The 71,458-nt window shown below is 56.5% G+C and overlaps 2 protein-coding genes across 2 annotated transcripts; one reads left to right on the forward strand and one right to left on the reverse strand.

Moving 5' to 3' along the window:
• Window positions 1-30,752: 30,752 nt before the first annotated feature.
• Window positions 30,753-31,904, forward strand: LOC119105577 (putative GTP-binding protein 6; the record flags this gene model as incomplete). Its single annotated transcript, XM_037229038.1, has 2 exons — window positions 30,753-31,700; window positions 31,794-31,904. Coding segments are annotated over 2 exons (1,059 nt in total), but the record flags the coding sequence as incomplete, so codon positions are not given.
• A 994-nt stretch (window positions 31,905-32,898) lies between these two features.
• Window positions 32,899-55,092, reverse strand: LOC119105578 (uncharacterized). Its single transcript, XM_037229039.1, has 21 exons — window positions 54,212-55,092; window positions 53,750-53,853; window positions 52,687-53,038; window positions 52,302-52,451; window positions 51,666-51,756; window positions 50,859-51,028; window positions 50,084-50,221; window positions 49,159-49,311; window positions 48,823-48,930; window positions 46,057-46,110; window positions 43,801-44,124; window positions 42,777-42,923; window positions 40,087-40,145; window positions 40,012-40,038; window positions 39,247-39,567; window positions 38,605-38,762; window positions 37,827-37,961; window positions 36,606-36,808; window positions 35,760-35,900; window positions 34,144-34,933; window positions 32,899-33,841 (listed from the first exon to the last, which is right to left on the reverse strand). Exons 2-20 carry the CDS (start codon window positions 53,833-53,835, stop codon window positions 34,799-34,801), a joined length of 2,952 nt encoding a protein of 983 aa, XP_037084934.1. The 5' UTR covers window positions 53,836-53,853; window positions 54,212-55,092; the 3' UTR covers window positions 32,899-33,841; window positions 34,144-34,798.
• Between the last annotated feature and the right edge of the window lie 16,366 nt (window positions 55,093-71,458).

Here is a 71,458-nt window from a genome sequence, read left to right on the forward strand (position 1 = left end):
GCCAACACAGTCATCATTCATCACTCGATGAGCGTCATGTCCAAAACCGAAGTAAGCTCCCGATTATTTTGCAGCGGACGCAGATGCCATGATCTACAATGACGCAACCTATTAAGCCGATTTAAACTAAAGCATCCCACAGCGGGAAAAAGTCGCAGTCTCACCGCGTGACACGTGGAAGATACTAACACTCAGCTACTAACTACGCCATTGCTTTACAAAGCTCACCATTGATGTACAGGGGCCCAACAGCGTGCTGGATTCCACAAGCCCAATCAATGTCGTGCTGAGAAGCACCGAAGACGAGCAGTCATCACCTAGAAACTGGCCGGGCTGCACGCGCGACAGCATCCGGGAACATTTGTGTTACCTCGCCAACCAGCAGCGCGGCATCGGCCGTGCCGGCAGCCGCGTGTCGACCTCGTGGCGCGGTCGTCTTTGACGGCGGCTCTATGCATGCCGACTCGTCTCTGACGGCGGCTCTATGCTGCCGACTCGTCTCTGACGGCGGCTCTATGCATGCCGACTTGTCTCTGACGGCGGCTCTATGTATGCCGACGCGTCTCTGACGGCGGCTCTATGTGTGCCGACTCGTCTCTGACGGCGGCTGTATGTATCCCGGCTCGTCTCTGACGGCGGCTCTATGCATACCGTCTCGTCTCTGACGGCGGCTGCATGCATGCCGGCTCGTCTCTGACGGCGGCTCTATGTGTGCGGGCTCGTCTCTGACGGCGGCTCTATGTACGCCGGCTCGTCTCTGACGGCGGCTCTATGTGTGCCGGCTCGTCTCTGACGGCGGCTCTATGTGTGCCGGCTCATCCTGACGGCCGGCGGCTCTATGTATGCCGGCGAGCACCGAGCCGGGCCAGCCGTGTCATTCGCGCCGACGGAAACCAGCTAGTTTCCAGCCCGGTTCGTGTCGTGCTCCGGAATAATGTCCGCGTACTCCGTCCTTCCCTGCCGCTAGCGTGACTTGGCTTTTCACTGCAACGCTTTGCCATGAACCTTAGCTGACCGGGCCCAATGCCTTGCCGTCTCTGCCGCCACGGAGAATTGTACCGCTTGACGCGAATAGGTGAACTCAAAACTGGCTGGACGCCCCCGGCGGAGCAAAACGTTTAGAGTAGTGCGGCGGGTTATGCGACCACAGCACGGTCGGGGCCTCTCTTGCACGGACATGGCGGCTGCAAGGAGCGGGAAAACCACAGCCGCCACCACCAGGATCTGATCGAGACAACGTTGCATCGCGCCACCGAGGCTGACGTCGGTACTGCCTCGGCACGCAAGGAGCACGAAGGCTGCACAGCGAATAACGCTACTTGAAGCATACAATCCAACTGAGGCCTAGTCTACAGTCGAGATTAACCCAGGCCGACGACCATCACAACGCACCAACTTATTTCTCTAATTTGCGAGACAAAATGCGAGCAGTAGGACAGACAGAGGCGAAAAACGCCACACGGCTAACGTTGTCCGCGCCACACGAAGCCTTTAAGTCCGACGAGCGCTTCTATTTGCGGCCAGCAGAGATTCTCTACCGCGATTTTCCGACAACTGTCCGTAATTGCGCACAATAATTTGAGGGCTGCAATTGTGGCGCATGACGGCGTGGTGAGTGCACAACCAATAACGGGTTCTTCATTCGTCATCTAATGCGCTTCGTTAGTAGCGGTTGTCGCGGATGTTGTACCGCTGTTCACACACGTCCTGAAGAAACACCAACTGATCAAATGACGTCAAATTCGCAATGCATGAACTAAAAGCGCCGCACCTTTGAAGAGCAATCTGCTTATACCTATCGCTGCGCGGGACAACACGACCACTCGCCGCGCCGTGTTTGAACCCAGCCCGTAACTCGTCTCATCACCGCTAAACGACCGCTCTCCCAGCTAAACTACATCGTCTCCGGTCCCATTCGTCTCAGTCGCAGAACAACCGCTCTCCCAGCTAAACTACATCGTCTCCGGTCCCATTCGTCTCAGTCGCAGAACAACCGCCCTCCTAGCTAAACTACATCGTCCCCGGTCCCATTCGTCTCAGCCGCAGAACAACCGCCCTCCCAGCTAAACTACATCGTCTCCGGTCCCATTCGTCTCAGCCGCAGAACAACCGCTCTCCCAGCTAAACTACATCGTCTCCGGTCCCATTCGTCTCAGCCGCAGAACAACCGCTCTCCCAGCTAAACTACATCGTCTCCGGTACCATTCGTCCCAGCCGCAGATCAACCGCTCTCCTAGCTAAACTACATTGTCCCCGGTCCCATTCGTCTCAGCCACAAAACAACCGCTCTCCTAGCTAAACTAGACCGTCCCCGGTCCCATTCGTAGGACAATGTCATGCCACGCGCTGTCCGTAAACGCGCGTACCATCCGCATATACCAGTCTGGCAATTCAATCCCGCTATTTTTTTTCTTTTACAGCATCAAGGCCGCACGAAACAAGCAAAGCTGTCTCATTGTCAGCTGCCTTGTGACGTCACTGCTACGCAGAACGACATGAGTTTATGAAAGGAAAAAACGACAAGTACGCTCGGCACCTGAGTTCTTACCATGGGTAATCACATCATATTTACCTAGGATACGCCTGCCCTGCCCTGCCCTGCCTGCCTGCCGTATGTCTGTCCCGTTTTGCGAAACCCTGTCCACGAGCCGGACGGCGGGTCGCTGAATGGTGAAATTTGAACACGACGAGCAGGCGCACGAGGAGGTTTTTCACGGCTGAATCACCAGCCACTGCGGCCCGGGTTTCGGGCGGGGCACGTGGCGGGAGAGCCGTATTAGGCCCATTGGTTTTGCACGGGCGGCCCGAAAATGTGACCTGCGACAAAGTCGGCGGGCAGCCGTTCTAAGCCGTGGTCACATCTGGGTGAACAGGGGTCGGAGTGACCATAACGTTTACACGCTAACGTAAATAACTGAACGGGGAATCCCATGGTGCCAGACGTGTGGTCGTGCGTGTCCTGTGTCCACGTGCACAACAGCGGCCACGTGAATTTGCCCGACTTCTACACTTTTCACATTCCATACCACAGCTCGACAACCAGAAAGGGTAGAGGCGAGAATCCAATTTCAAAGCATCGACAAACTACCGTCTGCAATCATGTGGCGAAAAACGAGTTTAGTGTGATGCATGATTGTGCCGATAAATTGTCGCACAAAGCCGGAACGTCGGTAATTTTCGAAAAAACGGTGCCGGATAGTGACAGCTCTCCTCGAAACTGCGACCAGATCGTGGCGAAATTTTACGGTCGGGCGCGGTACACCGATTCATTATCTGCATTTACAACCCACTTATTTGTAATCATGATGCACTGTGCCGTCCATACATCATTTTTACCTAACCGGTCGTAGCCCAACATTTTGGCGTCGCCTAATGCCTCCGGTTGAGGACCCCATCGCCGGTGGCCGATATATTAACTGAAGTGAACGATCAAAGCCACAGCTCCGAACTCCTTGCAAATACCGAAGAAACCACAATACATCGAGTGCAGAATAATATGCCAATGGGTGCGCGAGGAGGGACAGCAGAAATGCAGCAATTTTTCAGCGAGGCTTACTTGCTACGGAAAAGCAGAGCAATTGGCTTCGCGGGGGGGGGGGGGGGGGTTGGAATCGTTAAAAAGCCTGAGCACGCAGAAACATTACATCAGTATTGACCAGAGGCGTTGGCGAAATTAGGGAAATCTCGCATTTGCAGTGGTAACAAGCGTGGCTTTTGCCGTCATGCATCCCGCTAACCAGAGGCCGATTGCCGGGCAGGTCGGCCAGGTAATCTCAGGAGGTGTGTTAATCCGTCCCGAAATAATGCGAACACAAATCGTCGCGAAATCGCTTATTGATATTGACCCGATCCCAAGACAGAATTCGATAGCCAACAGCGCCTCAATTAAAATACGAGCGTTGTCCTATCACAGAACGCGAATCTGAGCCAGCAAGCACAGCAGCGGCGCCGAAAAACGGCGCTGCTGACCTCTCTCTTCTTTCCGGTGAAATCCGCCGGTGCCCCGGCAGCGTCCCGCACGGGTTACCGGCGGTCGCGCCGCACTTTTCTGCAGCGGCTGGCCGGAAACTAAAAAAACAAGAAAAGCCGGTCTAACCGGCCTCTTTCGACCACATCGCTGCGGGGGTAGCGCCGGCGTCCCCTCACCCCCCCCTTCCACCCTCGCTCCTGTCACTGGCCAGTCAGGGGCCACCGTTGAGCTGTATTACTTCGTGACGTGTGGGATGATTTGCATAGACTACTGCGATTACGTGCGCACGATGAGCAACTGAACTCAGCGACCTTGACAAACGCACTGATATGTCAGCTGCCAGCCGGTCGGGAAGGGGCATCCCGGCGAAAGTCGACTATGCCGTGGCATCAAATGACACCCACAACGATCCTTCTCTTTCAGCAATGATGCCGTACTTACCGCTAAAAACGGCTAAAATCAGGCAGTGTCCACAGAATTGAAACCACTCCTCAGCTTCTGTGGTGGGCCTCGTGGTAAATTCTTCAAGTTTACTTGGCACGTATTCTGACCCACAGACAGAATCATGCATGCAAACCACTCTGTAAACATATGAACCAATCTTAGAAGCCTGCGGACGACAGCATTCACACCTCCCGTTCCTTACCACAGTCTAACCTATTGCTGGCCGTTAATCCTTCGTCTTGGAGAAATGCGCAAACAAGGGAACTTAGTGCTACCGTGGGACAGTATAGCAACAGCGCAGCAGGGTCCACGCATGCGTAAATTAGCATGATTACATTCTACTGTATTTGCCCTTTCACCGCCTGCAGTCGCGGCACTTTTGAATATTCATTTCCAAAGCAAATATTAACGTTGTCTGGCACATGTGCTCTTTGGGCAAGGAGGATGCGTTTTCGGGGTTATTTGTTTACGGCGTCGATATAGCCAAAACTCGATGGAGGATGATCTTATGGGGCCCTGCCCGAATTCATGTTGGCGGAGGCGTCACTATAGGACGCGATGAAAGAAACAATTAAACGATTTTTCGGCGTCATTGAACTGTGACGGTCAGCGGGTGGCAGCGAGGATTTATAACGGCGACTTATTAATTTTTCAGCCAAAGCTGACGAACGCTACAAAACAATTCGTCCGAAGTCGAGTCGTGAGAGCATACTGAAACTATCTTGCTTCCTTCCACGATCATGCGGCAGGCCACACTATTCAGAATTACATTTCGCCCGCGTATAGAAGCTGTTATGTCCACATCGAGACTTGCTCGAACCTAATATATTCTGTCTACATAGTCGAGTTGCCATCCATATGCTTCACATATGAGACCCTGCAATGTTGACCTCCGCGAACTTTCTCGCGGAAATATGTTCTATGTAACTAGGAGATTCAAACAAGCTTACTTGCTGCTTGCGCAACTTCAAGCATTTCTCAGAATTCGAGAGGGCGGCCGCCGTCACCTCGAATGGGGCCCAGTTTCAGAATTTATCTGGACAACATAGAGGGTAGATGCCATTAAAGGGAGACTTTCGATGACGGGGAGTCCATTTCTGCAGTTCTTTCTAGCGCACGGGCTCAACATCACGATCAAATAGAAAGTCAAAGGCGAAACTTGATTAAATATCACGACAATCCCCCAGTTAGTTGATATATGCCGTTTATTTTATTCCCGTACTCGTTGTACAGATACATTTCACGGCAGCTGGGTGTGTTATATATCACAATCTAAATGATGTTGTAAATGCACGACGCATGCTTAAAGGAAACTATAATACATACCTAGACGTGCGTTATTGGATGTACTACAGTGTCCGTTCCGAAACTCGTCGCTGCAAAGCGACACGCTATGAGTGGTGTACAACTCTGCCAGGACGTGACGCCTTCGCTCACAGATCATGGAACTGTAGCTATATATCGAGTAGAAACAATTCACCCAAAAGTTGCTAAAGTCCTATTATAGTGATTTCTGTTTAAAGCGAGACGGCCCGCTGTCCACGAAATAGTGTAAGCCGAAAGCCAGCCAGACCCACGCGTCTGGGTGCAGGTCAAACAGTGTAAAACCGCAAATAAGCATGGTACTATCAAGTTTAAGTAATAGTTGGCCAACTCCGAGGCCCTCTGCTCAGTGAGGCGATTGATCTGTATCCCGCTAATGCTCAATGTGATGCCACTTTTTACAATCGTCTTTGTCACGTCTCCGTGCACCGCTCCCCCACCAAGGAGCCTGCCCACATGCTCCCGGCCGAGTGCTCTTGGGTTGAATCCAGTTGGACGCTCAGCTCCTGGGATGACTTGTTGCCATTAAGTACAATACATGCAGCAGCACAGCGAAAATGACGCGACTTGTCCCCAGGGCGTTGGTCCACGCCTTCCCGCCTGTTCTGCTGGTGATGCCGCCGCCAAACGCTGCGCTCGTAGTCACGCCCGCGACAGACCGCCCCATCAGTGTCCCTACACAGCCCGGGACACTCGTGGGAGTGTGCATCGTGTCTGTATGAAGCATGCCCGTGCGTCATGCCGTGTGAGTGAAGAATGACGTTGGTGCGGCGCTGAGCGTCGTTGAATTAGACCAGACATGCAGTCTGATACAAATAGATGTCGGCTATGAGACGGATATGCCGCATTCAGGGAGCATTGAGAGTCCTTTGGAGACACACAGGCGCGGACATAAGGGTCGCTGGCTGTCAGGCGGCCAGTCGACCATCGGCCCAACACCACCAGTGGCTTGGCGTTCTGGGCAGAGCCCGCCACCAGTCAGTCCTGCTCAACATTGAAGCCCGTCCACCTGGCCGGCTTTTCCATCTCGTAAACTTCCGCCAGTCATGCCGCGCACGCTGCTGACTGAACCTGACGACGCTGGACCGAATCTGCGACTCTCCAGCGGACAGTTTTTGCCGGCAGTAAAGGCGCGTTCAGATAGGAAGGCCCCTGCAGCCTACGGCCGCATAACCTGGAGGGTGAGTCACAGAGAGGACAGCTCACTATCGCCGATCTGCTGCAGAGGTTGTACACGAAAGGACCAAGGCATGCCAGGAGCTGAGGGACTGCCTGGAGACAGCCAAAGAGCACCTGACCAGAAGTATGTGAGTGAAATGCCTCTTCAAGCCTACACTGTTGACGCTCATGCTCCCGCGCGGAGGGCGAAACGGCAACTTCCTCTTTTGGTAGCACTGTCTTAGCGGGCAATGTTGCCGTCTTTCTTCGCAGCAAATCACCACAGTTATGCTCGCTCACTGGGCTGACACGTGAGACGGATGAAGCACCTCCCCCAGCGTGCCAGGGAGGAGGTTCTGACGGGAGAGCACGCCTGGTAACACTCGGACAGCGAGACCGCAGTGCCAGCAAATCAGATGTTGGTTAGCCTCAGCCAGCTTCGTGTCTGGTCGGCCAAGGTCACTTTAAATGTCGTGGCACTACGTCAAAGATCTCCTCTTCGTTGGATATCTGACCTCCGAATTTCCGTTGAATTCGATCTCGTAACCCAAAAAGAAGTCAAGAAATGGACTCGACGCCCATAGCAACCTCGTCAGGCGATATAACAAGACCATATATGTCATCCAGATCAAAAGGAGAAAACTGGTGGACATTCAAGATGGCAACGGCCGCCATCTTGAATTTTGACATATGATCATGGCTCAACAGATAGCAACCAAGCCAGTTTGCCTTTCCTTATTGTAAAGAACGCATGTCCGTGAAAAAAATGCGGTAGTCAACATCGAGGTTCAACATTTTGGCCACTTGACCAACAGGCTTGACGGTTTTGGGGACAACATCCATCTCCGTTAGGGGGGACAACATCCATCTCAGTGAGCTACAGTCGTCCGGGTAAACACGGCTACACCGTTCAGATCACTGCAGTGACGTGAACGTTGGCCCACAGGAAAGCACGCCCCTGCGGTCCAAACATCACTGATCGTATCGCATCACGCTAAAGCCTGTTGTGGAGACGTCAGGAGTACCTGCCGACGAATCCGCTGGATATTCAAGGTCGCGATCACCTCCATCAGCTCACGCACGAGGACAAACAGCGCCGCGCGCGCCGCTACCGGCAAGGAGGCGAAGGATACACGCAAAGTAATAGACATTAGGTAAGGCCGAGCCGAGCGTACAGCACAGTCTATGGGATGGCGTTGGCCAGCTGGCCATTTTGAAATGAACATTTTTGAACAACTAGCCTTCAGACAATCATACTGATTTGAGAAACTCTGAAGCGGCAAATTTTGATGGTACAGAATTAAGTGTGATAATTTATATAAGAACTGAAAGGTAACATCTATGTCACGTGACCGGGACAGCTGACGTTTAGTTGACGTCCATATTTGACCATCTAATATTTCTCGGATAGCCATTTTGGAAACAGACAAGTAGCGTACAGAAAAAGTAAAACTACGAAAGTTATAATTCTCAGAATTGATAGATACAGCACGACCTTTGGTACAAATGAGTTTGACGTTGCAGCAGTGATGTCAGTTGATCGCGTCTGCTGAGGTTTTGTTTACATTTGGGTCATGGCTGCTTCTGGATATCTCCGGAATGGAGGGCCAAACATCAGCTGACCTGGAATTGCCTTGACCCAGGCTGTCGGCGCCACCGCACACACCGGACGTGAAGAATCACGTGACTCGCGCGAGGCACCGCCAGGCCGGCCGGAGCCCCGTTCTTCATGACCAAATGGAAGCCCATTCCTTACTTCGAGTAAGCCCAGTCGATGGATGACGTAGCTACCGCCTTGCCTATGACGTCACGGCCCAAGTCCATTCCTTACTTGGCCGAGAGGCAAAGTAAGTGCGGTAGCTCGTGGTCATTTACATAGCAACGCATAGCAACGACCACGACGCATTTGCGGATAGGGTAGGGTGGACGTGGAGGGTTTCCTCGAGACCCCTAGATCTGCCATTTTAAGTTACGCTATTGCCATAGCATAGTTTACTACTGTTGGTTGAAAAATGTATAAGTCAGACTTATTTGCTTTCCCTTAATGACATATCATCAGGGATTGCCGGTCACGGCATGTACCTGGCCGAAGCGCAGTAGTTACACTGACGTGTCAGCCATCATTGCCTGCTTAGTGATTTAATCGCAAATGCACACTTACATGCATTGTTACTTAACTCCTTTGCCAAGGTGCTACTGCACCATATCAGCGAAAGTATGTCTGTAATGCAAGCTGATTTGTTTCATAGGTATGGTTGATTATTTTGAATTACCAGACTGCACAGGCATCGGTTGGTATATGTTAACCAAGCAAACTTGCAGTTGTGACATGTAAGCATGATTGTTATGCTGCATGAAAATTACATTATTGATATGGTCGTACTTATTTTCTATGTCACTCCTTCACTGACCTGTGCTTTCACTACATGCCTGACAGATTATGAACCTTATGGGGATGGTGGAGTTTTGGAACCCCGATGTTGAACAGTGTGCCATGGTGACATTACCTAAAATTGATGTTACCAGATCAAGCATTGGTATGTATTTCAGCATACCTTATTAATAGGCCACACGGATGTGAAATTAATTTCACTGATCAATTGCTGGTGGTATCTTTGCAATTGCATGTGGAAGTACAAAACAGGAGTACAAAACTGTCATAGTTGAGCATTTTTATTGATGATGAGGGTCATATGCGTAATTTCGAGTAATTTGCTCGGTACACATCAAGTTATAGCCTATCCTTACCTTAATTGCTTTGAGTCTTCTTAATGTGGCCCGTATATATGCATACTTTACCAAAGAAACATTCACTACGGCCATGGCTTTGTCTGCTGTGTTGGACAAGGTGGGCAACCCAGTCCCAGTGACTGGGTGTACACAAAATGTTGTCTTTCTAGGTGTGGGGAGTCTCTAAGCTTTTCAGTCTATGTTCCTTCCAAAGACACCCCCTGCTGCTCCCTAACTGTCCGTTTCCCAGTGTGTTTGTGCGGTTTTGAATGAAATGCATTGACTGTGATTTCTGATCTGCTTTAATCTTCCTCAATTTTCAGATTACAACATTTAACTGGAGCAAGCTGCATGCATCATCATCTTTGCCATGAGGTGATCAGCCATGTGCGCTGCCGCTTTGTGATGCCCATGCACTGCACTTGCAAGTTCCGTATGCTAGAAAGCAACAGCGCACCTACGTCAGTCCGTTCCACGGGATCTGCCTCGTGGGGCTCTACAGGCACTATGTCATCCGCTGCCCCATGCTCATGATGCACGATGCAATGATTGATGCATGGTGCAATTATCAACGCAATGATAACCTCAGCCACCTTGCCCGTGTTTTTCACTTCTAAGTGTTTTAGCTGCTGCAGTTTGTTTTTCAGCATGCTGAAAGCATGTTCAATTTTTTGACACGTGTTTTTTGTATGGTCTGTTGAAGTGGCGCTGAGTGGGTCTGGGGTGATCGTTGTCTCGGGAAGGGGTGATGATTTCCGGGAAAGGGGAAGCTCCTGTCCTCGATGAGGGGTGCGTTAGGTGGGAGAAGCTGCCACCGATGCTCCCTGAGGTCGCAGCAGAGGGAGCCTTCTCCGAGAAAAACACGAGAATCGTGGTCAGATCCCGGAATCCTGCAAGTACATCAGTGAGTGCGCCGCGGTGATCACAAGCAGCCGGTAGATGTACTGTTTGGCGATGCTTGTTGGTATTATGAGCAGCTGCTATCCCTTTGCTGGGTGCATCCATGAAGAGAAAGGACCCATCGATGGCTGCAACCACACCCGGGGATCCGGCGCACGCTGCAAAGCCTGCAATGGTTTCATGTAGCCGCGCTCCTGTTGGCCACGCGATGGCGTCACCGCGCGCGGCAGCAACATATTTGCAAAATGTTGTCAGATGTTCGTATGACCCAGATTTTGAAGTTCCAAACTTGTCGTCAACGGAGTGTTGGGGTACTGGCTCGGCGAGATATTGCAGCGCAGGCATCACATCTTCCAACGGACGCTTCTGGTTGACTCTGCGCTGGCCATGATTGTCATAATAAGGAGCCGGCATCGCCTAGAGGTTTTGAGAGAAAAAAACATTGCGCGAGATACGAAACTGCGATTTAAAAAGTTTCGTCATTGTGTCCCGGGACCGCGTCATGCACACAATTTGCTGTTTCGTTTACCCGACGTTGGCGCTTTGGCAGGGCCACAACCGCTACGTCGGTGAGTGCACCACAGTGTTAGTCACTTTCTGGATCCTGTAACAAAAATTGTTTGTCTGGACAGTATGATTGTGGGAAAGTTTGTCTATCCCTTGAATGCTTTGGAATGTAAATACACTGCATAACCTGACGTCACATGTTTCCGTGGATATTGTTCGTCTGCGTGTAGAACTCTCCTTCATGCGACTTGTCACAACATGATATTTTTCCCTGCACACGTACTCCGAGCAAAGCTGTGTCCCTGCTTGAAACCACACGCGTCAAAACTCTCCATGCGCAACAAAATGACGACGACGACGTCAGTATACATGCACGATGATCTAAGCTGGCATAAGGCGTTAAGTTACTAGTGCTTGTTGAATTCGTGACGGTGGCATGATCGATTGTTTGTGGCTACGCTCGCGCAACTCTTGAAATAATGTAGCGTCTTTCTGAGCCGAGGGCGATGATCTGCCTTTCTCTGCCTGTAATATTCTCGTTAAGGTAAGTCGTTATGGTACAGGCAGCTGTTGTAAGAGATACACCTGAAGTATTTGCATTTGACTGTCCCGACTCGTCATTATGATCTCTGCTGCGTGTCAAACGTGTTTGTTGAGAAACAGCTGATTTTACTAGCCACAATGTTAGGAGTTACTTGAAGCGTTCTCCATCACGTTGATGACGTAGCTGTGGAACGTCATAGGTTGTTACCTGAAGGGGCGGAGAATCTGGCAGCATTTTCCCGTCAAGAACGGGGCCCGGGCGGTTGACCCCTGACCCCAGCCTGGGGGCGTAATCAGCACTGGGGTCGGCGGGGTCAGGACCCGGAGACTTTCGCCCAAACATGATTCCTTTAAGCGAGTCCTAGCACGACATCGGGACAGACTGGGCCTAGTTAACCGATCCCCTTGGTTTCGCGCCTGCTCCGGAGAACTGGTGCCCATGGCACTGCGCAGCACGGCAATGTCGACACCGCGCTACCCCGGGACAGGCAGTGATAACCACCACCAGCGTCTTGCGCACCCATTTCTCCTGAATTCGAGGTGAGTCACCGCAATGGCTCGTGGTCTCGCAGCCTGTGGGGTTCGGCTTATTAGTGTCCGCGTGCGCACCGCCTATGCCAGGTCACCCACACAGTGTCAACACTCGCAAAAGAGCACATTTTGCAGCCCACAGAACAGGAAGCCGGACGCGTGAAGCGCTGATCATTCTAATGCGAAAATCCTCTGCGCCACCAGCATGTTTCGAGGAATGGCAGTTGAGCAGCTGATTGTAATTCTGCCCCGTCATAATCATGTTTATTGCGGGCATCGGCATTTTTTTCGCCGCAGCCGAGATCGGAATTAACGTCGACACTCAAACATCGCAATAGCGCCAGATGCCTGCGCGATAGTCGCCAGGGAGGCGGGCGGCCAGGCGGCGGGCAAGAGTCGACGCCCGCGACAGCGCGGTTCCAGTCGCCCGCCCCGTGCCACACACTAACCCCGTCTGGAGACGCCGGTCGACCGGCCGGGCCACCGGCGGCGCCGCGGTCACCGCGCGCAACCGACTGGAAGACGTCGCCAGTGAAACTGCCGGCCGGCCGCCGCGCCGCGTGTGGTCCGGCCCTGACGCGGCGCAGTGCCCGGTAGGCCGGCCGCTTCCGCCGTGCGCGCTCAATCAGGCGCCCGGCCCGCCGCCCGCCCTCGGCGGGCTCGGGTCCTGCGCAGTTCGCGGCGCGGCACCAGTCCACCGTGACCGCGGCGGCCGCCGCCCAGGCTGATGGCCCTCCGGACGCCACGCGCCAGACAGCGCCCCAACCCGCTGGTCACGCTCCGTGTCCGTGTGCGTGCGTCGCTTCGGCACGGCACGGCGTGGCATTCACGATATTCACGGCACCAAGCGGTACGGCACGACATTCACGGCACGACACGGCACGGCATCCGCAGCACTGCACGGCACGACATTCACGGCACGGCACGGCACGGCATCCGCAGCACTGTAAGGCACGACATTCACGGCACGGCACGGCACGGCACGGCATCCGCAGCGCTGTACGGCACGACATTCACGACAGGGCACGACACGGTATTCATAGCGCTGTATGACATGACGAATCGGACGAGCGGAGGCTTTGGCTTTGGATCAACGATCCGCCGAGCTGCAGGGGCTGCAGAAGTCACGACATGTCTCAACTTCTCCCACTGTAGTTTCAAAACCTCTTAAGCTACTCTTCAGCTTAAATACTTTTCCCTTCTTCTCTTTTTAGGACAAACTCTGAATTCTCAAGGCCCAAGTGCTGTCCCTTGTGGCTTCGAAAGCGGTGAGGGAGGCATATCCTGGTAAACATTTTCATCAACACAAAGTAGCTATGAAGAAGATCGCATGCTTCAGGGCCGAAGGCCGAAAATCCAATTTGTTTGAGTAGTGTTCAGGTGTTGCTTGACATTACATTGACATGCTATCAGGACGACATAAGCGGACCCAGACACAAAAGGCGATGCAGCTGCGTCAATTTTTATCGCACGATATCGGTAAAGCGGTAGCTACAGGTGCTTGTTCCACACTTATTTCTGTTGACCGTCTTCAAAAACAAACCTAAATTATCACCTTTATCCTCATTTTGAAACCATTAAAAAACAAGAACAAAAATTACGTCCAGGACATGTTTAACGACGCAGTCATCAATTCCAGTCCACTGCATGACAAATTGCAGCGACTTCAACTGAGATGCGAGACTGAAAGGCGAGTCAGAGGTTACGATTCGTAATCTGAACAATACATGTGAAGCTGCGGTGGGATAAAGGAGTCTTGCGTTTCCGCTCTTACTTTTTGCTTTCTGACGCCTCCGCCGCAGAAATGCTGCTTTCTAAGCCGTGGACAGACAGTTCAGAGGCGGCCATCTGTTTAAAGACGACCTATGAGGTTATCCGATTCATCAACCACATTCTAACATCCCCAAGGGCCCCACAAGGCATTCGGCACACATTCGGCTCCCTAGCAGCCCAACAGGGCGCACTTGCCTAGTGACCCCCAGAGTACGTACCCCCCCCCCCCCCCCCCCCACCTTATCACATGAAGCCCATGGCGTGTGTGTATAAATGCTGATTTGTTAACCGAATGCTGATAAATTCCAGGTAAACACGCACCACTTAAAAATCGACAATGTGAGATAATGTACCATGCCAAGCAAGAGATCTGGCGTTAATTTACATTCCAGCAGATTTTTGGGAGTGAGTGGTGACCTGCGGCCCCCCACCCACCCCTTTTGCACAATGGAAACGGATTTAGCATATCAAATAATCGTGTTTGTTATATTCGAATGCGTCAACAACTGCCGCACACTCCAGATTCATTTGGGATATTTCCATTTCCTAGGAGCTTTCTCTTGAAGGGAGTGTTCCAGTGACTCCCCGATCCCCGAGTGTCTCCCCGAGCATGCGTGCCCATATTGACAACAGACATGCATTCACACATCCCCGCAAAGGCCTGCGTTTCCAAAGGCCGCCAGACTACCACTGATTGCCGATGCCGGCTCGGGGCCGCTGCAGGTGGCTGCTCGGTATTCGGCGGCGCGCCCCAGCGACGACCTGAGCTAACGGACCGCACCGAATGGCTCCGCGGCTATTCATTCATTCACCGCCCGAGTGTAGATCGGCTGAAATCGCGTCGCGGCCGCAGCGGGTCTGCTCGCGCACGGCGTATGCTGTCGTCGCGGGTCACGTGATCGCACATCGTACTGGTGAAACTGCATGCAGTTCTAATGATTATAATCCGTTTCAGGAGGCGCGCCATTGAGCAGGGCCTACAGGAACAATAGAGTAATGTCCTCGTCACCACAACCGCTGGAAATGCGACACGAGGTATTCAATTGCATATGCAGAAAGAACGTACGATACATTTGTTCGAGAAAACAGTCGGAGAGAAAGACAGATAGGCAGCCATCCCCTTAATCCGTTATCACTTGAATCGAAACACTACGAGCAAACGGTTGTGTCTTTATGGGGCGGTGATGCATCGTCCGGGATCCAGTTGTCAATGGCGGCTTGGTCAGCCCGTACCGCGATCACAGCCACCTAAAATAATGAACATATAACACCTTAGAAAGTCATCTACATACAGGTAAACGCACATACGGTGATTTACGGGGAAATTCGGTCAGATGTGATAAGCCTTGAGAACAGGTTCTAAAATATATGTACCGTAATTTAGGTGTATACATATATATATATATATATATATATATATATATATATATACAAAACGTAAATTAAGATCACCTGAGCCTAAACCGTACGAAGGCAGGACATGTGAATAGATAAACGACTTTAAGCCCAAACAGCACTGACCTGCCTCCAGCTGAAGACTTGTGGGCGGGTAAATTAATATTAAAAGAAGAGTCGGGGAACGAATTTTCGGCATTCACTATCACCCGGTGGAAAAAATGAGAAAACGAAAAAAAGGAAAAAGAGGCGACACGCCGGTCCTAATCCTGGCACCGCCGGCGTTGGACTGGACTGAGCTTTTTCCTCTTTTTCTTTCCCACTCCATCCGCGGATAATGGCGAACACCAATGGCAGCGCCACGGAATTTTAAGCTGGGGAGAGGGTTTTACAGGGAGCGACCTGAAAACAATGTGGCCTTCTCACATGGACGGTGTCGTATTCAAGGGGGCGGCGGGCACTTGACCCCTGATCAAATTGTTACATGCGTCAATACACATCTAAATAAATGTCACCATTAACAAATCAGGACTGGAGGGCATTTTTATCAACGCAGAACTCTTTCAATCCAGCGACGGGCCCCCGCTTTCCCAAAGCAGGGCCTGCTGATACATAAAGGGGCTTCGTTATCCAGAACAGGATCGTCATGATTCACAAAGGAGTACTCCAAATTCAACAAAGGGCCTCATTATCCCAAAACTGAGGCATCTGACCGCTCCAAGGGTCTCTTGTTCAAGAATAGGTGTCTCACGAACCAGCAAATGGGCGTCCTTTGCACAAAATGGGCCCCTGATCTAGAGCATGGCCTACCAAATTCATAATGGCGGTCTCATGATTCCGCAAACGGCCATCGTGATGTCGAGAAGGTTCTTCAAGTCCCATCTAGAACCATCCAGCTCTAGTCATAGGGGCCTGATCTGATCCTTGACGATCCCTGATCTGATCCTTGATCTGAATTTTGGTAACTGACGTGAACCTACAGCCTTTCGTTTCAGCAAAAGTGTCTCCCAAAATGTTTAGGGGAAGTCATGCTCTTTCACCCATACTCGCTTAAAGGGGAGTAACCATCTCTCTACCCCCCCCCCCCCCCCCCCCTCCCGCTGCGCCGTCAGTGGCAAACGCCAAAAAACGTTGTGCCCACCGCATCTCTAATCTTCTAATCTTCTAATCTTCTTCTAATCTTCGTTTACCAGCCTACGCGTGTCCAACAGCACACAGATCAGCACTGTTAGCACGCAACGTCATTTATCTACTTTCAAGCACAATGGCCTAAACCATTTGGCGTTCCGGGAGCTTCGTAAAATCCCCAGGGATGCCTGGACATATTTGTATTAAAGTAACTGGCGCCAGAGTAACAATCTTTCCAACTTGACACAAAAGCATACAGTGAATCGTTGGCCGGGGCAAAAACTACAAGCAGGGTTGTGGTAAAAAGTGGTATCGTGCAAATACCTCTCCTTGGATCTACTTTAAGACCAGTAATCCGTGTGCACGGCACACAAAGAACGTCTGCATACCTTCTCCTGTTAAGTCACCCACAAGCGCTGTGGATGGGCATGCATAGCCCGCTTCGCTCTGGGATCCAGACAAGTAATGGGCGTGCGAAGCTTTCGACTTGGGGCAGCGCCGGCGGCCACAGAAACAACGGCCTTGCCCTGGGAGCGCTCTAAACACCAGCCCATGCCGTCTAAGCACCGCCGACGTCCACGGCTGGTCCACGGCCGTGACGTCGCGTGCCCTCGCCCCGTCACGGTGATCTGAGACCGTCTGCCGGGCCCGTCTGAGAGTCACAGACCTGCGGGGTAGCTGACCTCGGGTGATTGTGTCCCAGTGCACCGCCCAGGGCAGGGTCATGGCGCGGCGGCCACCGAGGGCGCCGCGCGGGCGACTGACGTGGCGACTGGGGCTGACCTACGGAGAACGTCAGCCGCGCGGGCGACTGATGCGGCGACTGGGGCTGACCTACGGAGAACGTTAGCCGCCGACTTCGCGGTGGCAAACCCCCTCCCCCTCGAGGGCTGTACTAGTGCCGAATAGTGCGCACTGTCCCGGCTGGAATGTCCAGGGTCGGCGGCCGCTCTGCCCTGAAGTCTGGCGGTGTCGGGCGGGCCCCGAGGGCTGTACTAGTGCCGAATAGTGCGCACTGTCCCGGCTGGAATGTCCAGGGTCGGCGGCCGCCTCTGCCCTGAAGTCTGGCGGTGTCGGGCGGGCCCCGAGGGCTGTACTAGTGCCGAATAGTGCGCACTGTCCCGGCTGGAATGTCCAGGGTCGGCGGCCGCTCTGCCCTGAAGTCTGGCGGTGTCGGGCGGGCCCCGAGGGCTGTACTAGTGCCGAATAGTGCGCACTGTCCCGGCTGGAATGTCCAGGGTCGGCGGCCGCTCTGCCCTGAAGTCTGGCGGTGTCGGGCGGGCTCTGACGACTGCCACCATACGCGAAGCAGAGCTGGGCCGGCGACGCTGCGTGAAAAACGGCTTCAGTTGTCAGCATAAACGTAAACACGGGGTGGACTTTAGACTTATCGACAAACTTTGTCCGCGTTGTGCGAACGCTTGCTCGGTCTCGCAAGCAAATTACTTACTGCTTAAAGGGAGCGTTCCACATTTACATGGGTTTTGAACTAAAATAACCATCTTAAAGAGCTTTCTGTGCTGTCCACAACTCTGCCCTTTTTAAGACCTACGCCCCCTAGTTTGTTTTTGCGCCACGTGCGCGCGAAAATGGGGAAAGGTACATGGCGGGGGGGGGGGGGGGGGGGTGTATTTAAAAGTCTCATTAGCATTCGTGACGTCAGAATAACGTCATTCACATCCTGCTATTCCATAAGCCATGCGGCGATCAAGGCAATTCAAAATGTAATTGTCGAGGCTTTCATATATGGTGTTCACGAGCGCGATTTCTTGATGCAACGGCCTCAATTGGCCCTTAATCAATGTTGAGTAAAGCACGATGACGCATTCAAACCATGAAGCAATGAGGAGTGTATTTACTAAACAGAGGAAATACTAATGGTTATAGGTCAGCTTCTCCATCATATCCGATGCTTGCTTCAATATCTTCAAATGTGATACACTCCCTTTAATACCCCTCCCCCCCCCTTAAATCCCATCTCAGCTTGTCGTCATCATTGGGGCATTGGGGCTTTATGACACACTAGGTTGCTGAGGCGTTATGATGCCACCTACTTCCCACCCTGCCAGGAAGGGTGGGCACTACGGGGAATAGAGCCTCGCGCCTCTGGTTTTCCCGACGCGCAGTGCTTCACGCAGGCGCGTCAACTACTAGACTATCGGCACCCGCACGCCAGCTTGGAGAGAGAGCGTTTCCAGAAGACGGAAATATGTTATAAGAATGGCTTAACATCTAATGCCAGCGGTGCTAAATCATGGTGACAATGTGACTCTCCAGTGTTAAGAATTCAACCCACTGCTATCTGTCACTGATAATACGGACACTGCGGAATTTCAATTAATTTCTCGACCATTTAGCACCGGCTACGGCTCTTACATATCAAAGGACAACCACGTGGAAGAAAAACATCCTTGACCGATCTTAAGTTATCTGACCGGTCTGAAGTTATCCAACCCAATTTAAATCACCACATATTCCACTGTCATCTCTGCTTACGGTCAAGCGAGGCGCCTATCCTAGTAACGTTGAAAACGTTATGGTTTCGAGAAAGTAGAAATAAATTTGATATAATTTGGGTGTCATATGGCACACTTATATTTCATATCCCGTAGGCGAGCGTTTGAGGGAGGCGAATGGTCCTGAATGAAGAGGCCTCGGGCTAAATACCAGGAGTGTTACTAAGATTCCAGGGGCTTCACTAGATTTGGTGCCCAGGGGCGCCCAATGCTATGAAGCGGAGGCGCGCTTGAATCACGTAGGCCTTCCATCCGGGTAGCCAAACCGCTGAACTAACCTGCAAACTGTGCGAAAAAGAGAGAATGATTCAATATTGTGGCGTGTGGAATAACTGCCAAAAATGCTACCTCTAGTGCGGTTGCATCAAGTAGAGAGAAACTACTGACTTCAACGCCCGTAACATTCTTTTTACAAGAACAATTGAAGTAGGAACTTACTAGACACTTAAGCAAGCTTCCGTTGGGCTTCATAAGCGCAGCTGATCTTACCAGGGCAAACAATTTCACTTCGGAACCATCGTAAAATTCTAAAAATGTTCTGCATCGTCGCAAAACGAACAGTACCGGTCATAGAGGAGACGGCGCAAAGTCAAGAGCAGCAGAGGCGTAGGACGTTTGAGACTGGATCAACCAGCAGCGGAAAATAGCTGAGTCATTCCGGTACGTACTTTCGTAATATGTGTAACTCTGGTGGTTGTGGCTGTTCTACGCTTTCTGTCCGACAAAACATGCGCTTCAAATCACCTGACCTCACTGGCAACGTTAGCAGATGCTGAGTGTTTTGGTTATATGGCAGTACTGTCGCGCGGGCCAAGTTGATGCCAAATGGAAATATAAATTGCCTTCTATCTGCACATAAGTAGCATGACGACTGAAGCGGTGCAAAACACCAGCTGCATTTATCACAAGCGTAGCAGTTTGGTGTCCTTAAATCTGGCCCACACGGTTTAGGCTCGCATGGTCTTGTTCTTTGTCTTAAGATCACATGCTATAGATCACATGATCGCATGCAATACATCTCATGCACGCTATGATCGCCTACATACGTTCACTATAGAACATTCGCTTCTACAACATAAAACCTGGCTGGTTATTCCTAGCTTGATTATTTGTCGCATGGCAGACCAGTTTGGTATTACCCAAACTCGACCGAAGATGGATTTTTACCATTTTAGTGACATGGTTATGATTCATTAAAGGCGTCCAAAACTGCCGGGTCCAAGATGACGTTGTCACTGCCAGTGAAAACGTCAATGTCAATGAAATTCAACCTGAGCATTTTACGATTCACTTCGGAGGAGCGCTGCCGACTTCATAAAACCCGCGTAGAAGTACGGAGTTACACAGAAATTACTCCGGCCAGTCAGAAGCAGGCAGTCGCTCCTCTTTTTCACACCGGTCACTGATTGTTGGTGTTACAGGGGGAGGGGTATGCAAGGGGCATGGCACCATGGCACACAGTTCCTGCTGGCAAGATTACTCTTCGGTTCCAACCGCAGAAACCTTCTAACGGGCCCCGGTCCCCGCTGAGATGCAGCGAATTTAATGACCTGATAGTGACAAGCTTCCAGAACAAACTTGATTACAACGCCTACACCGTGACTAACAGCACAGCACAGCTGACCTCCAACAAAAGCGCCGCATGCAGCACCACTTGCCAGCCCAGCTCCGCCCGATCCCACAGCCCAGTCGGACGGCCGGCAGCGGCGCGGCCGGTCTGGCCGAGGAGGTGCCGTGTCCTGAGGGATGGCCCGGGAAACCGGCGGGACGGCGACGGAGCGCTCCGTCTCGCGGCGCCAGCCACAGCGCCCACGGCCGCACCTCTCACCGCCACATGGCCCCGCGCCTGCACAGCCTCACACACGGCTCACACATCGCCGGCCGCCCGGCCGAGCGCTGCCCTGCGCAGCAAGCACGCGCCGGCGTCGCTTCCGCCGCTCGCATGAGCATCGGGGCCGCCTCGCTTCTGAGAAGGCCGGGTCTCCGAAGCTCGGCTGGTTGAGCGCAGCCCGGCCGACCGTTCCGCGGCAGGTACGGAGGTCTGGGTCCGGAGGTCGCGTGATGCGACGCGTCGCAGACGTGCAGCGGGCAATCTCGCTAAGTAACTTGCGGACGGTGCTACATATCAACGCCGCCATGCCTTGACCAACACGTTTGTCCCGGCTCCGGGCCCAAGACTGCTCACATATTGCGGTGACGCCACTTCCCACGCACCGCCCCCCCCCCCCCCTCCCCCTCCCGTCAAGAAATCATAGACACTGTTACACATGCTGTCGAATCTGTGCATGTGTGCCATTGAGGCCTTATGACGGGAGTTTCGTGACCTGCACAGGCACGCGACAAGGTGGCGCCGTCACATTGACGATTAAAAAAACTCGGTGCAGAAAAATGCCCTGATTATGTCCTGCTTGTATGACCTTGTTGGCAACGGTCTTCGAAGCTACATGCTACCGGTTGTTATGGAAGGCTCCTGCGTGAGACCCTCAAGCGTACTTCACGAACTGCTTGAACCGTTAAGTGCATTTATTGGCGGTTTTCAGGCATGACATGTGTTATATATTTCTTATATATGTATATATACATACATACACACCGAGCCCATTAAGCCGTTTGTTGCACGTATTAGGTCGCTCCGTTTCAGATAAGCGGGTGCTAGGCTGTCGCTCCGTTTCAGGTAAGCGGGTGCTAGGCTGTCGCTCCGTTTCAGGTAAGCGGGTGCTAGGCTGTCGTGTCCCACGGTTCGACAGCATCCAAGGCGGGCGTCCAATGCCGGTGGGACCAGACGATGTCTCACACACATGACAACCGACTTATGAGCTTTGGTTCTCATTTCCGCCTCGCTAGGTGTTACAACCTGCCAGGCGTGAAACATGTGATCTCACATAGCGTGATGGACAATGCTGCAGATGGCATGATCCAGAGGTGCCGATTCATACCAGGGAAAGGGCCAGGGAGTGATCACGGCCCTGGCCTCGATTTGTCTCTTCCAGTGGTGATTTGAGCCAGGATATCGTTATTCTAGACCCTTGCAAACACACGGAGGCAAAACAAATATCCCACAAAACCTGTCTTTGTTAGGCGCAATTCAACGTTTGTGACTGCTGTGCTGGTTAAAGAAGTAGTTCACAGGATACGAAGAACTTCAACGACGCTTTTTTGCTTTTCTTAAAGTAACGTGGGTTAGATGCGTTGAGAAATATGCATTCCGAGAGGCTGGACTGTCGGGCCATGGGCGCTCCCTTCATCACCTTAGACCAATCATACACGCAAATGGACGCTTCTAGCATGATTTGCAATGGCACCGGAAGACTTCGTCGCACAGAGACATCTAGCGAGAGACATTTGCCTGATCATCCCGTTGGCAACTCGCCAAGAAGGTCAAGATGGCAGGAGACGCCCGTGTCATGGCACGTGGAAGTCTCGACATAAAACAGTCCGTTGAGTTAGAGCTGCCGCGCTGACGTGGTCAGATCAGGGCCTTGAGGTTCACTCGTACTTGGAACGAACTCTCCGATCCCATCGGCCGGAACCGCAATACACGCGACTGAACTATTGAAATCGAACACAAATGGCGCAATAACGGACTGCACGCTCCGCACGCAGACGAGGGAATCCTTTCCACGATGGCCATGCACCCGTGTTTCTATGAATCCGCGTTTTTTTTGCACTTTTCTCAAGCAACGACCGGGATATTGTCACTGCGCTTGACACGCCAGCAACATTCCCGAAACCCAGAAGTGAATTTTACAGATCAGACTCACGATACGCTCCAAGTAGGCCAAACATGGCTTCGTGCAAGAAGTACTCATTTGTTGGAATGCTGGAAAAGCATCAGTGACCACACAAACCTGAAAAGTCGCCGCCACTTCTTTCGGAGCTCAGAAGCCTGTTGAATGAAAAGCCGGCTTGCCGGGAATGTCCCAGCTGATTGGCGAAAGCCCATTTATGTACATTCGGGCGAAAACGGGTGCCGAAAACATGTTGGCAGTGACTTCATTGACATAATGCACAAACGGGACGTCGGGACATGCAGCCAATGAAATAATGGAGGCTAAAAATATGGCGTTCCCACATCACAGACACACTGATGAAACACAGAAGACATCCACAGACAAATTTGCATAAAATTTTGTGGTCTCAACACAATTATAAATTTCCGCCGAAATGTAACGATTCCCACCAATTGTTTGCTTTTTGGTTCACTGCACAACGTGCAAGGTACTTGGCAACGAAAATCGGTCTGCTTAAATATATCCCTCCATGTACAAGAATAACGCACTCAGCTGTCCTTAAATGCTCAACGTGCTATACGTGTGGAATTGCCGTGACGTTTACGGTTGGGATCAGCGTAGACTAAAAGCTTTTCACAACATGGCTGTTGTCTTAACAGGAAAACGTCGTCTTTTCTCACGACACTCCTGATCGTGAAATGCTATGGATACACCCTGCCCGCATACTCGTTTAAAGACAGCATCCCACCTTTTCTCACGACACTCCTGATCGTGAAATGCCATGGATACACCCTGTCCGCGTACTCGCTTAAAGACAGCATCCAACCTTTCTTGTACTTAAACAAAAAAGTATTGTACGCGTATTGTAATGCACGCATATTGAAAGTACTGTACCCGAACTGTACGCGTACGTTACATCATACGCGTACAATTTGGTCCGTAACATCATATTTTTCCAAATCCTTCTGAATGGTTAAGAATTTCGATTTTAAGTAGCCAAACCCGCGGGAGAAATCTTTGACTCCCAACACAGCACTACGAAAATAATGCATTTCATTTGCCTTCCATTTTTCAACGTGTGTACCCTGTCATTCTTGAGACACAGTACTATGTCAAAATTTTTTCGTTGTGAGTGCCAAGAAAATCGAAGCGCACTGTTTATACAAAAAAGATATGCAAGCACGATATTTTTATCTCGCGAATTCAACAAAACGTTATCTTATGGCACTGATTTCTCTCTTTTGGCGTTTACCAGAGCGGCTCTTTTCAAGACGCGCTTTGGCTTTGGGAATGGGAGTAGCACGTGACTCATGTGACGAACTGGTTAAAACTTTAACCAGTGCAGACCCCTGCCCTCGGTAGCAGGCCGCTGCCCGCTGGGCCAATCACATTCTACATTCTTTTATCCGTACCAGTAGGGGGGGGGGGGGGGGATGCGCACGGTCGTTGTTATGACGACGGCGCTTGCGATAACTGCAGGGAAGAAGCGTAGTGCTGATACCAAGCGTTGACAGCGGAATTTGGACTCGAAAATAATTAAAATTGGCATGCTTATTATGTCTCGACGGTGAGGCAGTAGCACTGCCCAGTGCTATTATTAGACTAACTAGTCGAGGTTTCACCAGAGTATGCCTTCGAGATATGCTCCAAAGGTGGGATACTCGCTTTGGCAGAATTTACGCAAGTCAAACTTGGGACTAATGGATGAGGGGCATCTCATGCAACCAGACTTGTGCTGAACTCGAGCTGAACCGTGAACAAGCTCGTGAGCCAGTGCGTTTGGGGTGAGCCACGAGCTGAGTCGGCTCTTTAGGAAAAATGCCGCCTTCCGTCATAAGCTGAAACACATTCTTCGTAAATTTTATGAGCTGAATCGTGAACCGATCATTTCTAACAAGGTCGTGTCAGCGAGCAATATGATTCAGCCTAAAATGGTAGCATGAAGAAACATAGCACACCACAGACAAATGAAGACCATTTTAGAGTGTCAAAAAGAACAGCATACCACATTAGTAATAAATATTTTTTGACTGATCTGGGGTTTACCAAATCTCAGCCAGGAACCGAAAGATATTACACAGCACATATATCCTATACACTTGTATCCTATGCTGCCAAAATCAGTGGAAGGTTGTCTGCTACCTATAAGATCCAAGGGCTGGTCATATTTTTCAGTGTCAGTTGTCACAACAATAAACTGATACCTGACCATAGCTGACCCCTCATTCCCTACTTCAGCTGCTGTAAGCATGCTAATGGTAATGCCGCATGAAATAAACGGCAAGTCAACATTACATGCTACATAACTAATAGCTCTCAGTCGTACGTGCCGGGCGGAAGCTAGCCTAGAGCGGAGGCTTGAGATAGCTGGCTGGCGACTGTTTACAGAAGACATTGTTTGCTGCGCTACAATTGCTAGGTTTAAAGTCAAACTTGCAGCTGAGCTATTTGTAGCTATTTCCCATACTATGATGCATGCGTATATATATATATATATATATATATATATATATATATATATATATATATATATATATATATATGGGAAAAGACACGTCCCTCAACTACTAGGAAAACACATTCATCAGTTCCACCAGTCCCTTGAAACAAAAATACCAAAACTCGTTGATATATTCAGGCGATAATCGTTATTAGCCTTAATGATCATCAGTGCTAATGGTGTAGACATCGCAACGATCTAGGAGGATCCGAGACACGCCCATTCATGGAGAGTCGTTGGCGGCCAATGTTGCCACACACGCGAGAGAGCGCGTCATCTTCGCGTTATTCCTATATGTCAGGCCTCAGCTGGGCAGACACCAGATTTACGGCACGAGCGAGGTGTCAGGATATGGGTTCTAGGATAGTACAAACAACAACCCTGCAATCTTTTCTGAGCTAGGTCCATGAAGAAACGCCCTCTCAAAGGTGTTATCCATGCCGTCGCAGGTAACTACATCACAACAATAGTCACCGCCAGAGACCGACACAAGACAGCGGTGTCGGAGGACCGCGGGCACCTCTGAGACGCCCCGCCCGGGACAAACCCCGGCCTACCCGGGGTGGAGGGTAAACGGACCCGGGCCAGCGCAGTCCGGCCTGCTCCGGCCCCGACCAACCCAGCCCAGTCCAGCTCGTTCCCGTTCGGCCCAGCCTGGCCCGGCCTGAGCACAGCACTCCGGTGGGATGCGAGCTAACGCGGCACCGGCCGACCTCGTGCCGCGAGGAAAAACGGGTCGCCGCACCACCGAGGCGAAAACTGGTCACCGGCGGGCCGCTGCTGACCCAGACCAACCGACCGTTCGCCGGTCACGGCCGACCGCCGGGGCGAGGTTTTGCTCGGCGCGACGGTCAAGGCTGTCGCCGCGGTCAAGGATGCCCGCGTCGGCACACATTGAGGCGGCGCAGATAACAGCCGGACGGTGAACGCTCGACACGGCGGCTACGGCGGCTCAGTCTGAGCGCTCGACACGGTGGCTGCGGCGGCTCAGTCTGAGCGCTCGACACGGTGGCTGCGGCGGCTCAGTCTGAGCGCTCGGCGCGGTGGCCGCAGCGGCTCAGTCTGAGCGCTCGACACGGCGGTTACGGTGGCTCACTCTGAGCGCTCGACACGGCGGTTACGGTGGCTCACTCTGAGCGCTCGGCTTCGAATCTCGGCGCGAGTAACCGGCAGGGAGAAGAGCGTAAACGTGGCCGCCAGTCACATATAGTAAGAAGGCGGCTCCACACACTGCGTGCGAACAACTATGCGTATCGTGCGGGAAGTACATCGAAGTCCGAGGAGGCCATGACGGTGGTGGTCACGAGTTCGCCACGCAGAACTGATCTGCAATAACAACTTACCAATACCTTGCACACGTTGAGCGGGGACAATGTCATTAAGCGCACCACGCGAACATGTTCCCAGTACGGAACAAGAAACCACGCGCGCGAAGAAAACAAAATTTTCCTCCGGCCAGTTTCATGATCGAATGCTGAGCTTGCGTTTTGCACGGCCCCACAATGCGTGCCAAAATGGCAGTAGAGGATTCGCGGGTATCTAAGCAAAGTCCATTCCACGAAATCCATTTTGGGGTGCCTGGACAGTGAAATATGGACTCATAATGTTTACATTATCACAGAATATGAAAACGTAATGCATACAAGGTATCGCCGAGCATTATCTACAATCTGCATGATCAGGAACGAAATGCCTGCCATTAAGGCAGAAAATCGGCTCGCATCGAATGAATTTGTTGAGAAGACCACAATGTCGTCACCTAACAATATAAATAATAAAGACGGCACTGAACTTAACGGTGACATCGGGAGGGCGATGGGCGAGGGCGGAGGGTATTTGGGAACAGCTGCTTCCTAACTTAGGCAAAAGTCTAACCCACTTAACGGTGATTCAGAACTGAGCTTATCCGGTCTCAGGTCGTCAAAAATGGTGTGTTCCACTCATCTCCACTCTCAATTTGATTCAATTTCGTGCCTTGACTGGATAAATCGGAACCTGAACTGAACCCAGCACTAATGGTTGGCGGGGGCAAATGCATCAATTTGCTTTCGGTTGCTTTATTTCAAACCTCTTCAGTCACGTCAACGGAACATATTTGAAATCGCATACACTGTATCCTATTGCTTAAAGGGCACACCCAAGAGCACCATGATCAAACTACGAAGCGTTTGAAAAAGTAAGAATCTAACTAGCGCAATCCAGACGTTAGCCGTGGTACTCCAAAGCGCCATCTATACCGATCACAAGCGCAGCCACAGCGCACTCTATCGGTGGCCATCGACAATGGGAACTCCAGCAGGAGGCCCGCACCCGGCACCTGTACACTACAGACGTCACTGTCTGAACCAACGGCACCGCGGGAGCCACGACAGGGTGCACGTGGCCTCCAGGACACACTACAGCAATATCGACCTGGACCGCCATAGTGACACCGCCAGCCACCGCTACTGGGCCATCCATCGGCGAAGGCCGGTGTTGCTTCGGGTTCCACCGACATGTGTGCGGTCAAGATGGAAATAATCGGCAGTGTCCCGGTGGGAAAAATCACGATGGCATCAACAATCACCACAGCTGTACCAGTTATTCACACATTTTATCAGTTACTCACTTTGATCTCCAGTGGCTGATGACGTTTTTGGGCTTGTTTTATCCTTGGTAGCACAACACACACCTGAAATACAGAAGAATATGTGTTCACTGTTAGAACTGCCACATGGTGGTTATTATAAACAAATGTTATCAAACATGCTTATTACTACATACTTTAATATAAATATAAATGATTTATGTGTCATGCAAGTTTGCTGGATATCCAGATGGCCACAACAAACCATAGTAAAGGACTGCATGCATGACTACATAATTTTCAAAAGGGATCAGGACTCTGGGCTCCATAGGGAATCAGGCAACAACATCTTTGGATCTGAACTTCAGTGGTGTAACTATTCCTGTATGGAGCTAACCATTGTCACAAACAATAGGTGCACTGGGAAACAATTGTGACAGCAATATTCAGTTCAAGGGGAATTTCAAATGTCCATACCCTGCAACAGACACTGGTAGTTTGCAACAGCCACCTTGTATTGTAACATATACATGAAGCTTCCTGATGAAATGTGCCAAAAGGCACCATATCCAGGAAGACAATAAGCTGAAAAGCTCTTAGCTGTGATCAAATCTTATCACCTGCACAGCCATCCTTCCATCTTCACTGTTTGGGATCATTTTAGCCCAACACACTGTGTAATTCATGCTTGTGTGCTTTTGAGAAAGCAAATAAAACTGTTCAGTGATTTTGCTAAGTAGGAACCCCCTCCTTGTGTGTAGGAGGGGCATAGTTCCACAAAATATGTTGAGGATGTTGAGCAATAGCAGCCTTCATACCTGCCCAAAAATGCACCAACAGGTTTCTTTCCAGGTTAGGAACACCTCCGTCTCAAAGCTGATGAGGCTGGACTCAAGGGAGGGGCTGATTCCCCCCCCCAACAGGACAGGAAACTACACATCTTCGGTATAAATAGGTGCATCGCCCTGCAGAAGTCCAAGGAATTTCATCAGAAAGTGAACCGACCACAGTTAGAGGACAGAGCTATCAGTGATGCTGCCCTCGACATTTGTTACACAGACATGCAGACAGATACCTAGCACTCTCACCAGTAACGACAAATGTGCCGATTCTACTTCGGGCCAGTGGGCAGAATACGAACACCCCGGGTATCTTCTAATGGAATGTAACTAGATAAAATCATTCGTGGTTCGAGATGAACCGGTGGCTGAAGTTCTCCGGTAGAAATTTTCGCCAGCTTACTCTTCACTCAACTTTTGTTTGAGTGATAAGTTTCAAAATGTAACTGCTACATTCAGCTAAATAATATTAATTTATCAAGACTAAGCGATTGATTGTGTCCAAAAAAAGTGTTTGAGGCTCTTGTATTCTCCATATTTTTATCTTGAACCTCCTCAAAATATTTTTGTTTGCATCTATCGACATCTGACATTTCCATCAGCTGACTTAAATCCGGGATTATTTGAGGTCAGCAATCGTTTTCGTAAGTCTGTACAAGACAAATATGACGCTCTTAATACAAAACAAGCGTATTACGAAGTGACGGTGGATTGAGCGGCACGTAGGGATTTTTGCCGAGAAATGCGTTGTCTGGACGGTTTCGCCTGGTATACATCGCATTGGATTGAATTCATATCGCCTTGAGTTGGGCGGGCATTGGGATTGTGCTTACATTGGCTGGTGTGGGGCGCTGACACGTAGGTTATGTAAACCGCGGATGATATTGAAGCAGGTTTGGCACACAGCTGATGCTGTTTGGTGTAACGCGCGTGCTTGTCCGTGGTGTAGTGAGAGGTCGCTGACTTGTTCTTTGTCATATTCCACGTAATGGAAGTCCTGTCAGTGCAAATGTTGCGGGGCCGTCATCCATAATTCACTTTGCATTTTGTGTTCAGAGGTCATTTTGTTATTACATAAGTTGTTGGGTGCATATGTGAGGAACGGGCATGTGGATGAGATGGTAGTAAAAAACTGTAGAAAAACCAGGAGAGTGGAGAGGTAGATGATTTGGTTTTTCTGCAACATGCCTTTATTGAAATGGTTATCAGTTCTTGTATTATGCTGGATTGATAGATGATGTAAATCTGTTTGCTTGTCATGTGAAAAGGCAAGACAACCATAGCTGCATGATGCAGTCTGCATAAAACAAACAAACATGCCAACATGATGTTACAGACAGAAGTAATCATGGCTGAAAAAGGATGGTAGACTATGCCATTTGGGGAAGATAGTTAGGTTAATTGTCCCTGACAAATATGATTTACCATCATATTTGGTCTTTTTCTGCAATCTCAACTATTTTTATATAAAAGAGATGCAACAAATGGTACCCTCAATAGAATAATTCAATATTAGGTGCTCCCAAATTTTGATGATTCGCTCTAAATTGGAAGTTGCACCTAGCTACTGCCCCTACAAGATCTTATCAAAGTCAGCCATGGTTCACAGTCAGCTGCTTGGCAGTGGATAAAAAATATTTGGCTGTTTTGAATTTGTCTAGTTTTGTGATCAAACCAGGTTATTTTGGCATGAATGAGGTTCCTATCTCAACCAAAAGGCTGTTTTTAGCATCAGCATTGCTGTTGTTTACCATACAATGTGTGTGGAGCTATTACCTTTGGTTGTTATGTTTATAATGATAAGCTGAAACTTTCTGACCTCCTGCAGCACTAGAAGTACTTTTCTTATCCAATCAAGTAAGTCAACAAGACCACATCTGTGATCAGTACCTGGCAGAAGTTGCAGTTCATCCCTGACTGAGCATACTGAATCGCCCATCATCAAGATGCATATCTGGTGGCTGCATAAGGTCTGCTCTGCCCAAACACTGCCACTCTGCTCCAAATGGCTGCTGGCCAGCTTTGCCGCCAGCTCGCGTCGCCTCTGCACGGCGCTGCCACCGGATGACGACTGGGACCCGCTGGAGGAGCTATGGCCGGAGCCGACGGGGCCCGGCGCCGGCGCTCACCGCCTCCTGCTGCTGCACCCGCAGACCAAGTGGGGCGCCGAGCGGCAACGGCTGGAGCGGGCCGACCTGCTGCTGACTGAGGCGACTGCGCTGGTGCGCTCGCTGCCCGGCTGGCGGGTGGTCGACACGCTCCGGCAGCCGGTGCTGAACGCACGCTCCAAGACGGTGCTGGGCAGCGGCCAGCTGCGCGCGCTGGTCGAGCGGCTGCGCCGGCGGCCGGACGTCACGGCCGTACTGCTGAACGTGGAGCAGCTGAGCGGGCTTCAGCAGGCGGAGCTGGAGGCGGCGCTCGGCCTGCCCGTGCTGGACCGCTACGGCGTCGTGCTGCGCATCTTCCGACAGCACGCGGCCAGCGGCGCGGCGCGCCTGCAGGTGGCGCTGGCGCAGCTGCCGTACCAGCGCTCGCGGCTGCGCGCCGCCGGCCAGCACACGGAGGCGCGCCGTCATCAACTCGACCTGCACGAGCAGCGGCTGCGCGGAGCGCTGCGCCGGCTGCACAGCCACCGCGAACTGCTGCGGGCCTCTCGCCGCGAGCGCCAGGTACCCGTCGTCGGCGTGGTTGGGTACACGAACGCTGGCAAGACATCGTTGATCGGTGCGCTGTCCGAGCGCGGTGACCTGCGCGGCCGTGACCGACTGTTCGCCACGCTAGACGTGACGGCGCACCGGGCGGCGCACGCGCGCCTACGTCACGTGTTCCTCGACACGGTCGGCTTCATGGCGCACCTGCCGGCGGCGCTGCTGGACGGCTTCCGTGCCACGCTGAGCGAGGTGGCCGCCGCCGACGTGGTGCTGCACGTGGTCGACCTAGCACACCCGGACCGCGTCGCGCAGGCGGCGCACGTGCTCGCCACGTTACGCCAGCTGGGCCTGCCACCGGCGCTGCTCGACAGCGCCGTCACAGTCGGGAACAAGGCTGACCTGGTGGCCGAGCGCCCGGACGGCATGCTGTGCGTGTCGGCGACGGCGGGGCTCGGGCTCGCCGAGCTGCGCCATAGCATCGAGAGGGCGCTGGAGGCGGCCACCGGCCGGCGCACGCAGGTGGTGCGCGCGCTCACCGGCGGCGCCACCTACGGCTGGGTGCTCAAGCACTGCGACCTGGTGCGGCAGGAGCCGGACCCGGCCGACCCGCAGCACACGCTGCTCACGGTGGTGTCGAGCCCCGCTCAGCTGGCGCGGCTGCGACGCGCCTTCCCCGGCGTGGCGGTGACGGAGCAGTGACCGCCGCCGGAGCCGACGCCCCCGCTCGCCCCGCTGGCGCGGCGTCGCTTCTCGCTGGCGCGGTGTTGCGTTGCATGGCCTGAGAACCACGCGATGGCCGGATACGAATGGACTGTTGTTCGTGTCCGGACCTCACGGTGCGCGTTTTGGTGGTGGGCCTCGGTCAGACTCGCCCGTCACACCACAGGAATGTGCGAGTGTGGTATGAGCCGTGAGGGTTCACAGGATGCTGCCGTCCAAAGGTAAAACCCGATATGTTCAGTTCTAGCCACGTTGCGTTTTTTTATGTCATCTGATTCGTCTTCTCGTGATGAAGTCGGATACCTAAACCAATAGTTGAGATGTTCAAGACCTTTTTGCTAAAAGGAAGGGCTAAAAGTTTGTGAAAATTTCACCTGATTGTTTAAATAACCGAATTCAGCATGAGTGGGCGGATCAAATGACAAAAAAGGTAAAGTGGCTGAAAATGAACACCAAAAGCAGCAAATGGTTGTTGAAAAAGCACAAGATGGCCACAAATGAACATATGGGATTTTACCTCTCGACGGCGGCTTTGTATGACGTGCACATGTGCAATAAGTGGCGATTGCGTTGCTGTTGTAGCACCTTACTGTAACGGGGCGGACAGAGCCTTTTCCGTCGCTGTTGTAGCACGTTACTGTAGTGGAACGAACAGAGCCTTTTCCGACATGCATTCGGGGTGTCGCCACCCCCACACGAGAGAATAGCTCGAGATGCGTCCGGGGACCGCTCCGCTAGCGTCGAGGTGACCGCTCGTGCTCGTTAAGAACGCACCCCTGCTGAGTGCTGTGACCTTCGGGTCAGAGGCGTCACCAGGTGACCTCCAGGCTGCGCTGGCGTCAGGACATCCATGGCGTGCCCCCCCCCCCCCCTCCTCTCCTGCACCTTCGGGTAGGGGGAGCCGCCAGACGACCTGCAGGCTGGGCTGGCGTCAGGACATCCATGGCGTGCCCCCCCCCCCCCTATCCCGCACCTTCGGGTCAGAGGGCGTCTCCAGATGACCTGCGGGCTGGGCTGGTGTCAGGACATCCGTGCCCCCTCCCCTCCCCCTTCGGCTGTTTCGGGGCCTGCCACGCCCGGTTAATTTGAAGCCTGTTGGAAAGAAATAATCGATTCCCAAACGTCTGCCTTCACTGAAGAATGCCTAGTAACTTGTTCTAGATTTCGGGGCTTGTGGTGGTCGTCGGAGTGATGCTAGGACACTGATTGCTTCCCCGTTTGCGGTAGGGCCTTTCCGCCATGGCTTTGTCTGCGACAGCGCAATGCAGGGTGGAGTGTGTTTTTGAATATCTTTGAAGCTTGCATGTCACGTGCGTTTTCCAAGGCCGGCTAGGCACATGCTTTCGCCTCTTCCACGTTTGCTTTCTCACACCTACATCATATTGTGCTTGTTTTTGAACCGACTGTAACAACATGATTGGAACCGCGCTTAATTCCATCCATCCCGTTTTTAGAACCCGTGTCACAATACCGATCCTGGGAGAGCGAGTCATAGCCTCACCTGGTCTTTATTAAGTTCAATATTTAACACATGTTGGGATAACGAGCCATCATGTACAGTCATGTCTCACCATATGTCTGCAAAAGCAACGCTGGTCGTACCAAGGGCGCACTAACTACTAAGCGTAGTGGTACAAAAGTAACGGAACGATACAAAACGTGTGGCAAACAAAACGCTTACATGAGGATTTGAGGAAAAGACGCGACACCCCAGGCTTACATGCAGTTCGTTGCGGACAATTGCGACACCAGCGGGTTGGAGGGTTGTGGTGGGTAGTGGTATGGAGCGCTAGACTGCTTATCATGGCCTTTCTCGAGACCATGGATAGCGAGCGTCGCTGGAAGAACAGTGCCCAGTCTGGGGCGATGGTCCTGGGCAGCCGAGGGAGCCGACCGACTTCCGGCCGGGCCGCGACCTGATCAGCCGAGGGAGCCGACCGACTCCGGCCGGACCGCGACCTGATCAGCCGAGGAAGCCGACCGACTCCGACCGGGCCGCGACCTGATCAGCCGAGGGAGCCGACCGACTCCGGCCGGACCGCGACCTGATTAGCCGAGGAAGCCGACCGACTCCGGCCGGACCGTGACCTGATCAGCCGAGGAAGCCGACCGACTCCGGCCGGACCGCGACCTGATCAGCCGAGGGAAGCCGACCGACTCCGGCCGGGCCGCGACCTGATTAGCCGAGGGAGCCGACCGACTCCGGCCGGACCGTGACCTGATCAGCCGAGGGAGCCGACCGACTCCGGCCGGGCCGCGACCTGATCAGCCGAGGGAGCCGACCGACTCCGGCCGGGCCGCGACCTGATCAGCCGAGGGAGCCGACCGACTCCGGCCGGACCGCGACCTGAGCAGTCGATAGCCGACCGACTCCGGCCGGGCCGCGACCTGAGCAGTCGATAGCGGACCGACTCCGGCCGGACCGCGACCTGAGCAGCCGAGGAGGGCCGACCGACTCTGGCCGGGCCGCGACCTGAGCAGTCGACAGCGGACTGACTCCGACCGGGCCACGACGCTGTAGACCACGGCATGTGCAGGTGGCTCCCACGCGGTCGGGTCACAACTGAAAGCTGCCTGATCCGACACGAATGGCCGACAGGGATCGCTACGGAGCACAGGGGCAACTGGCCGACCTTTGCCGGGTCACGCGACCCAGCACTGCCACGGTCCCGGCCGACCTCTCGTCAGGTGGTATACCCTAGCCAGCTACTCGTGATGAGTCCTCCGTACCTCATTACACGCGTACAGTATCTAGTCACAGGGAAATCTGCCCTCGAAATGTCTCCACAGATGATGACGTCACAGTGTTCCCTTACAAGCCATCACACCATCATATGTCATGTCCGTCATCATGTCCTCGGGCGGTGAAGTCATTATTTCCTTCTCACTGCCCTCTCGGCAAGCTTCTCGGCCTTCCTCAGCAGCCTTTCCCGCTCCTTCTTCTCCCGCTCCATTTGCTTTCTGTCTCGCTCCAGCTGAAGCTTCAGCTCCTTTATTTTCCGTTTCACCTGCGCAACAGGCAAATGGTGGGTTCACAAGGATCAAAGGTTACCTCGTACCTCGTGATATCCGCCGATTTGCTGCAGCGCGGTACAGTGAGGAATGCGAGAGAGAGAGAGAGAGAGAGAGAGAGAGAGAGAGAGAGAGAGAGAGAGAGAGAGAGAGAGAGAGAGAGAGAGAGAGAGAGAGAGAGAGAGAGAGAGAGAGAGAGAGAGAGAGAGAGAGAGAGAGAGAGAGAGAGAGGAGAGAGAGAGAGAGAGAGAGAGAGAGAGAGAGAGAGAGAGAGAGAGAGAGAGAGAGAGAGAGAGAGAGAGAGAGAGAGAGAGAGAGGAGAGAGAGAGAGAGAGAGTTACACAGCCAAGGCACTGTAAACCTGCAATCGCCTCCCCTAAAAATCATATACACGCTTTGCAAGGAACACGAAACCACAAAAAAACGAATATCTATAGGCCCAGCAATAGCGGCAAGGTCCACACCTGTGCTGCCGAAAACGCGAATCCCGCCAAACGAGTGTGTGGTCTTACACCACCAGTCAGCTCAAACGAGTGTGTGGTAATGCACCACCATTGAGCCCAAACGAGCGTGTGGTAATACACCCCCAGTCAGCCTAAACGAGTGTGTGATAATAGACCACCATTCAGCCCAAACGAGTGTGTGGTAATGCACCACCACTCAGCCCAAACGAATGTGTAATAATACACCACCATTCAGCCCAAAACGAGTGTGTGGTAGTACATCACCGATCAGCCCAACCGAGTGTGCGATAATACGCCACCATTCAGCCCGAACGCGCGCACTCTGTGACAGCGCCGGCGGCCGCACCGGCGGCCCCACCTTGATCTTGTCGTCGCCGTCGACGCCCAGGTGTCGAAGCTGCCTCGAGTCGAGCGTGGTCAGCAGGGCGCCCGTCACGTTCTGCTCCAAGAAGGCGGGCACGAGGTGCTCCAGCCCCAGCGACTGCAGCCACTGGCCCACCTGCCGCGGCGCACCACCGTCTCAGCGCCGCACCCCCTCGACCGACGCACGGGAACACGGCCGAACGCACGCGTCGGCCGAGGCCGTGGTCAGAAGCCAGATGGCTGCTGTCCTCCAGCGATATCAAAATAAAGGCCTTAAGCTGCAGGCTTTTTCAGCACGATTCAGGTCATCATGCTGACGATACTCACCCTCCACTACACCAGGAGACACTTCCAACGACGCTATCTAGGAAGCACTGGCTATATTGCTACTTCGTCAGTATAGCAAAATCTGAATGCAGGCGACATCGTGCTTCGTCAACATAGCCAATAATTCCTTGAGAATATCGTTAACCAATACCTCTTGATATAATGATGGTTGGAATTTTCATAAAGGAACTCTCAGCCCACGGCGCTCCAGTGTCCAGCTTGAGGCTCCAGCTACTGAGCATACATGTCGATTGTATAAAACAGCAAAAACACAAACATTTGAAATCATACATCTCCCGGGAAGCCAAAGGATTTGTCCTGAAGTTATGCAGGACAAATCAAAATCATATGAAACTCCGAAAGAACTACATCAAATGACGCAAAATAGTTCTGAATTGCAGATAATATCACCAGTCCCAGAATCCGGCGCTCTGAATGTGAGCTCAATGTGAGTGTGAACATGAGCTCAACTACACCGTCGGCTCGTCCACTCGTCACTAATCGCGGCACTGACCTGATCCTGGGACCAGCAGTACGGCGCGACGGCCTGCGAGGTCGGTGAAGGACGCCGGCCCTCCGAGCACGGACTGGGGAAGTCTGACTGCGCACCCCCTGCGGCGGGGAAGTCAGACTGCGCGCCAGTCTGGGCCGGGAAGTCCCAGTGTGCCGGTCCCCGTGCAAAGGGGTCAGACGGCATCGCCCGCAAGCCGGGGTCACCTGCCGGAGAGCGAAGAGTGCATGGGCTCCACAAATCACTATGAGGTCGAGGTTTTCCTATATCTTCGACACCTTACCATCGAGCATGGTAGTTCGGCCGTGTTGTAAGTCAGAAGTAAAACGAGTACTTTTAAACGTAATAGCTCAACTGGCCTTTATTGTTTCGAGGAGTTTGGCACACCAAAAACACCGCTTTCCGGCTTAGTAGGTTTAAAAGTGCCGCATGGCTTTTCTGATTAATCTGTCATATATTTTTGCCAGAAACTTTTCGGATGTTTTCGGAATGTCTGGTGGGTAATTTCTCCGAAACACTATCATATAATAATACAGATTATAAATTATCTTAAATGAGCCCTATCCCATCAACTGATCTCATAAACCGCACCACAAGGCAGTTGCTCCCTCTTAGACACATTCGTTTGAGAGCGGGGTGAAATATGGCTGCGGCGAGCTTTTGCACGCAAAACCTCAATGATGGCGTAGTGTTTGCAAACCAAACGCTTACTGAATACTATCAAACGCTTACTATCGCTGATCATACTGAAGAGACCATCAAGGTGAAGCGTTTGTTCTGTTTTTGGCCATTTTCATACCATGAACTGTTTGTTGTATAATCGTGATCTTAAGTCTCAGCCTTGCTGTTAATCATACTCGTCAGAATTGATAAGTTACCGCTTGAAAATTAAGTTTCTGCCGTAATCCATAAAATATCAATACAAATGTTTTGTCAAACTGCATTCCTTTCCAATCGTAATGACATTTAAGATGACTACCCACAGCCTGGCCCCGCTGCGACAGGATCACATCTGCGCCGAGGCGAGCACTTGTTGGCAGTGACATGTGACGGCAAACGGCGAGCATGAGGCAATCGAAAGGGATGAACTATCAAGAGCATCGCGTTTGAACAAAGAATGATCGACCGGAGCCTTTCGCGTCACACTTGAACGAAGCCCGGGAGACCGCAATAGGTTTGACACATTGACATTAGCGTGACCTCAAAACAAAGGTCATAACTAACCAGCAAGGCGGCGCGCGGCGCGTCCACCCTCCTGGCGCCTCTGGCCGGTGGTGACCTGGGTGGACGGGTCGCACGGTCCGGTGGGTCTCCCCTCGACCGACGCCAGATGGGGGTGCCGGGCCGCCGCTGCACCCGCTGCCGAAGCGGAGCACCGAGCGGCGTCAGTGGATGAACACGCATCGCCGCCCGATGCTCGACAGGAGGGAGAGGGCAGGGCTGAAATGGGGTGGGTCGGACAGGGCGACACCCGGGCTGGACTGGATCACTGTAGTAACGGCATCACCGGATCTAAAATAAACCCCTCAGATGGTCGTCGAATCGAAGCCTTCACCGGATCTGAGGTGGGTGCCATCCCCTCAAGCGCTCTCATAGATCGCGCCAAAAAGAGTGCGGTTCCCCGCGACCATCTCCGCTTGCCAGGATGGCGCGGAATGTGGCGGCGACCAGCTAATGAGCGCCGAGAGCTATATATGCGCACACAAATTCAATGCTGGCGTCTTGCGTGCTCAACTTGCAGGTTTGCGTACTTGCCCAAGTATAAAACAATGGTACAAAAAAACGGAACATGCTCTATCCTTTTTCCCATGATCACAAAGTCTCTATTCATTATCGTGTTGCCCACCAGTACACGGCATTCAATCAGTGCTTAAGAGAAAGACGGAGGGGCCCGAGCCAGCCTCTTCGGAAGCCACGCGTCCCGACATTGTCAACGGCGGGCGTCGCTTCCATCAGAAGGCCATGCTGCGGCTGCCACGGACCCCCCCCCCCCCCCTCTCACCTGCGGACGGGGCCCGGCCGGCGGCGCGGCTGGAGGTCTCGTGCCAGCCGTGCGGACAGCAGCCGGCGTGTAGCTGCTCGTCCTGAGAGCCGTCCGCGCTCGGCGGGTCCGCCTCCTGGTCACCGGTCGGCCAGGCGTCCGTCTCACGGTCTTCGTCGCTGCGGGCGTGCCGGAGTGTTAACGCGCGCAGAGGACTCACCTGGGTACCATCGGCACCCCTGCGGACACCGCACGGTAGCTGTATTGTGAGCCTGGAATCATCCTCAGTTCAGTAAAGCGTCGTATAGTTATCGCGCCCGCGAACGTCCGTCGTGTCCACCTCATCCATATAACACCCACTGGTGTTACCAGCGCTGCCTTCTGATCAGCGCAGCATCGCCACCGCTGAAAACCAGTCAGATGTGGACGTCAGAGTCAAGTGGTTTCAGCATAACAATTACTAATGGTTTGTGCTAGGCCTCCCACCACAATGATTGGACTCTGCCATGTTTGCGATAAAACGTCGAAACTCGGTCAGAACTCAAGGGAATAGTCACTATAAATTCCCGAAAAGGCGCACTTACAAGAAAGGATATCAAACACACTAGAAATAAAAAATATCACCAGACCAGCCGACAGAAACTGCCGGAAAAGTATACTCACGCGTCCACCAGAAGGCTTCGCAGCTGCTCCGTGAGCGGAGAATGGCGTGCGTATTGACCGGAGGACCTTGGGCTCGTCTGCACCTGACCCGTTAATTTCGTAGTGACCTGACGGTGGCTGGATGACCTCGGGACAGCCTGCGCCGGATTCTGCGTTCTTGGACTGCGTTGCGGGGGTGGCGGCTCCCGGTAAGGAATCTCTGGCCTGCTACCTGGTAGCGGCTCTGGCATATCGTAGTTCGCCAATCCTGCACGTGGTGGCGCTGCTGCAGATTCGTAAGTCTGTTGCCGGGACGCTCTTGGCTGCGAGGACGACAAAGATCTGAAAATGTGTCGCATAGATAGAGATCTATAAATAAAGATCTGAAAAAGCATGTCTGCACGGTCAGAACTGCATGCTGTGTTCACTGTGTTCCTCAAGTTGCTGTATCATGATCACGAACTACATTCTCGGCAACTCATACTGAACGCGACAAAAAGTGTGGTGTCTTACAATTCCTGCCTTGCCCACTGACCAGGCATGATACCCAATGTTGGGCCCTCCTACTCCTGCCTTTACATCAAAACTGGTAAGTTAGTGTCATGTCGTGATAGAGAGACTTCACATGAAGCCTGATTCCGCCCACAGCATGACTGTTTTCTGGCGTCGCGACTGCTTCCTGGTGCATCAGACACTTGCTATCACTGGACAACGCTCCGCCCGTCGCGCCGGCGGCACACATTGTGCGGCTCCTACGCCCTCTGGTGGAGACCGCGAGGTACTCACGTGGCGGCCGTGGGGAGACTGACGTCTCTGGGCGGCGGCGGCGGCGGCGGCTGCCGTCCGGCGGCGCGGGCCGGCCCGGCCGCCGGGCCGTCCGCGGCAGACTCCGAGTCGCCGGTCTCGTCGCAGCTGAGGTCCTGCGGCCCAGCGGAGCCGGTCCCGGTCACAGGTCTCGCGGACCCCCCTCCCCACGCAGCGGAGGTCAGCGACGGGCTGGCCTTTCCTTTCAGTCACCCGCCTTAGGCCAGGGGTCATGCGCATCAGGTCAGTGGTCAGTGACCTCCCTCCCCGGCGTTCACCTCAGATCGGAAGCCGGTCTTGAAGTCGATCTGGTCAGTTTATCTTTAGTACCATCAAATATCGAGCTTGCGTCGTCAATACCCCATTATCTTTCACCTGCTCATCGCGATGAAAGAATAACCCGATCCTTGTGGATGGGATAATCCATGCAATCCGCGAGAATGCAGGGCTGGGTGGGTGCCGCCCACGGAAAACTGGCGCGCAATCCAGAAAAATGGGGAAATTGACGTACTCTAAAATCTGAGGCCATAAACGGACACCTCCCGGACATCGTCATGGCGAGCAACAGAATGTCAGTCTGGGTACAAAGCCCGGCTTGCTGCGGCCGGCTACTTCGTTGTCGCGCATAGAATCGCATAGTTTATCGGTTTCTTGCACGTGTCCACACATTTCGCTTTGTTGGCACGTTTGCTCGTCGGAGTTAAATAGTTTCGTCTATTCTGTCGTCTTGACTAGGATTAATTTTGGCACCACGCCAACCCCATGCCCTTCATGTACTTTCGAAATATCTGGTAATTATAATTATCTGCAGCTACACATCTCAACGTACCAGCACGTCCCACAGTGCCACGGAGCCCCCAACTGCTTGAAGCATTTGTTGGTTAAATGGTACAACGACGGATTCAATCATAATTTTTCGTCTCACTCGACTTCCCAGCAGTGCTGCAGGAATCTGCCGGCTCGAGGGGTGCAGCAGCAGGCCGACAGCGGTGGAACGCATCCCACTGGCGGACGGAGCGCGACCAGAGGCGACTTGGCTTCACACCTCACGACCAGAGGCGACTTGGCTTCACACCTCACGCTCCGCATTGCTGGGCGCTCAATGCAGATCCCGAGCCAGAGGCGTAGCATGGTATTCAGTATGTGGGAACTCCGGCTGCCTTCCCCATTCTTGAGCTAAAAATGGGCTAAATCCGAGAAAAACTCTGTTTTTCTGTTTTGGGTATCTTTAGCTATTTTCCTCAACATCCCCCTCCGTCATTTTACTTTATGAAAGGGCTCCCCTGTTTTGGGAATGCACTGGAGCACTGCTTGCGGAAAATGGTCGTGCGAGGCAGGAGCAAACAGCAGTGCTGTAATTTTTCACGCGTTTGCACTACCGCGATGTTTCCCTGTCTCGTGTGCGGGCGTGTAAGCTGCTCTTTTTACCTTTTTATTAATTTCATTGCACTTTCAGCCTCGCGTTCAATCGTGGATCACCATGAGAAGGTCCCACACAATAGCGTACGCGGGGTACGAACAACGGGTCAACATTGGTCAACCGCTGACGAATGATGTAACGGAGCGGGAAAGCAAGACCTCCAGTCCGGAAAGCTGCAGCATGGCTTCGACCCAGAAACAATCATCCAGCGCGTGTTTGGCCCCCTCCTCCGCTCGACCACACGGGCGCCGACCGCGTCGGTGTTGGGTGCCAGTGTTCGAACTTCCCCCATCCACTCAACCACAAGGGTGCCGGCCGCGCCAGTGTCCGGTGCCAGTGTTCGACCTCCCCCATCCAATTGACCACAAGGGCGCCGGCCGCGCCAACGTTCGGTGCCAGTGTTCGATCTCCCCTTTTTACTCGACCACACACCACGCTGGCCGCACAACTGACATTTTGCCTGCGGCGGCAGACGGTCAGTAGACGGCGGCCTCCGTGTGGCCCTGACCTTAGCTGCAGTTTGACTGTAGTCTGCTCACCTCGGCGCCAGACAGACAGCGAGCGCTCGCGCTGCAGTCTGACTGTAGTCTGCTCACCTCGGCGCCAGACAGACAGCGAGGGCTCGCGCTGCAGTTTGACTGTAGTCTGCTCACCTCGGCGCCAGACAGACAGCGAGCGCTCGCACTGCAGTCTGACTGTAGTCTGCACACCTCGGCGCCAGTCAGACAGCGAGCGCCCGCACTGCAGTCTGACTGTAGTCTGCACACCTCGGCGCCAGTCAGACAGCGAGCGCCCGCACTGCAGTCTGACTGTAGTCTGCACACCTCGGCGCCAGACAGACAGACAGTGAGCGCTCGGCCGCCGGCTGGACATGCTGCCACCGGCAGCGGCGCCACTCAGCCATGCAGTTCTGCTCGCGCCTCGTCCCGTGCCAACACGCCACACGCGCCAGCTAGCTGTGTATTAGTCCATCTCAACAACCATGCATGAACAGAGATGAGTGTGCGCCGCGCGCGGCGGGCCGGCGGCCGCCAACGCAGGGGGCGGGGCAGGGCGTGCGCAGCGCGCCTCGTCACAGCGGATAGGCTGCCGAGAGTGCGTCTGAGGTAGCTGAAGACCAGGCAAGCTGCTTCACACTGCGCTACACTACCGCTACGAAAGACGACAAAATAAACCACGGTACAAAAACGCCGCCGGCGCCACTGCGCCGGTCGGACTGGCGGCCGCTGCGGGCCCGGGGCCGGCGCGGCGCGGTTATGGCGGGACTCCACACGGCGCGCGTGACGTCACTGGTAGAGGGCGGAAGCTACACGAACACCTGCCTCACCAGGCTGCCGGCGCCGGTGCCGCGGCGCAGGTTGGGCGGTTGCCGCTGCGAGAGGCCACCGCGGCTGGCCAGCTCGGCACGCGAGCGGTGCGCGGAGTTGTCGAGCAGCTCGTGTGGTGGCACGGCCCGGTCCAGCTCCTCCTTCACCTGGAGCACAGCCGGCGAGGGGTCAGGGAAGGGGCACGGACAGGGACACGAGCAGGGGCAGGGGTCAGGGGTCAGGAGTCAAGGAATGGGGTTAGAAGGCAGCGGGAAACCCGTAGGTCGGGGAGATGACACGACAGAGCGTCAGACAGCGGCAGACGGAGGGGAAGCGTGCCCATAGCGTCCCCACTGGGCAGAAGAGAAGCCAGCAGCGGATGAAGGGCAGAGACGAGACAGCAGCACGCGGAGAGCAGAGCATCAGACTGCGACAAACTAAGAGCAGAACAAGATATATCCATAGACACAGGGCAGAATGTCAGGCAAGCGGGGGGATGTGCGTCAGAGAACGGCTGCAGGTACAGGGCAGGGCATCAGAGGCACACAGCTGCAGAAGCTTGATCCGTAGGGGTACTGGGTAAGTGATACTTGGCAATCCTGGACGCTGTCAAATACATACAGCAGCTGCTCGCATTAAGCAAGCAAGGCACCAGTGAACGCGACTTGAGTCCACAGTTTAAGCCAGAGCAGAGTATTTCCACACGATCACGCGCTATGGGGCTACGACCGGTAAACACAGCGGCGGACCGCGGCAGTCAAGGCGTAGAACAACACACATCGAGACAGGCAGACGCCACGCGGGAGGGATAGAGCGCGCCTGGCCGCGAGCGGGCAGCACCGGCACCGGCGGCGCGGCGCCGTGACTGACCCGGTGCTGCGGCGGCCCGTCTGCCGAACTCTCCGTGTCGGACAGCTCGGACGTGTCGAGCCGGTCGGGCCGGGAGCGCGGCGGCGGCGAGGCGCGCCGCGCCGGCGGCCCCCAGCGCGCCAGCGGCGCCGGCAGCTGCACCGCCAGTCCCGCGCCCCGCTGCGTCTCGGCCAGCTGCCGCTCCAGCAGCTGCAGCCGCTCCTGGAGCGCGCGCACGGCGCGGTCGTACTCGCGCTCGCGGCCGGCGTGGTACTCCTCGAGCGAGAGCAGGCCCGCCTCGCGCCGCTGGAACTCGCGGATCAGCCTCTTGGCCTTCTGGTACTTGCGGTCCAGCTGCTCCAGCTGGCGGCGCTGGGCGGCCAGCTGCGTCTGGAAGCCGCTCGACTCGGCGCGTGTCGACTCCAGCGTGCGCTCGTAGCGCTGCAGCTGGCTGAGCGCGTCCGCCAGCTGCATCCGGTCGTCCTCGGACCCGGCCAGCGACGACTCCAGCTCGCTGATCTGCGGCCCAAGCCCGACTGTCACCGCACGCACTACCGGCCGCGACTGACTGACGCACAACGACCCCGGCGACGACTAGGACGACGGAGTGGGTTAAGCGGACGGGGCGGACGAGGAGGACGGGGAGGAAGAGCAGGCCCCGGTGGACGAGGAGGATTCGGCGGACGGGGAGGACTCGGGACGACCGGGTGGGCTCGGCGGACGGGGACGACTCAGCGGATGGAGACGACTCGGCAGATGGGGACTAGGCGGAGGGGAAGACTCGGTGGACGGGGAGAACTCGGCAGACAGGAAAGGTTCGGCGGACGGGGAAGGCTGAGCTGGGCTGGGCTGGGCTGGGCTGGGCTGGGCTGGGCTGGGCTGGGCTGGGCTGGGCTGGGCTGGGCTGGGCTGGGCTGGGCTGGGCTGGGCTGGGCTGGGCTGGGCTGGGCTGAGCTGAGCTGGACAACGTAGGCGTCGGCGGATCACGAGTGGATCACGGCGAGTGGGGAATGGTGGGGTCTCAGGTACAAAGGCATATCAGACTGCGAGCGGTCGGAGCCCTGGAGACCGCCCCTGGCGATACTGGACTCCATGGGTCCTCCTGCCCGCTGGTGCCTTCGACTGCGACGCCACCAGTCTCAAGGCGCATTCGGTGATGATGCTTGTGAACAAGGCTTTGGTACCCTGAGGCCAATTTGAAGAAGAACATTATTGGCGATACGACTATTTCCGTAACAAAACGCAAAGGCGTCCAGCCCACAGGTACGTCAAAAGGGGCAAAAGGTTTCACAGCGGCAATCATTTTCAACCGTCCGCCCACCTTGATGCATACGCCAGTGCGTTTGTTAGCATGGCTTGCTGCGAATGTTGCAAAGCGTTAATGTGCACGAAGCTCAGACCTTTTAGTGATCGTTAGTGATATCTACGCGCAGTGCCATCAGGCAGGCACCGCTTCCGCCGCCGTCACTGCTCGGCGGTCCTTTCAAGCGCGCACCACGTGCAAAACACTCGACGGTTTTGAGGAAAAACGGTACCACATGCTGTAATCAGGGATGCATCGGCAGACCAGGAAAAATAACTAATACTAGAATAAGTCGCACCCACAGCAAAAAGCAGCCCGAGTGCTGAAAATCCGCAAATGGCATGACTTGTGCGGCTTCAACGTGGGGTGTTAGTGGCTTACTTGATGCAAGGAGGAGCGATTTGACTTCGAGCTCCGGAGTCAACGGGGTACAAATAGACTCGGCGTACAGATTTCCTTAGACGTTATTAACCACACACACGCGGTGCTTCCAGTGACCGCGTGCATGTTGGCTCAGTACGGACACCGCAGTGAGCTTAAACGCTCGTGTGCAGGTACGTTAGTTGTCTCTGCACGTCATCCCAGTCATCCAAGCTCGTAGCGCCAAAGGGAAAAAACCGAGGGGAAAACCGTTAGCAAGAGCCTTTTCGGCACGACCGCTCCCGCTGATCAGCCCCCGGATCGACCGTCACTGTCCGATGGACTCATCAGACTGCGCCAAGCGTGTCCGCGGCCCGAACACTGCAGACGGACCAAATTATATGCGAGCGTTGGTGCCCCACACCTCTAAACGCGTCCGGCTGTCAAGAAGCCGCGGACGCGTGTCGGAGCAGGATCGACCGCAGGTGCAGGCGCGTTCAGTGAGCGTCGTTGCGCACGTCAGGGCGATTGCCAGCCGCGATAGACCAGACGGTTTTCTCAGGACTACTCCGAAGCCCGGGTTAGTTCACATCACCAGCGGCAGGCTGTTAATCACACCTGTTAGCCGACCGGTGCAGCTAGTACAAAACACAAGCGTTCATTTCCCGAGGACGGCTGCTACGCGCCGCTTCCACAGCCAGATGTTTGTCAACGCTAAGCGTGTGTTAGTCGAGAGGTTAGTCAGCGACAGGCGTTTGCGTGGGCGCCTAACCGCGGGCTCCTCTTACCCGCACGTTCAGCCTGGCTATCTGCGCCTGAAACCGCAGGTGCTCGTCGAGCGCCTGCAACACAGCGCAGCGTGGCAGCGCGACCGGCGCCCAGCCGCCACAGACGGAGAGACGCAGCGCCACACACACACACACGGCACAGCACGGCACGGCGCGGCACGGCGCGGCACGGCGCGGCACGCGCGGCGCGGCGTGGCGTGGCGCGGCACGGCGCGGCACGGCACGGCACGGCACGGCACGGCGCGGCGCGGCGCGGCGCGGCGCGGCGCGGCATGGCATGGCATGGGCATGGCACGCACGGCGCGGTGCGGTGCGGTGCGGTGCGGCGCGGCGCGGCGCGGCGCGGCACGGCACAGCACAGCACGGCACGGCACGGCACGGCGAGTCAGACGAGTCGCACACAGCACAGCAAGACAGAACACAGCGCCCCCAAAGCCGAACATAGCATGACGCCCATCTGACGGCCGAGGCACTCGGCACGTCACAAGACAACCGAAGCAGTGGGACTCGACTCCACATCCAGCACGCCACAGGACAACCGAAGCAGTGGGACTCGACTCCACATCTAGCACGTCACAGGACAACCGAAGCAGTGGGACTCGACTCCACATCCAGCACGTCACAAGACAACCGAAGCAGTGGGACTCGACTCCACGTCCAGCACGTCACAGGACAACCGGAGCAGAGGGACTCGACTCCACATCTAGCACGTCACAAGACAACCAGAGCAGTGGGACTAGACTTCACATCCAGCACGTCACAGGACAACCGAAGCAGTGGGACTCGACTCCACATCCCGCACGTCATAGGACAACCGGAGCAGAGGGACTCGACTCCACATCTAGCACGTCACAAGACAACCGAAGCAGTGGGACTCGACTACACATCCAGCACGTCATAGGACAACCGGAGCAGTGGGACTCGACTCCACATCCAGCACGTCACAGGACAACCGGAGCAGAGGGACTCGACTCCACATCTAGCACGTCACAAGACAACCGGAGCAGTGGGACTCGACTCCACATCCAGCACGTCATAGAACAACCGATCTGAGGGACTCGACTCCACATCCAGCGCGTCACAGGACAACCGGAGCAGTGGGACTCGACTCCACATCCAGCACGTCACAGGACAACCGGAGCAGAGGGACTCGACTCCACGTCCAGTACGTCACAGGACAACCGAAGCAGAGGGTCCCGACTCGACATCCAGCACGTCACAGGACAACCGGAGCAGAGGGACTCGACTCCACATCCAGCACGTCACAGGACAACCGGAGCAGAGGGACTCGACTCCACATTTAGCACGTCACAAGACAACCGAAGCAGTGGGACTCGACTCCACATCCAGCACGTCATAGAACAACCGGAGCAGAGGGACTTGACTCCACATCCAGCACGTCACAGGGCAACCGGAACAGAGGGACTCGACTCGACATCCAGCATGTCACAGGACAACCAAAGCAGAGGGTCCCGACTCGACATCTAGCACGTCACAGGACACCCGGAGCAGAGGGACTCGACTCCACATCCAGCACGCCACAGGACAACCGGAGCAGTGGGACTCGACTCCACATCCAGCACGTCATAGGACAACCGGAGCAGAGGGACTCGACTCCACGTCCGTACGTCACAGGACAACAGAGGGTCCCGACTCGACATCCAGCACGTCATAGGACAACCGGAGCAGTGGGACTCGACTCCACATCCAGCACGTCACAGGACAACCGGAGCAGAGAGACTCGACTCCACGTCCAGTACGTCACAGGACAACCGAAGCAGAGGGTCCCGACTCGACATCCAGCATGTCATAGGACAACCGGAGCAGTGGGACTCGACTCCACATCCAGCACGTCACAGGACAACCGGAGCAGAGGGACTCGACTCCACGTCCAGTACGTCACAGGACAACCGAAGCAGAGGGTCCCGACTCGACATCCAGCATGTCATAGGACAACCGGAGCAGTGGGACTCGACTCCACATCCAGCACGTCACAGGACACCCGGAGCAGAGGGACTCGACTCCACATCCAGCACGTCACAGGACAACCGGAGCAGAGGGACTCGACTCCACGTCCAGTACGTCACAGGACAACCGAAGCAGAGGGTCCCGACTCGACATCCAGCACGTCATAGGACAACCGGAGCAGAGGGACTCCACATCCAGCACGTTACACGCTGATCAAGCACAGACGCGGATCGTTACGAACATGTCGAAACCAAACACACCGACCACGAACAGCAACGGATTTGGAATGTAATTAAGTGGTGTAGAATACCATACACCGATGCCAGTGACATCTTGAACAATTTCACCGAAAATTATGAAGGGGTGGCTTTAGGATCAGTCCTTCTGGACAACCTCTTTGGAAAGACCTCGACTACAGTACCTGAACACGGAAATAAACTTCTACATTTTCAGCTACAAAAAGTACCTTTCGCCGAAAAATCTGAACATGGCACGCCATACCATAATTACGGTGCCCCGTGATTCGGGACGACGCTGGCAGACCACTGACAAAACCGGCACAACGGGCCAAACGCGGCCTGGTGCAGACCAGTGCCACCGCGTGCCGACGGCGACATCACGGGCCAACGCGCCCAGACACCGGCCGGCGCTCACAAGGACGTCCGCGACGTCACCGTGACGTCATACAGCGGGGGGTGCGGACCGAGCAGACCGGCCGGCGGCCCCGCGGCCCGGCCCGGCCAGGCCCGGCACCAGCACGAGACCGCGCCGACTGCCGCAGCGCGCCGCGTCACGCACCTCCTTGAGGCGGTGCTCGAGGTCAGGGTCCGCCGGCGCCGTCGCCTCGCTGGCCTCCGAGCCGCCCGAGCTGGCCGCGCTCGGCGCCGTGTCCCGTGAGGTCGCCTCCTGCGGACGGGTGGCGACGACCGTCAGTCGGGCCGGCACGACGGGGAGGGGGAGGGGTTGAACACAACAAGCCCTGCGCGCGGATGGCGCGAGAGGGACCTTCATCTGACCTGCTAGATGAGGGTCTTTATCATGCAGCACGACAACTAATTGGGCGTAGGGACTGGTTCCCCTGATACGGTATGTGGGCGACTCCTGACCCGACTCACCCCACCAGTGAGATCTGACCTGGTAGGTGGGCGGGTCGCGGGCAGGCGGCACCTGGCCGGCCTTCAGCTGCTCGAGCATCTGCTTCTGCTGCTCGTAGTCGCGCTGCAGGGCGCGCTGGCGCTCCTCACGCTCGCGGTCCGCTTGCAGCGACTGCCGGATCAGCTGCGCCACCTGGCGGCACAGGGCCCGACGAGGCGTGCGGCTCAGCACCAGCACCAGCACCAGCACCAGCACCAGCACCAGCGACTGACCGGGACTAGCACAGCCGCGTGCACAGAGCTCAGCACCTCAACTGGGCATCAGACAGACACCAGATCCCAGCTCAGCGGCAGCTCAGCAGCCTTAGCTCAGCAACAGCTCAGCTCAGCACCAGTTCAGCACAGTACCCCTGGACACAGCATCAGCTGCTGGAAACATCACTGGCTCTTCACCAGAGTGCCACATCAGCACGCCAGCACAACCAGCTCTGGATCACCATCGTGAACACCAGCATTGTCATGTTGTTCCGTTGGTCAAGACGATGGGCATGCATTGTCATTGGCTGTTTCACTGCGTTCACCAAGATCTGTGCCTCCAAGTTCAAAACGCCTGATTACAAGGTGGCTAATCCCCCTCACTTGGTCAATCCATTACCGACCGCCATCCGTAAAGAATAATTCACTCCATCCAGCTTAACACCGTGCTGACCAGCCAAAGACATTTAATGTCGCACCCACAACCTCTTACCCCTAAGTTCACTCCCCACCCATTCACCCCGCGGCCCGTCTTTCAGCACCTCTTCCGTGTCCAGCCGAGGACAGTACCTGATCAATCCCCCCCCCCCCCCAATCAAAACAAACCGCGAGCTGGGTTTACCCCCACCATCACTCCGAGCCTCCACACCGCCGCTGCTGACCTCCCTGATCTCCCCACTGACCTCCCTGACCCCCCCCCCCCCACTGACCTCGCTGTTCTCGGGGTCCACCTCGCGGCCGATCAAGAAGCGCACGTGTCCGCAAGCATTGCGCAGTACCAAGGCGGCGTACGCCTGCGTCACGCCCACCAGCGACTTGCCGTCCACCTCGATGATCTGGTCGTTAACCTGGGGCCGGGTCACGGGTCACAGCCACGCGCCGCAGCTCCAGCACCTGACGCTCTCCGGCGGTCAACAGTCCACCGGTCACCAACTGCGCCGCAGCTCCAGCACCTGACGCTCTCGGGCGGTCAACAGTCCCCCGGTCACCAACTGCGCCGCAGCTCCAGCACCTGACGCTCTCCGGCGGTCAACAGTCCACCGGTCACCAACTGCGCCGCAGCTCCAGCACCTGACGCCCTCCGGCGGTCAACAGTCCCCCGGTCACCAACTGCGCCGCAGCTCCAGCACCTGACGCTCTCCGGCGGTCAACAGTCCACCGGTCACCAGCCGTGGGCACTGGCTGTGATGTACACTGAACGACACACCACCATGGCCAATGGCTTCCCCGACAAGTCCATACACAGAGGCGCATCCTCGCATTGAAGCGTCTCCATCACGAGTGTGATGCGGATTACGGGCAGACAGCCTGTGACCATACTTTTCACCCTTCTGATGGCTGTCAGTCACACGTTCATAACAGGTCGTTTCAAACAGGCAACGTATTGCGCACATGGCTGCGGCGGACTGGCCGTTTGTGGACGCGGGTGCTAAGGATGAGCCCCCTCCGTGAGCCACCACACACCGCCCCGTGCCAGCATCGCACCTCGATCCTGCCGTCTCGGTGCGCGGCGCCGCCCTCCGTGATGGTCTTGACGAAGATGCCCAGCTTCTCCAGGCCGGCGTCGGCGCCCACGCCCATGCCGATGATGCTGAGACCCAGACCCTCGGCGCCCTTGTCGAACTCCACCTCTGAGACGTTCATCTTCTCCACGCCTGCGGGCAGCGGCGGGGTCACGAGGTCAGCAGAGGTCAGAGTCCGAGGAAGCAAAGGGAGGTCAGGGGTCAGGGGTCAGGGTTAGGGTTAGGGGACGTCGAGGGACAGCGCGCGGTCACACGTCACATCAGAGGTCAGGTGTCAAGGTCAGGCGGCGTCGGCAGGCGCCAGCGCGAGGTCAAGGGTCAGGCATCAGAGAAGGTCGGCGTGCTGCAGGGCACAGACCGACGCAACCGTCTCGTGGCAGGCGACAGCGGCATTTCAGTCCGACAGGAGATGTCAATAATCTGAACTGGTCAGGGGGCAATGCCAAAAGGCCGAGCCTGTCAGCAGACCTCAGCTGGTCAAGGGACAAACGCAGCTGGTCGGCAGGAAGCGTCCACTGGTCTGGATGCGTTAGAACGAGCAAGTGAGAGTTCAGCCAGGCATTGGACAACTCACTCCGCTTCACCCGAGCCACACTCGCAGTGCAAATTGCGCACCGGACCAGAAACACACCAACACCAACAGGCGGATGCTACCAACCGCGTCTCAACCCGAAGGCCACCAGGCCATCGCAACCAGCTGGTGCGGCCCTGCTCGGCCAGAGCTGCGAGCGGCGGCGCGCGGCTGTCGCCACTGCGGCCCCGCACTCACGTCTCTCCAGCTCGTACTCCGCCGAGGCGGCCACCGGGTCGACGTCTTCGTTCTTGCGGTCGTACTCGTCCGGCGTGTACGTGCTGTAGATCTGGGCGCACACAGACGGCGGCCGCTCACACACCCAGCGACAGACGCCGACAGAGGCAGGCTCTGCACACTCCAGGCGAACGCACGGGGACAGAAGCCGCCAGAACCGGACCGTAGCACAACGGGACGCACTTACAACCACGACGAAACACGGCCTCAGCGACAGCACTCACCAGCGAACTGGAAGCGGGTGCACACGAACATAATCCGAGTTTCTTGGTACGTTTTACGCATTACCACGAGCACCGATGGAATTAATCGACAACGGGTAGAGATTAACGCCCTCTTCCTGAGCGAATAACACGGCTGCGCTTAAGCCCCTCGTAGTATGTGACCACACCACCGGCCAATAGCCTCGGCCGGCGCCCGAACACTCACGCCCGCGAACACCCACTGATGGAGCACGACAAACGCCACCTCACGGCCCGGCGACAGCAACACACGCTCACACCAGTCACGTCACGTCACGGAACGTCACGTGACCGCAGCACGCAGCTCGCGCCGGCACCGTACGACGTCACGTGACCTGGGCAGCCGGCGCCCTACCTTGACGGGTGCGCCGCTGAAGCGGAGGCGGGACGGCCGCTTCCAGGCGTCGCCGACGTCATCCTCGTCGTCGTCGTCGTCGGGCAGCGGCGGCCCATCCTCCCAGTGGTGGCCGTCCTCCAGGAAGTGCACGCCGTCCTCCACCGCCACCTGATGGGGAGGGGAGGGAGCGAGGGATGGGGAGGCGGCGACGTCAGGCCACACTGATCAGTCAACAGCTTAAATGGTCACGGAAGCACACGTTAATTCACCAAACCGCTTGAAACAGGCAGACAAGCCATTTTTAACCCCCAGCACTTTCCCCTCCGCCCAAGAACAGAACGCTTACACCTCCACCAATGGGGAGCTAACAATTTCATCGCGTTGCCTCGTGCCTCCCGCTCACCTCTTCGAAATAGGTGACACGGGGTGCGTTGTCGTCATATATCACATCTAGAGTCAGCTCATCGGTGACTAGAAGCTCGTGCCGGACTTGCGGGGTCACATCGGCGCTCGCCGCTGATTGGTCGGACGGCGGCACCGTTGCCTGCGATTGAACGGCAGCCAAAGCCTCCGCCTCCGATTGGTCGGTCGAAGGAGCGGCTTCGACTGCTGATTGGCCCTGCGCCGGCGTCTTCTCCGGCGGCTGGTGCTCGGCGCCGGCGTCTTCCAGCCCGTTCTGCGTCGTCGGACCGGACTGGTAACCAGTCTCGGCCGGCTGCGAGCTGCGGCCCTCTTCCTCTAATAACAGCTTTGATCTGCAGGAGCACCCGTAAAAAAATGTATCACCAACTGCGGCTTAATTGGCGCACAAAACACAGGCAATAACGCGAACACCGAACACATGGACATCACCGCCAGACCCAACGTCCGAACGGGCCGTTCGGATCGGTTATGGCAAGCAACAAAACAACTCCGCGGCTCGCCGCGGCTATAAGCCGACTGGATGCTGACGTGCTGGGATGTGCTCCTCCGCCCCCCCCCCCGCCATGTGGCCCCAGGCGAACGTGCTGCGCAGGCGCGTCCCCCCCCCCCCCTCCCCACTAGCCGGTCTCAGTCCAGAGCTCACAAGCAGCACAAAGCACACGTACGGACGCTGCACGCCCGTACCGATACAAACAGAATACTCCGGGCGACGGGCGGATGCTGCGCACATCACACTGTGCGCGGCATTCGCCCGGGCAACGCGAGCCGGCCAGAGCGACGGAAGCGGCGGCGGCCTGAGCCGAGCTGGGCTGGGCTGGGCTGGGCTGGGCTGGGCTGGGCTGGGCTGGGCTGGGCTGGGCTGGGCTGGGCTTGGGCTGAGCCTGCTGAGCTGGGCCGAGCTGGGTTGGGCCGAGCTAAGCCGGGCCCGGGCCGAGCGGGGCTGGGCCGAGCGGGGCTGGGCCGAGCGGGGCTGGACCGAGCTGGGCTGGGCCGAGCTGAGCTGGACCCAACTGAACCGACCCGAGACGGCCGAGTGCGCGTACCGTAAGCTGAGCAGCTGGTCGGCCTCCTCGGGTGTCATCGACTCGGGCTCGTCGTCGAAGCTGCCGTCCCAGGCGGCCTCCAGCATCACTGGCGACGAGCCGAACTGCGAGCAGGGGACAGACGGCTGTAATGAGGCGAAGACCACAAGCGCTCCCAGGGGAATAATACCGCCGAAGGACAGCAAAAACGGCCATTTGTGGGTTGACGATGAGTGACCTTTCATGGCAATAGGAGTCCTTAGACGGCCCATGCAGGGGGGCTCGGCGATGGGGACGGAGCAGACACAGGAAACAGTACAGCCTGACAGCAGCAAGTTGCCTTACGGTTGTAACTGTCGCGTTTTCTGCCACATCTTTTAGTCCGGGTTTTGAAGAGAACCTAGAGCCCGGAGGGAGAAGTTTGCGCACCCCCCCCCCCCCCCCTCTCGTTAAACCCACCCGCCGACACGGCTCGCCACTCGCCTGGATGTGATCGGTCTGGGCACTGAGCACCGTATCGTCGTAAGGGGCAGTCCTCCAGCTTCTCAGGCAGATCGGGCGAGCCGGGCCGCTCGCCGCGAGACCCCCGCATGTCAGGCGTACAGACCAGGGCCTCGTCCAGCCGCGGGGAGGCCGCCAGGGCCTCGTCCAGCCGCGGGGAGGCCACCAGGGACTCGTCCAGCCGAGGGGAGACTGTCCGGGGCCTCGTCCAGCCGCGAGGAGGCCGCCAGGGACTCAGTCCGGCCGCGGGGAGGCCGCCAGGGACTCGTCCAGCCGCGGAGAGGCCGCCAGGGACTCATCCGGCCGCGGTGAGCCATGAAGCGTTTTGTTTGGCCGCGGCGGTGAAGAAGCACCGACAGGCTCGCCGACCCGTGTGGGTGACGTCGGCGCTCTGACCAGGCGTGGAGAGCCGGTCAGCGCCTCGTCCCATTCTGCGTGACCATCCGAGACTTCTCCCCGCCTCGTGCGAGAGGCCAGGTACCCGCCCAACCGCGAAGCTGCATCCAGGGGCTCCGCCAGCGGTGGCGGAACAGCCGGAGGCTGCTCCGGCCGTGGGGCACCAGCCGGCTGCCCGTCTCGCTGCGGCGAACTAGTCACGCCGTCTGGCAGCCGGGATGAGCCGGCCGGCGCCTCGTCCGGCCGCGGAGCGCCGACGGCCAGGTCGTCGGCCGGCCCGGGGACGGCCACGGGCGATGCCGGGCCGCTGCGGGTCTCCATGACGATGATCTCCTCCTGAATGAACTGGACCCGCTCACTGGGCGACACCGGCAGCCGGCCGGCGGCGTCCATGTCCCGCGACGGCACGCGGTCCAGCGACTCGAGCGAGGCGGAGCTGGAGGCGGGCGTCGGCTCCAGGTCCAGCCGCAGCATGGCCTCGTCGACAGCGCGGCGCACCTGCGGCGAGCCGCCGCGCACAAGCCGCGGCGACACGGCCGGCCGGTCAGACTCCTCGATCGAGTCGACCCGCGGCGGCGGCGGCGGCGGGACGGCCGACCGCGCCCGCTCGGCGGGGAGAGAGCTCGGCGGGAAGGCCGGGGCTGGAGCCGGCGAGGAAAGAGCGGGCGAGGCGGGCGGCGTCAGCAGCGGGGAGGAGGCCGGTGCCACCACGGAGGGCGCCGGGGACGCCGAAGCCGCCCGCACCGGCGATGCAGAGCTCGCCGCTGCGCGAGCCGAGGGAGTCGCCAACACAGGAGACGCCGAAGCTGCCAGTACAGGAGACGCGCCTGTGGCGGAGGCAGCAGACGTGTCCCGCCGCCAGCGGAGGAGACGCGCCGGTAGCCAGCGCTGGGGGAGAGGCGGCACCCGCCGCGGCCGGCAGGGGCGACAGCTGCGGCTTGGGACGCGACACGGTTGGTCGCGGCACCAACTTGTGCGGCGTCGGTTTGTGGCTGCGGTCGACGTACGGCTTCTCCGCCAGGCGGACGGTGACGCGTCCTGCAACGGCGCCAGAGGCGGCGGTCAGCCGAAGCGCGCGGTCAGATGTCAGCCGCCGGCTGAGCCAGCCATGATAACAGCAGGCCCGAGAGGAATGGCGCGGGTGGCACCGGCTGGAAGGGAAGGAGGGCACCCCGGCCGCCAGAGCGAGACAGTGAGAGAGCAAAAGAGAGCAAAACCAAGGGCAAGAAAGAGAGCAAGAGAGAGCAAGAAAGAGAGGTCAAGAGAGAGAAAGAGGGAGAGAAAGAGAGAGAGAAACAAAAAGAAAAGGAAAAAGAGAGAGCGAGAGCGAAGAGCGAGATCGTAGAGTCGAGAGCGAGAGCGAGAGCGAAGAGCGCGAGAGAGCGAGAGAGCGAGAGAGCGAAGAGAGCGAGATGCGATAGACGAGAGAGCGAGAGAGAGAGAGAGCGAGAGAGAGAGAGAGAGAGAGAGAGAGAGAGAGAGAGAGAGAGAGAGAGAGAGAGAGAGAGAGAGAGAGAGAGAGAGAGAGAGAGAGAGAGAGAGCGAGAGAGAGAGAGAGAGAGAGAGAGAGAGAGAGAGAGAGAGACCGGCAGGGAACGGCAGCCCATGACGTGGGGAAGGTCTGGCGTTGAGGTTCATGGTAGCGCTTTAATTGGGTTGGAACGTGTGAAGTGTCTGGGTGCGGTGTAGCTTGGTGTGTACCAGCGGTGATACGCCTCAGACATGAACTTGACCACAGGACATTCATAATGCACCATAGGCTATTCAGCTTTCTATCTAGTGATCAAACATGAATCTAGCGTTTACTGGCCGTTACACATGTCACGCCGTAATCGTCTGCATAGGCTCGTTGTCTGCGTTGTCTGACAACGCGTGTTGTTGATTCTAAACATCTATGTGGGTAAACTGGCGGGTTCACAGATACAAACACACTACACACTAATGCCGTTCCCCATTGAAATCCCTTAGTTACTGAGCATTTCTCTTGAGGACGCAATCATCCAACTATGGCGCGTTGATATTGTTCCTTAATCGGCACTGGACACGTCCCTCCCCAGCAGCGGGCTCGCCGTCGCATACCTGCGGCGGCGGGCGCGGCAGCAGCAGCAGCAGCGGCGGCGGCGGCGGCCGGGCCCCTCTGGCGCGCGCCGTCCGCCGGACCCCCCTCTGGTGACAGCGAGCTCCGCTCCGAGCGTCGGCCGCTGCCGCTGAAGTGCGCCATCCAGTTGCGCTGCCGGTTGACCAGCTCGCGGTTGGTAAGGTAGCGCGGCTCGGCGCCGGCCGACAGATCGTCCGTGCAGCTGGGGCCGCGGCTGGGCACCTCGTCCAAGCCCCGCCGGCTCACGCTCTCGGCAGCGTCCGCCTGCTTCGCCGATACGTCCACTCGCTTCGCCGGCGCCGGCGCGTCCGCCACGTCCGTCGCCACCTCCGCACACTTTGCACTGACCACGCCGGAGCCGCGGCTCGACGGCGCAACGTCCTGGCGCCGCGACGCCGGCGGCGGCGGCGGCGGCGGCTCGCTGTCCAGCAGGCTGTCCACGGACGCCTTGCGCGCGCCGACGCCGTTGAGGCGCCGCGGCTCGGGCGTCGGCGACGGCGAGCGCGACCCGAGCCGAGACGCCGCCGACGCCGAGCGCGACGCGGCGCCGCCCAGCGAGGCCGAGCGTGAGCGCTCCTGCGCGCTCTTGGCGCTTTGACGGCGCTCGATGGGCGCGCCGCCGCCGGCCGCGCGCCGCTCGGCCATACTCTCGAAGAGGGCACGCGCGCTGTTGAAGCGCGCCACGTGGCTCTCGGTGCGCACGACGGCTACGTCGCGCTCGACGCTCTTCTCGCGGCTCTTCTGCGGCGAGGGGTGGCGCGCGCGCGCGCCGACCGGCTGCGGCCGGCCCTGCTGGAACAGGTGCGCCATCTGGGTGACGGTACGTGCCGGCGCGGTACGCTGCTCGGTGCGCGACCCCTGGCAGCCAGAGAGGAGAGAACAGCGTCAGAAGTGAGCGGCGGCGGCAGGGGCAGGTCGGCCGCCGCCAGCTGGGCACCGCTGGAACACAGCCCGAGGAGCCACTAACTGACCACTGGCATCATACGGATGCACAGGATCCGCGCGCCAGCCAAGACATCAGGGTCACGCGGCAGAGCCAGACACCAGGGCCACACACCAGTCAGACATGGCCAGACACAAGGGTCACATACTGGAGTTAGACAGAAAGGTACACAACAATGCCATACGGTTGACCGGCACCCCACACACATACCAGACAACTGGGTCGCGGGTGTCCGGCCGCAGACTCCAAGGTCAGCTGACGGCCCAACAGCATTCGACTCACAGACACTAGGGCAGGTCGCCAATAGAAATGCCCCGTAAAACGCCGGCCGTGTGGACTGATCAAGGACGTTTCCATGTACCGCACAGGGCCAGTCGGCACACTGTTTCGAAATACATTAGCACAAACTGGCCACTTGACGCGCCTTTCAAAACGACACGTGCAATTTAACCCATTGGTTCATTACTTCCATGCATTTCAGCACCGTCTAATGCCGAAACCACGTGGACTTGCAGCCAGCGGAGTACAGTTTAGCGCAGGGACAAGCAATCTCCAACCACTACGGACCACCTCCAACGGCGTTCTCAAAAGCCGGCGCAACAACTGCTCTTGCCGCTCCCACTCGTCGACACCGGTCCATTGCCAACCTCCGAGCGGCACCTCCAGCCCTCAAGCCGATCAATACCCGCCTGCCAGTCCGCCCCAGCCACCTCCGCGGCGGCCCGGGCCGCGCGGCTGCGGCTGCGGCTGCGGCTGCGGCTGTGGCCCCAGCCCCGGCGAGCCCAGCGGAACGTCGCGGGGCCGGCGACCCCGAGGCCGCCAGCGCCGCCAGCTGCTGCCGCGCGCTACCAGCCGCCATCCGGTCCATCGCACGGCTCACAGGCCTGGCCAGCTCGACGGCAGCGGGCGGCCGGACACACCGCCAGACGGCGGCCGCTGTGGGAGCGGCGGGAGTGGCCCAAGCGGCGTGGGGGCGGGAGCCGCTTCCCGCCCTCCCCCAGCGGCGATACGCCGCCGGTCGCCGGAGGGCGCTCAGCGAGACGGCACGGCGACGACCGGCGACAGCGGCGGCAACGAGCCAGTCGGGGGAGCGCCGGGCAGATCGGTCCCGCCTTTTCCAGACAGCATCCGCCGTCGATGCCCGTCTCCCACAGGACGGCATGTGGGCGCGAAATGGCCATCGCAGACGGGACAAACCCCAATAACCGACAAACCGCCTGTTGCTGAGCATTTCCAGCTCCGTTCCTCACATGCTCGCACCCGTCTCCGACAGACAGACGCCGCCTCCGCCGTCTCAGTCCTCCAGCCGAGCACTACCCCAGATAATGTTATTCGTCTCGTGGTGTGTTTCCCACACCACACACAGTACACCCGCGCGGCATGCGCGGCCTCGGGCCAGCGGTAAACAGCCAGTCCCGGTGCCGCGGCACGGCGCACACACAGTGTGCTAACGAGCTGGCCCGTCCACGAGATGGGCAGCGCACGCGCCGCCCGGCGTAGCAGGCGGTCAACGAGCGGTCAGTGGCGCTGCGCCGGAGCTCCATACTGCCTTCCGACCGCTCTGTTCAGGAGGGCAGTGTTGCGCCTAGACCCCAACTGTACCCCAGGCCCCGTCCAGACTTGACTAACACCGGTTCCACGGACCCCGCCCAGCTCTGACCCACACGGGTCCCATGGGCCCCGCCCAGTCCTGACCCACACCAGCCCCACGGACCCTGCCCCAAAACCGGTCCCACGGGCCCTGTCCCCACATCGGTACCGTAAGGCCTGGCAAGCTCTAATCCACACCGGTCACGTGGATCCTACCCAGTCCTGAGCCACACCGGTCTGGTGGCTCCTGCCAAGCCCCACCAGTCCGGTGGCTCCTGGCCAGCCCTGAGCCACGCCGGTCTGGTGGCTCCTGCCAACCCACACCAGTCTGGTGGCTCCCTGAGCCACACCGGTCTGGTGGCTCCTGGCCAGCCGCGGTCCACACCGGTCTGGTGGCTCCTGGCCAGCCGCGGTCCACACCGGTCTGGTGTCTCCTGACCAGCCGCGGTCCACACCGGTCTGGTGGCTCCTGGCCAGCCGCGGTCCACACCGGTCTGGTGGCCCCTGGCCAGCCGCGGTCCGTGCCATCGGCCGGCCTGCGGCGGCCCGACTGATCTCCTCCCGCGACGGCGGCGGCATCGATTTCCGGCGGGGCCAGCGGGCGTGAGGCGCGGCACGATCCCAGAGGTAACGCCCACAGCGCCGGCGACGCCGACGAAACGAAGACACCACCGCCGCCGCCGCCGCCGCCGCCGCCGCCCGCGCGCCGCCGCAAGCGAGCCTGGCGAAGGGAGCTGTTGCGCGGGCCTACATTCATCAACCCGTTTGCACGTTTCCCATTCTCCCTGGAAAGTTGTAAAGCCGCCCCATCGCCAGAACAACTTCCACTCTGCTCTCCCCAGCTCTGTGCTCTGTCCATCTCACCTACCTCCTCTGCCTGCTTCTGCTCGCCCCGTCCGCCTGCCCTCTGCCGGTTCCGAGCCACGGCCGTCCGGCCGGCCGTCCGGCCGGCCGTCAGCAGGGCGGGGCGGGCGGGGCGGCACGCCGTCCTCCAGTCAGCGGCCCCGTGTAAACAGGACGGTCCGCCGCCAGCGGGCGGCGCCGGGGCACGCACCGCCGCCGGAGCCCAGGCCTCGCGACACGCAGACAGTGCGGCGGCCGGCCGGCACGGCCGACTGCACGGGTCACGGCCGTCCGAGACATGACTATGGGTAGGGGTAGGGTGGTGGGGGGCACTCCAGAGGAATGGGGCGGGGAGGGGCAGCTCTTTTAATCAGGAGCTGGTGAATAAGTCGGGATGTGTGACAAAGTGGCACTGAACCGTGTTTTCAACAAATCACTGAAAAACGTTCGTTTTAGCTGCAGAATTGGGAGGGGCTGGGGATGAGAACAGAAGCTCACCCCACCCAAACTGACGGTGACATATTCCAGCCGACCCTCACCGACCACACCCTCTGTCTCCGGCCGTCGGCGGCACCACACCCCCTGTCTCCCCGCCGCGCGGCCTGCAGAGTGGCATCGGCCGTACGCGAAGCGGCGGCGACGGCGGAAGCTCTGCGAACGCTGCCGGCCGTGCCAACGCGTCCCACAGCAGGGCTATCAGGTGTGCCCGCCTGCCCCTGAGGCCGCTAGCCGTGTCAACGCGTCCCACAGCAGGGCTATCAGGTGTGCCCGCCTACCTCAGGCCGCTAGCCGTATCAGCGCGTCCCACAGCAGGGCTATCAGGTGTGCCCGCCTGCCTCTGAGGCTGCCAGCCGTATCAGCGTGTCCCACAGCAGGGCTATCAGGTGTGCCCACCTGCCTCTGCGGCCGCCAGCCGTATCAACGCGCCCCACAGCAGGGCTATCAGGTGTGCCCGCCTGCCTCTGATGCCGCCGGCCGCATCAGCGCGTCCCACAGCAGGGCTATCAGGTGTGCCCGCCTGCCTCTGAGGCCACCGCCGTCCGGACGTCCGGCTGATCAGCCGGGTGGATGACCCCCGGCAGCAGCGAGCGCCCCCCGACGGGCTCCTGCGCCGGCGCACGGATGGGGACGTGTCTCCCAGCCGGGAGGTACCCGCGCTTCCTCGAAATGACTCCACTGCCAGTCCAAAACACGGTGACCTTCATCGGTGTGGAGATCACTGTGAACGCCCGGCTCGGGTCCCAGCAGTCCGCACCGCTCGCTCCCGGCCTGGCGACGCTTACCTCCTCAAATCAATTCGGGTCTCTATTCTCGCGGTAAGCGGACCACAGTCGGTTTATGTTCACGCGGTAAGCGGATCACAATCGGTCTCCGTTCTCGCGGTAACCGGATCACAATCGGTCTCTGTTCTCTGTTTTCGCGGTAAGCGCATCACAAAGATGCGACTTTTTCCCGTTCCTTAACCCATATTTATTTCCATCCGCGGCCATTGGCAGTTCCGCACCGTTCTGCCCGACCTTCTCTTTTTACCCACCGACCGTAAAATGCATTCGCAAATTCCAGAATAATTACCGCCCAGCAGTCCTTCACCAACGTACAACGGGACGGCGCGCGTTCGCTGCTGAAGTACAGCGCCGACGAGGGACACGGATTGTGAGCGGGTCGGGGACACTGCGGTCTGTGGGCGGGGGGGGGGGGGTGAGGGGGGAGAGGGGCACCGGCTCATCCCAGCGGAGCGCCGGGCTCCAGCTCCTGTCCCTGGAGAGTCGGAGCGGTCCGAGCAGCCCGTCTCTTCCGACTGTCTCCGACTGTCCGCGTCCCAGCAGCGGCGGCCGCGCCTGCCCGGTCTGGACGGACCGCCCACGGAGGCGGCGACACGACACGGCCCAGCATCCGCGCATGCTGGAGCCGACCGGACGGCCAACGCGCCGGGACCGTCACCACTCACGGCCCAACCCGACGGCGGCGTCCGTAAAGTGCCAGGACCGTCACCACTCACGGCCCAGCCCGACGGCGGCGTCTGTAGAGTGCCGGGACCGTCACTACTCACGGCCCAGCCCGACGGCGGCGTCTGTAGAGTGCCGGGACCGTCACCACTCACGGTCCAACCCGACGGCGGCGTCTGTAAAGCGCCGGGACCGTCACCACTCACGGTCCAACCCGACGGCGGCGTCTGTAAAATGCCGGGACCGTCACCACTCACGGCCCAACCCGACGGCGGCGTCCGTTAAGTGCCGGGACCGTCACCACTCACGGCCCAACCCGACGGCGGCGTCCGCAAAGCTGCCGTTCTCTGGAACTTCTTGTCCAAAGTTGAATGAAAAGACCAGGGATGTCCAGCCGTCAGCCAAAAATGTTCCCCAAAACGGTTCATCCAACGATTTTAAGCTTTTTAAAATATAAAATTACCACCTACACCTGCATTAGCGCCTACAATCAATAACCTCAGTCACTATGCGCAGCCATGCACTCTCTCACTCGAATCAAAATATAAAAAAACGAACGCAGGTAAATAATGTGTATCACAGATGTACATGAAAATATATACAACTCACAATGCGATGTCCGCTAAGCGTAACTTTCCCTAAGCTCAACGACGGAAGCTTAGTCGGATGGTGAGTGGTAACGAATCATAACTAGGTAAGTAATGAGTATCACAGACCCTCCAGAAGACATTAACATCGATGCCCTTTATCACATAAACTTTATTTGTCATGTTTCAAAAAGCAGTAAAACCTAGTGTGCCCTATCAACAACTTCTATGTGTTCCAAAATCCTATTGCTTTTAAAACAAGCAGCATTAAATAAGTTGAGGCGGATGGTTGGCGACACGACAGCACGATGTCGGCTGGCCTGCAAAAATCCCCACCGATTTGCCCCTGTCCGACATATTTTCAAACTGGATTCCGTGTTTTCCTTCCGAAAATCTTGAATCCGATCGGCACTCCTTCTGCACACCGTGTAGACCGCGCCCGCCCGCTGCCGGCCCGTGCCCAATACCCAGTGCCGGCGGCACACGTACGCGCGCCTTCCGCTTTCAGGACGGCGGCGGCGGGGGGAGGGGGCACGCAGAGCAGGGCTATTTGCGGGACGTGACGTCATCCGCGGGAGTCAGCCCGCCCGTCTACCCGCCTCCGTAGAGCGATGAAATGAATATAAATCAAAGCGCTAGACGACGTGTGGCGGCCACTTCTCGCACACTAGGTACCGAACAAATAATGAATTATACATGAGGCATTAGCACGCACACTTAAACGTTCCAGCCTCCCACCGCATTAAAAAACGCATCGCGGGTACAGTGCATCCACATCCTGACAGCTCATATTAGGTGCAAAGCCGCCAACACGCTGTGCGCCTGCGAGCTCGGTGAAGTCAAGCTCGGCAGGTCCCCACCAATCTCTCCGTCGCTGTCCGAAGCCCGCTCCCACCAACTGAGGCCCCACACGGCCGGCGAGCTCAGCCCTCTCGCTCCCCAGTGACGTCACGCGACCCTGGCTGAAACCGCCCCAGGCGGACGGGATCGGAGCGGCGAGCGGGGCGGCGAGCGTCGGCCGGTGGCGGACGGGGTACCTGATCTGGCCGCCCGTTACGCACGGCCGTTTTCCGTGATCGATGGTCTGAACGGCGCGCGGCGACCATCGATCGGACGACGGACGGCGACCAGGACCCGAGACGGAGACCGGGGATGGAGACCTGGACACGGGACCGGGCCGAGGACGAGACGGAGACCGGGGACGGAGACCCAGGCACGGGACTGGACAGAGGACGGGACGGAGACCGGGGACGGAGACCCAGGCACCGGACTGGACCGAGGACGGGACGGAGACCGGAGACGGAGACCCAGGCACGGGACCGGACCGAGGACGAGACGGAGACCGGGGACGGAGACCCGGACGGAGGACGAGACGGGGGACCGGGCGAAGTTCCAGCCCAGTCCAAGGCACTAGGACAGGAGAGAACGAGACAAGGGTACAAGGTGCGGTCCAAGACACGAAATCAGGCACAGTGATGAGCGGAGTTCAAGAGTCAGAGACAGTAAGACCAGGCCGGGGACCGAGCGGTGCCCAACGCGCGACAGAATACAGCACCATCTGGACGCGACACCAGACCTGGTAGTCTGGGACATGGTGACCACGAGTGGGACCAGGCTGAGCCGAGTCACGGGAGCAGACACGGGGACGGGGTACAGCACCGGGCCCAGGCAGACATCGGGACGGGACATTGCACGGGGCTGAGTCAGACAAGGGGACGAGACACTGCCAGGAGTCTTGTCGGACACAGGGACGAAATACTGCACGGGGCTCAGTCAGACACGGGGACGAGACACTGCACGGGGCCCGGTCAGACACGGGCAGCGGACACGAGACGGAGGGCAAGCGGCCGGATCAGACCGGGTAAGGACCGAGACCTCCGAAGCGGGCCGTGCGCGAGAGACGTCACTTCACCGGGCCCAGGGCGCGCAAACTACGCCAACCCGCCACACCCCGCCCCAAGGCCTGATCTGACACTGTTTAACTATCCATCAATAGCTGCCCAGTCACTGCCAAAACCAGCACGCATGAGACCATCTCCGCCGATCACAGCCGCCGGGCGGCGCGAGCGGCGGCCGGCTGTCGGAAGCCTCCGGCGGCGCCCGGCCGTCCGCTGGCTCGGAACCCGCTCACACAGCGAGCGTCGGCCGTCGCAGGTCACGACCGCCACTCACGCCCTACGGCGGCTCGGCACTCACCATGACCTCGGCGGCAGCGGGGCTGGCGGCGCGCTCTGGAAAGCCGGCGGGCGCGCTGGAGCCAAACAGCGGCCGACGCAGCTCAGTCGTGGCCATGGCCGCTCCTGCAGCAGGGGCAGGACGGAACAGGTCAGGTCAGGTCAGGTCAGGTCAGGTCAGGTCAGGTCAGTTCAGGTCAGTTCAGTTCAGTTCAGTTCAGTTCAGTTCAGTTCAGCTCAGCTCAGCTCAGCTCAGCTCAGCTCAGCTCAGCTCAGCTCAGCTCAGCTCAGCTCAGCTCAGCTCAGCTCAGGTCGGTTCGGGTCCGGTGTCGGACCGCGACAGGAACGTCACATGCATGTACAACCTGCAGGCATTGCAGGCGCGCGTCACCAGCAACACTGCATCATCTGAAGAACGCGCACCAACAAGTACCTTTTCAACCAGAAAGCACTTGACGCGTGTTGTCCGCATTTGATTTTTGTCCTCGGTTAAATACAATGATGATGATAAAGAAATGATGATGATGATAATAATGATGCTTTGGGGCTTTGAGCGCACCGACCGCTGTACGTCCCGCAGCGCCCATAACTATCACTTTGTGCAGAGCCGCAAATCAAACAGGTGTATCCAATCAGGTCACTCGATTAAGTCTTGAAGGTCAGGCATGGTATCATGGTGAAAAGATTACTGGAAGATCTACAGCGCAAAGAAACTGGAACACTAACAAAACTCGACAGCATGCGAATAATCCCTTAGCGCAAAGAAACTGGCACACTAACAAAACGCGACAGCATGCGAATAATCCCTTAAAAAGTAACAAAGCGTGCGACTCTGGCTGCTGTATCTGAAGGACTGCACTCTCGTTGCAGTATGATGGCGGCAAGTGACGAGCGCGTGATGCAGTCAGCAGGTCACCGCATCGACTGCAGTGCGCTCTGTCGCCAGCCAATAACAGGTGACGGCGCGTCGCATGCGTGTGGCCTACGCGTAACCGGAAAACGGCAACTCCTCCCTCCTGTTGTTGCGAAAGTACGACTGCCATAGTCCGATAAGGGGTTTCAGTGACTTCAGGGTGTTGGCGCTCAGCCAGTACCAGTGGTACTGCCATCGCTCACGCATAAATGAGGACACTGGGGTGCATGTCTTGAGCTGGTGGTAGTGTTCTAGAAATACGTGTCCCTGTCGTAGCGCGCTTCGCTGCTGCATCGGCAAGATCATTTCCGCAGATGTGACTTGGGATCTAACACAGTGCGACCGTTTTTCCTGCTCGATCCAGTGAGCTAGGACGCGAATGAATGCCCTTGACCAGTGGATTCGACGTGGGAAAGACGCTAATAGCCTGGAGGCTGCTCAAGGAGTCGGAAAGAATCAACTGCAAATCCCTATCGCTGAATTCAATAACACAGAAAGCTTTGGTGACGACTATAAGCTCTAAAGTGAAGACCGACGCGTGTGCACACAGCGTGAATGACCGAGCTGCGGAACCACAGACAGAAGCGCATCCTACACCTGCACCCGCCTTCCAGCCTTCCGTACAGTCGTCAGGTATCCGTCAAGGGGGGCTATGTGCTCGAAGGCTGTGCTTGTAAGTTCTGTAGTGAGAAAGCGTTACTTTTGCATGTTTGATGGCGAAACATCCTCTCTTGGTGATGCTAGCTCCCAAGGAGCAGTCTTCATGAGTTTAGGTCTCGTGACACACCGTAGGTTGAAGCCCCTCCCGTCTAGAAGCTCTCGCTTTTGGACACAAAAAGGAGAAACTTGTAACGACCATTGAAGTAGAAATAGTTTTCGTAAGCTGCGCAAAACACTGCTTTGCGGGTGGGATGATCTGGGAAGTGCGCTAGCTTGCACGTATGTTGCACGTATAGCGCAGTCCCCACATCCGCCTTCGCAGTGCTAGTGGGGGCTCACGAGCCTCCACCAGAAGACTTTCTTTGGGAGATGTTCCAAAAGCCCTTGTGGCGATACGTCGTGCAGCGTGGTGCAGCGTGTTCAACGAACGTATGATGACGTCTGATGCACCGTTGTGGATGAAACAGCCGTAGCTAGGTTTTGAACGGATGAGGGAACGGAAGATGAGTAGCAGCGTTCTCCTATAAGCACAGCGTGATGTACGTCCCAAACACCTTGAAACGTTAAGGGCTTTTAAACATTTGTCGCACCGGCATGTTAGGCGTAGGTCAAATCGCATACCGAGACATTTCACGGCATCTTCAATGGCGACGCGTTGCCCATACAGTCTGATTTCATTTCAGGACAATGACGGTGAAGGCGGCAGAAATGAACTGTGGTTGTTTCCGATGTGGAAAACCAAAACCCATTGAGAACGCTCCATTTCTCCATACGTGTGACAGCCAGCTGCAGCTGTCACTTCATCGTGCGAATGGTCGATGAGCTACACCAAATAGTAAAGCTGTCTACGAACACAGAACGGCTGATCCCAAGTGTAAGTGAGTCCCTTAAATTGTTTATTATCACTGCGAAAAGAGTGACACTTAATACGCTGCCCTGGAACACGCCATTTTCCTGCAGCTACCTATTGGAGTGATAAGAACCAACACGCACCTGAAAAATCGGTTAGTCGAAAAGTTTTGTAAAAACTTTTCCATGTGACCATGGAAGCCACAATCGAAAAAGGTCATCACAATTTCTCCATCTCTCATCTCTCGCAAATCTCCATGTGGTATTGTAGACTTTTTCTATGTCCAAAAACATGGCGCCAGCGTGACGTTTGCTCGTAAAACCAACCCCCACTGCGGTGCCGAGAGTTAAGATGTGGTCAATGGTACTCGTGTTCTTACCGAATCCACATTGTGCATCGGTAAAAAAAAACTCTGACGTCTAAGTCCATGAAAGCTGCACATTCATTCATCCTCTCCATGAACTTACAAAGCGAAGATGTAAGGGCGATCGGGCGATAATCAAGGGCGTTTGTTCCACTTTTCCCGGGCCTTCCCGTGCTTAATACAGGCAACAATGTGGCCTCTCGCCAGGATAGCGGGGAGCTACCTGACCCCCATAACTAGTTGGAGTGCTAGCAGCACTCGCTGTATACGGGGAGGAAAACACCTTATCACGTCACTGTAGTTGAGGTTGGGCCCCTCCGCAGCACTACGCAGTGAGCGAATATCCCGTTTGAAGCTCCATCATAGTAAAATGTTTATTGCACGTCGGTGAGTCAGCTGCATGAAGCTTAACTTGCAAAGTCTCATTTCGTGCCCTAAGTCGAAAAAACCACGAATCGCAAGTGTCATTTAGACAACGCTCTCACAAGGCTTCCCCAATGGTGCCTGCGACATCACTAGGGTGTGTCACGTCTTGACTTCCCACTCTCAGTACGGGAAGCGAAACTGATAGGTACAACCCGACGATTTTTTCCATGCGGGTCCACACATGTGACGTCGGCGTGCGGCGATTCACTGAGCTGACGTAGCTGCGCCATGATGCACGCTTGGCCTCTCGCATAGTGTGGCGTGCGGCCCCGCGAGCCTGCCTGAGATCCATCAGGTTTAATGCACTGCTGTGCCGTTCGAAAGCCCTTAAAGCTCTCCGACGTGCGCGAGTAGCGTCGCGATACTCGTCGTCCCACCAAAGTACAGGGATGCAACGAGGGCACCAAGACGTGTGCGGAATGCATTCTTCCGCTGCGTCCAAAACGAGCGACGTAAAATCCTCCGCGGTCGGAATCGTGAGAAAAATTCCTACAGACGGATCCAAAATTCGCTCCAGTCCGCCTTCTTGAAATTCTAACGCCAAGGTCGGGTACCAAGAACAGCACCATCACGGTACAGAAACACGACCAGAAAATGGTCAGCTGCGAGCGGGTCATCTGAAACATCACAGGTGAAGTGTGGTGCCAGTTTTGGACCACAGGTGCTCAGGTCTAACGCCGACGATCGTCCTGGTGGTAATGTAGAATGCGCCCTTGCTTCTGTACTCAAAACACACAAACCTTCGTTACGTGCAAAAACCTCACATAACTTACCACGAGTGTCAGCAGCAGCACATTCCCAAACAGTATGCTGTGTACTGAAATTCCCTAAAACCAACAGAGGGGAAGGTAGTTGAGAGACTATTTCTCGTGGTCCTGCAGATAGACGCAGAGCCCCAAGTGGTACATAAATAGAGCAGACAGTTATCGTGCGGCGGATAAAATTCGTCGTTGCTTCAAAGGCTTGCAGACCTGTTTTTAAAACCAGTCGCTGCGTGAGTACGCTTTGGTGTACAGCCAACAGGACCCCACCGTGCACAACGGTGTCTGTTGGCATGTAAGCCCAGAAGGCAGTGTACCCTTTCAGGCTGAGGGTCGCGTCAGGCGACAACTTTGTCTCCTGGAGACACACGGCTACGGGCAGTGCGTGCTTAAAACTGTCTGCAAGTCCTGGGTGCTTAACCCACGCCTCCCCAGTTACACTAAGACTAACTGAGTGTGGGGCGCTTGAAAAGTACTGCAATGCTTTAAACGAACTCAGCGGCGCCAGTGGCTGGCCCATCGCTGTCGGTCCTGTTTTCAGAACCCGTTCCAGATGAGACCGGACGAGTCCTGGGGGGGATCCGGGGCTACCACCACCTGTTAGCGAAACAGACCCCGACGCACCACGCTTTTCCGGGCACCCCGCCCCTTTCTAGACGAAGACGGCGCCGGCGAAGTCGTAGTCTTAGGTGGGATGGTGGAGGAGGGCCCAGAGGCGGGTCTCTCCGCGGGCCAGAGGGGCCTGGAGGATCTTCCACACGTTTTCGGGGCGGTGGGAGGCCCTCCTCGTTGGAGGGGTCACAACACCCGTCCCCGAATGGGGAAAGGACTACGATGTTTTTTTCTGTTAATGCTTTTTTTCTGTTGATGACAGAAAGCAGCGAATCTTAACCTTCTTCCCAAATTTTGGCCTTCCAAAGTGATGAAACGAAGTCCTCGTCTCTCTCGCCATTTCAGAGAAAGAACGGGTGTGGTCGATTTGGAAATGTCGTTCGCTGCGACAAATTGCAAGATGGAGGGTTAGAGGCAGAGTCCGTCAACGGAGCGGAGGCTGGTCGTGCGATGGCCGCAGCTGAATTTACGTACAGCGTTCAGGACAGGGATGGTAAACGAGACGTTTGTGCACCCCTCCGAACAACACCACATCCGACAACTACAAAAATGCATTCAGGGGAAAAATCAACTGCTGCGGCTTGCGTGACGCCAGCAAAGCGGGATCGCTGACGACCTGTCTGTCCCTCGGGTATCTTTACGGACCGGAAACACGGCGGCGCTCCGGACTCCGTGGATTTCGCCACTTCCTCTGCCCTGGAGCACGTGGTCGTGTGCGTCACGCACACGTCTGGACAACGGCCGAGGAACAGTGTACAACGGACGGCCAATCTTTCACTTCAGCTCAGGTTTCATTTTCAGCCCATAGGAATTACCCGTGTGGCGCTATGAGCACGGCGCCTGGCCGCGGCAGCGACAGGTACCACTGCCTACGTATGGGGTCACGTGCCATATGGCACGGTGATAATGATTTGGGATTCTAGAGCGCAGCAGACATCAAAGGTCACGTTGCGTCAACTTTTGACGGTACGCAGGGTACAGGGCACGAGACCCGAGCACCAGTATCGTTGCAAGGCGTCACATAGCAATCTCCAGAGCAACGGGCGCGAGAGACAGAGACGGGCGACAGGACCCGGCCGGAACATGAGAAGAGGTGCTGGGCAAGGGGGTACCAAAACACCAAACGCGGACCTGTCTGCACGCGCATGCTGCACGTAGTTCGCAGGCTTGCTCTTCTCCCACGTGTGCTTTTGTAGTTGGGACCACATGCGCCAGCGCAAACGTGATATTGTCCGAAGCTGAGCCGGACTAGGCCCGAGAGAAGCCAGCTTCAAGCACGGAACGACCGCCGCAGCCATTTCCACAGCCCAGTGGCCATTCAACCAGCCATTTCGTCCTCCGCAGATATTTCTCCGCGTGCCTGAAATGTGCCGACATTTCAGCAGCCTGGAAGTTGGCAGCGACTGCTTTTTCAGGAGGCTTTCGTCTGTTGCAGCTGTCCCTGTCCCTGTCCATTCGCTACCCCCGAGCAACTACGTTAACGTGAGACGTCTGCAAAACATGCCGTGGTTGCGAGCTCGGACCTCCATTCCGCTATCACCGCCCGTTCTCATCAGTCAACCGGATGCAATCAGTGCCGAAGAACGTCCTAAATGTGAGAAATAGCGCTAACACAACGCTGAAAAAGTGAGCAATCTCACCGCAGACTTTTTACATAGCGTGCCTGTTAACAAATCGGTGCGGCTTACCGAAAGCAGCGGCGTAACTGCAAAGCATCCGTCAGCAGCAAAACAATCTCTGAATCGGCAGACGGCAGACCCAACAAGCGCGACGCAAACCACGAGCACGAGGAAGACCCTGCAGAAGCCATCTAAAACGTGGCACGACCCCAGCCACAACAGCAACACCGGCAACAGCCGTCATAGACACAGCCGACCGCGGTCTCGACTCCGCCGACCGCGCGAGTGGCTGCATGCTGCCGGCCGAGCGCACGTCGCCTCCCACCTCACGGCTTTGCCCAGCTACCCAGCTCGCGCGCAAATGACTGCAGGACCCGGTGGCCTTGACGAGCGGCACCTCCTGGACCAGCCCGGCGCGGCGCGGCACGGTGCGGTGAGGGCCAGGGC

Source organism: Pollicipes pollicipes, unplaced genomic scaffold, assembly GCF_011947565.3.
Source record: "Pollicipes pollicipes isolate AB1234 unplaced genomic scaffold, Ppol_2.1 Scaffold_6138;HRSCAF=7277_pilon_pilon_pilon, whole genome shotgun sequence".
Lineage (NCBI taxonomy): Eukaryota > Metazoa > Arthropoda > Thecostraca > Pollicipedomorpha > Pollicipedidae > Pollicipes > Pollicipes pollicipes.

Bases quoted from the DNA above. Each gene is read 5' to 3' on its own strand.
- LOC119105578 (XM_037229039.1), bottom strand. From the start codon at position 53,835: ATGCTGGAGGCCGCCTGGGACGGCAGCTTCGACGACGAGCCCGAGTCG. The intron at 51,757-52,301 runs GTAGGGCGCCGG...GTGTGCGCCCAG, and splicing joins TCAGCGGCGCACCCGTCAAG to ATCTACAGCACGTACACGCC. The intron at 36,809-37,826 runs GTTAGTTATGAC...GCTCTCCGGCAG, and splicing joins CGCCGCGCGCCGCCTTGCTG to GTGACCCCGGCTTGCGGGCG.